Source organism: Eumetopias jubatus, unplaced genomic scaffold (assembly GCF_037043125.1).
Source record: "Eumetopias jubatus isolate StellerSeaLion01/CBP00866 unplaced genomic scaffold, mEumJub1_p1.0 scaffold_5, whole genome shotgun sequence".
Taxonomy (NCBI): Eukaryota; Metazoa; Chordata; class Mammalia; order Carnivora; family Otariidae; genus Eumetopias; species Eumetopias jubatus.
In genome coordinates, this window is record NW_028274811.1 from 120,047,029 (window position 1) to 120,114,247 (window position 67,219).

Sequence of the window (67,219 nt, forward strand, 5' to 3'; positions counted from 1 at the left end):
CTGCCTTCGGCTCAGGTCATGGTCCCAGGGTCCTGGGATCGAGCCCCGCATCGGGCTCCCTGCTCCGCGGGGAGTCTGCTTCTCCCTCTCCCACTCTCCCTGGTTGTCTCCCACTCCCCCGGCTTGTCTCCCACCCCCCCCAGCTGTGTTCCCTCTCTCGCTGTTGTCTCTCTCTGTCAAATAAACAAATAAAATCTTAAAAAAAAAAAAAGAACAGAAATGGAACTTTAATCTACTGCAGGTGGGAGTGTAAATGGGTATAATCACTTTGAGAGCAATGTGCCAGTATCACAGGATAAGGTGCATATTTCCTCTCTGTAGCCTTCCGGTTTTAGCCTATGTGCTGCCAAAGCGAGTATATCCTACAACCTAGTGATCCCATGCAGTCTGTTCTCTAGAGCAGTGGTTTTCCAAGAGTGTTCCAGAACTGGCAGAATCAGCATCACTTGGGGAGTTGTTAGATGTGCACATTTTCAGGCCTCATCCCAGATTTACTGAATCAGAAACCTAAAGTGGGGGAGGGATTGACAGCAATTGGGTTTAAAAAGCCCTCCAAATGATTCTGATGCACGTTTAATTTTGAGAACCACTGCCTTAGAGAACTTCTCATACAGCCCTGGGGGAGACATAGAAGACCAAGCAAAGCTTAGCTTAAGGTGCCAGACCTTCTGGTATCTGGATTCCAATCCCAGCCCCACCATTTCTTGGACCCCCCTTTAAGCTGGAGAAAGTTATATAACTTTTCTTTTTATTAGTGACCCATCTCTGAGATGGGGATAAATATAGTACCTTCGGCATGGAGTTGCTGTGAATGAAGTAATTCACATATGGCAGTGGATGGCCCAGAGTAAGCACTCAACAAATGTAACCTCTTATTATCATTAGGGTATTTATTGCAGCCCTACTTGTTAACACTAAAGTATTGAAAACATATTTCCTAAAAGTAAGACTGAAAGCAAGCATGGAAAAGGATTAAAATTGGTAAAATTTGGGTAGTGGGTATATAGGTGTTGTACCATCCTTTGTACTTTTCTAGGTGTTATTTCGCAAGCAAAGAAGAAGAGCAGAAGTGTTTAGTGTCCCTCCGCACTTAGATTTCTACATAAGATTGTTTCAGTAAATTATGATGTCTTCATTAGACATGTTTCCATACTCTCTCAAATAAATAAATGAAATCTTTAAAAAAAAAAAAAAGAACTGTTTCCATAGAGGTTAATGAACTTGTGTTTTTGGCAGAAGATATAAGGTGATGTGGTCCCAACACTCTTTTCATATCTTCCTGTCACAACTTGCACTCATAATATCCTATAATCCCCATGAAATGTGCATAAATTCTGTCTTTCCCCACTTTTGTGCCTTTATACCCATTCTTATCCACATTTACAGCCCTATTCAAACTCTCCATCTTTCAAGTTCCCAGCTCAAATATCATCTCCTTGATAAAGATGTACGTGGATCTGTTATCTTTTCTGCCTCTGAATGTTCCAGATGTTTCTCATATAGCCCTTGTCATGTTCTGCCTTATGTCAGAAGTGTTTCCCCCTACTTTGTTTCTCACTTCTTATACAGTAGCAAATCATCTTTTATAATGGGGCAAAAATCAGTACAGTCTACAAAATATTTGAAAGATGATGCAGGGGTGCCTGGGTGGCTCAGTCAGTTAAGCATCCGATTCTTCATTTTGGCTCGGGTCATGATCTCAGGATCGTGAGATCGAGCCCTGCATCTTGCTGCACGCTGAGCATGGAACCTGCTTAAGACTCTCTCTCTCCCTCTGCTCCCACCCACCCGGCTCATGCTCTCTCTCTCTCTCTCTCTAAAAAAAAAAAAAAAAGAGGATGATTCAAACATCGACTTCAATTCACTGAATATACACATCAGATGCTACCCACGGAAACTGTATGGTCCAAGCTTCACTGACTGGTGAATTGGTGAATAGAAATTATGATGTTCTGAGTCCTGGCCTTCTTCCCTAGTCAGTCATTACAGGGTTTTTTCCAGGATCTGCAATACAAAATTCTTGATAATTCTCAAATTGCGGGTCATAGAAAAGGGTCTTTCCCTCTAGGAGTCTGGGAAAGGTGGTCTGATAGTGATGAAGGATAGCTGGAAGGCAGGCAGCCAGGCAGGTAGGGACAAGGGGCCCACGCCCTAAGAGGAAACAACCCTGTAAAGGATTTTACATCACACACATGTGTAAATTTTACATTTACACACATCTGGAAGGAGCCTTCCACCCTTTCCCATGTGATAGATGACAAAAACCTGATTGGATGGCAGGTGCCTTGAGGGTTAATCAGATGAAAACAGCCCGCCAACAAGCCCATAAGAACCCCTAGACTTAGAAACTCCGGTGGCAACCCTCTCGGGTCTCTTCCCTCTTGAGGAGCTTTGTACTCTCGTTCGAGAAACTTTACTATCGCTCAATAAACTGCTTTGCTGCCCACAGCTCTTTGTCTGGTCTACCTCTTCATTCTTTGAAGCGGCGTGACCAAGAACCGTGGGCAATGAAGGAGAAGGAAATCCTGTAACAATAGGTTCGAGAGGCTGACCTCTCACATAATCAGTGCCCCCACCTGCAGGTTTTTGTGCCTCTGCTGGGCAGCTGCTGTTGACCCACTGCCTACCCACCGGTGGGTCCCTTTTCCCCAGAGGAATGACCTTAGGACAGCAGGGAAGTGCATCTACTGTTCTCATAAATCACCTCTCCAAAGAGATTCCCAGATGGAGCTGTTAGGCCGACACACTCTGGAGTGTCCTTTCCAAAGCAAAGACGCGTGTCTGGGGCAATTAGGAAAGGGGGTGGGTGTGGAGCAGAAAAAGCCTCACAATAAACCCAAGATCATTGCTTGTTCACACCTCTGGGCCCTGCAGTTTTATTAAGCCCACTCTGCAAGACTTCTTTTTTATTTGCAATAATTTTCTTCCCAGATTTCCCTCAGAGAACCCCTACTCCATCAGACAGTCTGTGTCTGTGTGAACTGCAGCTTGGGAACAAAAGCAGGTTCTTTCCCGTGGGATTTCTTGCTTTATGCAGTGGTAGACCAGGGTGGTGTTATTGGGAAGGCTTAGCTTTCTAATCTCATATTAGCTTGCTTTCCCAACCAAGTAATTGTATCAGTTGAATTAAAACTATGTAAATGCGGAAGAAACGTCACCTGATCCCTTTTTTCAACCTTATTGTCATCTCTAAATCTTTCCTATCTGGAAATTCTGGATCATCATTGAAATAGAGGGAGTTGCTGACCACTCTGAAATGGAAATATTCTGACAGGAGGCTGAATGAAAAAAACCTGTAGGAGGCGCTGTTCCCCAGAAGAATGTTAACATTGCCCCAGTCTGAACTGCCCTGATTAACAGTTTTGGTAGCCTCACTTTTTGAGCACCCTTCAAAGGATTCCATCTCTCTTGGTTTTTTATATTTCCAACTGCCTCAGGAGGGCACCAGTCACTTCTGCCAACATGTAATAAATCTGGCCTGCCTCTTGCCTTTCGATAGTTAATCCAGTTTAGGTTAAAGGATCTCCAGGTGTGTCCGTCCTACCTTAACATAGGAGAAATGTAATCCAGTTTACTAAGTGCATATAGGTCCTGGGTGCTTTTCTGGCTTAAAACTATTCCTGAATTGATGTCACCACTCAGATAACTCAAATTCCTAATCACACAGGTTTGCCTATGATTCTTAATTCCTACAATGCTTCTGAAAGTCCATTTCATATTTTATAGCTACTTGGGTCAAAACTAATAGCAGGGTTCTGAGTATTAGCTCTCTGAAGCTGGTAACTCGTCATCTTTCTACTCCCAGGGGCTAGCATAGTGATTCACTATATAAGAACGTATAAGTATATATATATATATATACTTATATATATATAGAGAGAGAGAGATCACTCTATAAGAATTCACCTGTAATTCTTACATAGTAAGATGATGAATGAATGGATGGCTACATGAATAAACCCAAAACTTTGGGATATCAAACTTGACTTGGAGAATAGGAAGCACAGCGTAGCTAAATAAGCAATTAGTTTTAAGAAATAAATTCATTAATAAGTGTAAGGACAACCAATGTTCTGTTCTCCTACAGCACTTCAAAAATGGAAATATAATTCACATACCATAAAATTCACCATTTTAAAGTGTACGATTCCGGGGTTTTTAGTATATTCACAGATTTGTACAACCATCACTGCTATCCAGTTCCAACATGTTTCATTAACCCCAGAAGAGACCATGCACCTGCTAGCAGTCACTCCCCATTCCCGCTGCCCCCAACCCCTGGCTACAACTAATCTGCTCTCTTGTCTCTGTGGATTTGCCTATCCTGGAAATTTCCTGTAAATGGAATTGTATACTATGCGGCCTTTTGAATCTGGCTTCTTTCGCTTGTAACCTTGTTGTGACTTTGACCATCAGTCTGTTAACATTTGTTTTGCTGTGTTGTGACTATTTGTTGACCTCCCTGCCTCCCACTGGACTATTAAATATCACAAGGACAGAAACTATGCCTTGTTTATTTCAACATTTCTAATGCAGAGTTCAGGACCTGGCACAGAGTGGACACTTAGTAAAGGTTTGCTTTTCCTATTCTGGTGAATCTGGTTGTTCGGGGCTTGGGTATTCCTCTCTGCACATATGCATAACATTGCATAACAATGCATATATTATATGTATAACAAAATGAAAAGCCCCTTACTTGGTCTAGATTGAGAGGAAGGAGGTAGATCCTCGTGGCATGACATAGCTTGCCCTGGGAAAGGTAAACATTTTCCTCATTTGGGCTGCTGCAGACTTGCTTGACAGCTAAATTAAAACAAGTGAGGCTGAGCAGGACCATTAATACTCTAACACTTATGTGGATATATTTCAACTATATTAATTCAAATTAGTGGCTTAAAAGTGGGGGCATGTGGGATGCCAACCTTGTCTTCCCTACTTACAGTTAATTTTTCTAATTTTCTGTTTCTATAGTAGGACTTGGTTCAGATTTCCATAGCAGTGGAGGCTTAAAAAAATAGAAATATTGCATGCTTGTTGAAAACTGGCCCCCTCTCTAGAAGTAGTTTTTGCTTATAAATTTGGGCATATATATTTCCATAATTTTTCCTTTGTGTATGTGTCACATTCTTTTTATAAAAATGGGATCATTTACAGTTCTTGGACTGAAACTTGCTTTTCTCACTTAACAATAAATTATGGGCATTCGTTTATCTTAGTGTATATATCCCTCATCCTTTACTCCATTTGGATATACTATTTAGTTATTTAACTCTTGGTAGACATTTAGATGGGCTCTAATGTTTTGCTATAGTGAACAGCTGTGCACCTGTCTTTAAGTCTTGTGGGAGCCTTTTGGAAGGACAGAATTCCAGAAGTACAATTGTAGTAGGCCAAAAGGATTGAATCCTAAGCATTTAGTTCCAAATGTGCCTCCTCTACTATAGCCTCTTGAGGACAGGGACATACTATTTTATTTATTCTTGTACCTCCTACTTACTGGTATTGTGCCTGGAACATTTTAACTGCTCAATAAATGTTGTTGAATAATTGAATGAATAAGTGAATAAATGAGTAATAATGGAAAGTTTTGATGCTCAAAGAGTGGGACACATAAACATTTTTTGGGGTCACATAAACATTCTTTTTTCTTTTTAAGATTTTATTTATTTGACAGAGAGAGACACAGCGAGAGAGGGAACACAAGCAGGGGGAGTGGGAGAGGGAGAAGCAGGCTTTCCTCTGAGCAGAGAGCCTGATGCGGGGCTCGATCCCAGGACCCTGGGACCATGACCTGAGCCAAAGGCAGACGCTTAACAATGGAGCCACCCAGGCGCCCCTCACATAAACATTCTTAATTTCATAATCAGCTTCCTTCTCTACTCCATTGTTGTGAGTGACCTGATGTTTCCATGTGGACAAGGCATGGATATAGAGATCTTCCCGTATCCTAATGGCAGATACCTCTGTTGCTTAGAGCGGACACTGTAGAGGGATCTAAACATTTCTTTTAGCACCTAATTCAGTGGCTACCTTCTGTTATGAGGCTGACATCTTCACCCACTATTGGCTGTAATTTCCGAAAAATACTTTTAAAATTTACTACCCACTTGGTGGAATGGGAAGCGTAGAATACTGTGTGCATAAGGCCCGTAGGGATCTGCAGATACACATTTTAGCAGGGGATTGGATTTCCTTCCATGTTTGTGTTGCCCTCCTTACATCAGGAGAACATAAGCTCCTCCTACCTTGACCTCCTTCTGTGGTCAGAAGGTCACTCTCCACCTTAATGCATCTTGCTTATCATTGCAAGATGGATTTTCCTAAAATCCTTCTCCTTTCCCAAATCTCTAATGGTCCCCATTTCATAAAAACTAACCCTCCTTAGACTCATATTCAGGGCCTCAATAGTGTGATCTCAGTCTATCTTTTGAACCAAATCTCCCATCGCTCACCTTCCTAACTACCCAGTTCAGATGAAGTGGTTGATTTCTCTCCAGACCCTCAATACATCTTGGTCTTTTCTGTCTCAGGATTCTTGACCATGCACTTCCTTTAGTATTGACAAGTTGTGTTCCTTTTTCTCCACCCGTCCAAATCTTTAAAGATTCATCCAAGTCCTTCCCTGGTAGGAAACGCAAACCTGCTCCAGGGGCCCATGTGGTCCTTCTCTTCTAAACTCTGTGGGACACTCTGTCCATCTCACTTCTTTCATCTCTTCACTGGTTTTGTGTCTTTGCCTGTACTTAATGTTTCATCTTCCCCAAATACAGTGTAAGTTCTGGAAGGGAGAGACGTGTCCTGTCCCAGGTCTGCATTCACAAAGCCCTTAGTAAGTTTCTGACCCTTGCTTGGGTGGATTGGCATTCTGTTTCTCTGGAATCTAAGAAGAGAGCCAGACATGATGTCATGAGCACTGGGTGTTATATGCAACTGATGAATCACTGAACTCTACCTCTGAAACTAATAATACACTATATGGTATTTAAATGAATTTAAATAAAATAAAATAAAAAGAGAGCCAGGCCATTATTTGTTTGTTGTTTTGTTTTTAAATGCCAGTACAGTTAACAGACAATGTTATATTAGTTTCAGGTGTACAATATAGTGATTCAACACTTCCATGCATCACCCGGTGCTCATCGCAAGTGCCCTCCTTCATCCCCATCACCTATTTTACCCGGCCCCCCACCCACCTCCCCTCTGGTAACCATCAGTTTGTTCTCTATAGTCAAGAGTCAGTTTCTTGGCTTGCCTCTCTCTTTCTTCCTTCCTTCCTTCCTTTTTTTTACCTTTGCTTATTTGTTTTGTTTCTTAAATTCCACATATGAGTAAAATCACGTGGTATTTCTCTTTCTCTGACCGACTTATTTCACTTAACGTTATACTCCCTGGCTCTATCCAATGTTGTTGCAAATGGCAATATTTCATTCTTTTTGATGGCTGAATAATGTTCCAACACACACACACACACTCTTTCTCTGTCTCTCTCCATCTTCTTTATCCATTCATCTATTGATGGATACTTGGGCTGCTTCCATAATTTGGATATTGTAAATAATGCTGCTATAAACACAGTGTTACATATATCCCTTTGAATTAGTGTTTTTGTATTTTTGGGGTAAATACCCAGTAGTGTGATTACTGGATTATAAGGTAGTTCTATTTTTTACTTTTTGAGGAACCTCCATACTGTTTTCCAGGGTGGCTTGCACCAGTTTGCATCCCCACCAACAGTGCACGAGGATTCCTTTTTCTCCACATCCTCAGCGACACTTGTTGTTTCTTGTGGTGTTGATTTTAGCCATTCTGATAGGTGTGAGGTGATATCTCATTGTGGTTTTGATTTGCATTTCCCTGATGATCAGTGCTGTTGAGCATCTCTTCATGTGTCTATTGGCCATCTGTGTGTCTTCTTTGGAGAAATGTCTGTTCATGTCTTCTGCTCATTTTTTAATTGGATTATTGGGGTTTTTTTTTAAGATTTTATTTACTTATTTGAGAGAGAGAGAGAGAGTGAGAGAGAGCCCAAGAGGGGGTAGGGTCAGAGGGAGAAGCAGACTCCCTGCTGAGCAGGGAGCCCGACGTGGGACTCGATTCCGGGACTCCGGGATCATGACCTGAGCCAAAGGCAGTCGCTTAACCGAGCCACCCAGGCATCCTGTAAGACGTAACATTTTCTTTCTTTCTTCTTTCAGCCATACTTCCCATTGCCTCCAGCTGTTGTACTGAGGTTTCTCATCACGTCTCCCGAAGGCTTCTGGAGAGAGTGAATCTGTGCCGCATCCAGAGAGCTGACGGGGACTGTGACTTGGCTGCTGTCATGTGAGCACTCTTCCGCAGGGAGGGTCTAAACCTGTCCGGGGATCCTTTCTCAGCCCGTGCGCAGTAGGTTGGGCAGGCTTTGCCTGCTATGCAGCATACAAAGAATCATTCAAACAAGGGAGGGGAGAGTAAATATTCCACCTTCGTTCCGACCCCAGGCTCCCCGGGGTGAGCACACAGTCTCAGGACGGGCATGTCCAGAGCCCCACGCTGGCCTCTGCTGCCCCCACTGCGGTGTGGGATTCAGGATAAACACCTTCAGCCACTGGACAGTGTGTATGAGTTTTCCAAGCAACACTAGGGACCTTCTGAGTGAGAAAACAAAACAAAAATGAAAACAGAAGGTGTCTCTGTTCTATTTTCTGGCTTTACCTGTAGCTTTTTCTAGGCAAGTTTATGGGTTGCTGTCATTTTTTACTCTGAATGCATCAAGAGTGTATACAAGGTTCAAAGAGAAATAGAGAGATGTCTGTACCTGTCACATACAATCAAGCACAAATGCCCATATTTCCTCTTGATTCTGGGCTGTTGGCTCATGGTGAACCCTTTTCAAGCTTACCTCTGGCTCAGTTATTAAACACTTTAGATTTCTGGAATGGCTGGGTGGCTCAGTCGTTGAGCGTCTGCCTTCAGCTCAGGTCATGATCCCGGGGTCCTGGGATCGAGCCCCGCGTCAGGCTCCCTGCTCAATGGGGAGTCTGCTTCTCCCTCTGCCCCTTCCCCAGCTTATGCTTTCTCTCAGATAAATAAATAAAATCTTAAAAAAATAAAAACTTTAGATTTCTGTGTTCTTCATATCCCCATAGAAACTTTAAAATCTGAAATGCATTGGAATGTAGCAAATCTGGATTCTGACAACAATACTGTGAGAAAAGCATAAATTATCTCCATGTCACACAAGATAAAGCTATGCCTGAGGAGTATATAGTTAACCTGGTGACATACAGCTAGAGAATTGCAGAGATGGGCTATGAACCAGGTCTTGTTGTTCAGAACACCATATACTTCAAAGATCTCTCAAAAGTGATGGTGGGACCCATCATAAAATGCTCTACCCAAACTTCATTTTATCTGGCACCTTCAAATCATAAGGACAGTGTATTAGGCATCTCTCCGGTATGCTGGTTTTAACACCACTTATGGCTACAGGGGATGCTAGTGAACCATTTCATCCCCTTCTTGGGGCTACAAATAAGCTTATTGCTTATGCCTGAGTTCCTGAGTCACTGAGAAGCCTCTTTATTTATTCAATGAATTCAACAAGTAGTTATTGATTAACGTTTCTGTACCAAGCACCATTCTATCCTCAGCTTGTGCTGGGAATGCTGCAGCAACCAAATGGACTCTGCCCTCCTAGAATCTCCCGTGATTCTATTCAGCTGAGTCCTGCAGACCATTCTCTGAGATTTAAGATCGATTTTTCCCCCTTTCAGAGGGATCCATCTATTACCCAACTTTGAGAAACACTGCTCCAAGACAAGATTCTTAGAAGTTCAGAGGAAGAGTTTGTAAGATGTCCACTGATAGATTTCCTTCAGGTCAGGGGGCTGTGAACTCCCTGAAATTAGTGGGTCTGAAGGTATGAGCATTGTTTTCTGGGGAGAAGGTTCACAGATTTTATAAGATCCACAAAAAGATCGTAGATATGATACAGTTTAAAAATCACAATTGGGAGGGGAGCACATGGGTGGCTCAGTTAGTTAAATGTCTAACTCTGGATTTTGGCTCAGGTTATGATTTCAGGGTCATGAGATCAAGCCCCACATCGACATGGAGCTTAGAGATTCTCTCTCTGCTCCCCCAATCCCCACTCACGCTCTCTTTCTTAAAAAAAAAAAAATCACACTTGGGGTTAGATGTGCAGAGAAAGATAATTCTGACTCAAACTTTTAATGAGCATGAGTGTCTATATGGTAGGAGGGTAAGGATTGAGGACTCTCTGCTTCTCCTCAGTTCCTATTACCACACTGGATCCATTGGCTTAGGTGGTTTACACTGGGAACCAGTGGTTCCTATAGCAATCCTGGGAGCACTTACTAATGAGGTACTTTCTGAGGATTGCTTCAAGTTCCCAATTTCTTTGAGAAACTCTCTTAGCACATGGCCGAGATTCTAACAGTCTTTTATTTGATCTTAATAAATTAGTGTTGGTAATAGTTGGAGAGTAAAAATCCGTAGGCAGTTCATGGATAGATAGTACTCTGGAGAATTGGAAACATCTCGATGTTTGTGTCACGTCTACCTACCTATCTTCCTGGCTACTCTCAGAAACACCAAATGCTCAACTGTCACTTCCGGCACACGTCACCTCAGACCATAGAAGCCTTCGAACTTGTAAGGGATCCCATGGGACTCCCAGGAAGGCATGGGGAAAGAAGGAGAGGAAGTTTCTCTCTGTATGTAAGAGTAAGAACAGATCCTGGGAATTAGCGGGGGATGCCATTGGTAACAGGATTTTCAGAAAAAAAGGTATAGGAAAAGAAATAAGTTCTCATTTTGATAAGGGAAAATATAAAAAAAAAACATGACTTTTCATTTTAAAAAGCACTTAATTTTAATTAAAGGGAAACCATGAAGTCAATCACTTAGATCTAAAAATAATTTATTCAAGTACAGATTTTTAGATACAGAAAACTTTGCAAGTGTTGGAAATATAACTCCCCAAAAGCACGTATTATTAATCACAACTAACAGATATAAATGAGCTTATAGTGAACTCACTAGATTTCTTTCCTTTTCCTTTTCTGCCTAGAATAGGTCCTTTGTTTACACCCTATAGATGATCATTGAAATTTTTGTTCTCTGAGAGGGGAGTTTGCTTGTTTAAACCCTTTTACAGCGACTTCATTAAAGAGCTTCTGGTTATTTCTTAACATAAACACAGTGCAGATTTGTTTATCTTGGGCAGAGGGCTGAGGTTTTTGAAGCACACAGATATCTGTTGGGAAGAAAACTTGGAGTTATTAAATAAAGTTATCTGAGCATTTTTTGAAAAGTGATTGTTGAGGGGCTGCTCTGCTTAGGGGAAGGGGTAAAGCAATCAGGTTCAGGGGACAATTACAGGTTTGATCTCTGTGGTAGGGCCACCCCTCTAGGTCCCTGGGACCATCTCTAGCTACTCTCTTTTGGGCAAAAGCATCAGGGGATCAGCCTTATGGTTTTCTCAGAGCCCAAACTCTCCACCAAGAAATACACAACAGGCTGGGTCAGCGCCCAGCAGAATACTGTGGAGTCGGGGGTAGAGGAGGGAGTGTGGGCTAGGCCCCCTCCTCGTCCAACATTACCTCATCTCTTTTTATCCTGATGATGAGTACACCGGAGGTACAAGTGCAGGTTTAAGCAGGCTTTAAACTTTAAGATTTGAAAACATCCTAGCGTCTTGGATTTGGGAGCTGTGTTCTGGTAGCTGCTCTTCCCCCCTTGTGTTACCTTGAGAGCTTGAGGCCCCACGGGGCAGGCCTTTGCAAAGGGTCCTGCACGGTAGCTGTTTCCCATCTTCCCATGGCTCTCCACACCCCTGGCCCTCTGTCCGCACCGCCCCCATCCAGGGCTCACCTTCAGCTCCAGTGCCAGTGCCCCTCATTCCTCACCGACTGAGGGAGTCGAGCGCTAGTTCCCTCCTGTGAACCCTGTGGGCTTAACTGGATGTCAGTGGAGTCTTTCTCCGCTGGATGTCTGCTCAGATTCGTGCTGGCACCACAGGGAAAGGAAAGCGTTTTAGTCCTTTGGGAAGGATAGGAGCTTCAACTCTTTTTTTTTCTTCCCCCACTGAGCACTACCTCCGGGATCTCTCCTCTAGCAGACGAAGGCAAAGCAACTGGCCGCAGGAGAGGGAGATTTCCTTTGGAGGACCTCTCAGTGGAAGACACTTAGTGAATGTATTGTCCTCCTATCAAGAAGCCTCACTTCTTTCAAATTAATATTCCCATATGCTGGCTTTATTTTGCTTAAGCTCATTGAGACCTTTCCCAGCTTTTCCCCTCATTTCAAGAGTCCCCATATTAGCAGATGATTCCTCTTGGGTCATCTGGAGAAGTGACAACCTACCCTCTATCCTTCGGGGTCCCCCCCCCCAGTAACAGGGGCAAGGGCTTATTTTATTCAGACACAGAATATTGTCTATGTAGGGCCAGCAGGATCTGTGACATTTAATAAAAGCTGGATGGCACCTGGGGGCAAATTAAAAGTCACAATATCTTGTGTAACAAGAAATTCTTCCAGTTACTAGAAATTGTGAATGCTGCTTTATGGTTCCTTCACCCCAAGGTGAAAATTTAAAACATGAAAACACTTGAGAAGGGGTATGAATCTATAGTATATTAAAATCTTATCAAACACTGAGAACATTTTAGTTGATTCTTTCATTAAAAACAAAACCAGACTGTTTTTATTTTGAACAATTTTCACTTTGTATCTATAACTACTGAATTCCTACTGTGAACAAGGCCTTTTTTCAAGACAATTCCAGACTATTCCTCCTTCAAAGAGAGGAGAACATCACACCCCAGGACAAGGGTAAGGTTTGAAACAAAAAGTCATACAAAAACAGCATAAGCTAAGTCCTAGAAGAGAGGTAATACTGAGAGACCCAAAGGGAAAGCAGGGCATTTAGCCAAGAGAATCTAGAAAAACTGCACGGAGATGTTTGAGGTGGGCCGTGAGGTGTGAGTTGGTTTTGTTGGGTGAAGCTCTGGGTCAGGAAGACCATTGTTTTCCCTTGGTTTCTCTCGTTCCCCTCATTGCTGCCCTCCTCCTCCTTTTTTTTTTTTTCATTTTATTTATTTATTTGACAGAAAAAGAGAGAGCACAAGTAGGCAGAGCGAGAGGGAGAAGCAAGGAGCCCGATGCGGGACTCGATCCCAGGACCCTGGGACCATGACCTGAGCCGAAGGCAGATGCTAAACCGACTGAGCCACCCAGGCGCCCCTCTTCTTCCTCCTTTTAACGCTGCCACTGAGGAGCCATGGGCCACAGGGTAGTGAGGATTCAGCCTCGGGATCCGCGGCTTTAGGATCCAGTCTCGTGTCTCAAAGTGGGAACGGCCCCTGAGTCACTAAGTTTTTACTTCGACTTTCCATCAGTGACTTTGTTTATCTTCCCTCCTTGGCAGCCTTCACGTCAGGCGCAGAAGAATCTGTGTCAGCCCGCACAGTCATGTTATTAAGCAGTGGATGAAAGAACAAGCAGCCAAGAAAAACGCTAAGGGCAACTCCTGCCACAAGAAGAAACATGCCGGTCAGAGGAAAAGTAAAGGGGCACATCAGGGGAAACCAGAAATCCACAGCCATAAAAGTTCTTATAAAGTGTTTGCAAACGAACCTACACAGACAGTTCCTCAACTGGACTTGGCCATGGTTGCTTATAAATTTATCTCGTGAATGTTCCTTATTGGGAGTCAACAGGGCAAAACAAACTATATGTCTTAAAGGAAAAATTATACAGGATACAAATGTAGCCAATAATATACTCATCTGAAAATGAAATGAAAAGATAGTTCTTCTCTTCATATCCTATTTTAAGAGCAGCATACAGATCTAATTTCTCCCAACTTTTTTTATGAAGGTTTGCAAACCTACAGAGAAGTTGAAAGATTGGCACAATGAACACTCGTATACCTTTCACGTAGATTAATAATTGTTAATATTTTGCCACATTTGTTTTCTCTCTCTTTTCTCTCTTTGCGTGCATGTGTGTATAAAACATTTTACATATAAATACATATTTTTTTTGCTAAACCGTTTGACAATAAGTTGCAAATGTCATGGTACTTCTAACTTTTTTTAGTGTTACAACTTGACATCCCCAAGAATAAAGACCTTTTGTATATAATCACACTATCAGCTTTATACCTAAATATATTTACCTAATATATTAGGTATATATATTAGGAATATATATATATATTTAATTTTTAAATTAAATTTAATTTTAATTTAACTTTCCCCCAACTATTTCCAGAGTATAATTTTTGTATAGTTTTTTAATCAATCAAGGTTCACATATTGCAATTAATTCTTATATTTCTTTAAAAACTTTTACTCTAAGAAAGTCCCCCCCTGCTTTTTTTCTTTTTGCTTTCTTTCCATGGCTCAAACTTTTTAAAAGAGAGTCTAGGGCAGAATCTGTTCCACATCTGGGTTTGCCTGTTTCCTCATGACCACGTTCAGGTTTAACAGTTTCAATAAGAATGCTTTCTATGTGAATTTGTGTATTTCTTATTGCATTATCTAGAGTTTGTAAACATTGGAGTTCATTTTCTACATAGAAAAGTTTTAGCTGTATATCATTTTAATATCACATCTAGGTTTGAGTAACTACTGTTGTTGGATTGATAAACTCTGATGCTAAAAAAAAAAAAGTCTGCTTTGCTCAGAGAGCCATCTGGCTCCCACAGTGAGTTCTTAGTGCACTAGGGAAGGATCCAGAGTTGGGTGCCATGTGGGATTATCTTACACTCTCCTAACAAGGAGCCTACATCTCTTAACTCCTGGTCCATCTTTCCCACACCTTGTTGGTGGATCCTGTTGCATGGCTTGTCTTTGGGCCTCCTTGTGTGTCCACAGAAGCTTCCAGATGCAGAGTAAGATGTAGTTTTCACAAACGGCTGTCAGATGGCAGGAACACGGCGTCTATCTTGCCAGGTGTCAGGTGTCCTGTGCCTCCCTGATGACCAGTTCCAAGCAGCGGTGTTGCCAGGCTGACTTGGAGGTGGTCATGGGTCGCATGGAAGTGCTGAGCCCCATGTAGGTTAAAATGTCATCAAATGGCCTTTGTCCAATTCCCCTCATCGACACTAATTAGCATGTGATTTGTTTATTCACACCAACAATCCTGCGAGCTCTGTACTGATATTTCTACTTTATGGATGAGGAAATCTGAAGCTCATAGAGGTAAAATGACTTGCCCATGCTCCCACCGGAAGTGGCAGAGACAAGCTTTGTATCCAGATCCCCAGACCCTCCCCAGTCCAGCAGCCCCAGCAGTGGGCCCTAAAAGGTGTGCAGGTGGAGGTAGGGCAGAGGGAGAGGAATTCAGATCAAAATCTGTGCAGCTGGTGCTTCACAAAGGGCTAGGGGGAGCAGGCGGATGGTTCTACCGGGAAGTCTAGTACTGAAACCTGCAGCTACTGGCATCGAGGGTGCTGAGAGTGACAACAAGCACCTTTGCAGAGTAAAACAGGCCCCAACCTGACTTTGCGCAATTTCACACTCCTAGGCAGTGTAACCTTTGTTTTGCAAAATCTCCCTCACCACGTTTTCTTTTTGATGGAAAGACAGATTTTGTCAAAAAATAGGTCATTCTTCCACTTAAACCCATCATGCTTTTTAATACGATAATTCAGGCGAACCTAAGGAAAATGGTTCCTAAATGTCTTACCCTGTTCAGGCTGCTAGAAGAACATGCCAGAGGCTGGGGAGCTAGTAAACAACAAGCATTTTTTTCTCATGTTTCTGAGGCATCGGCAGATTGGGTGTCTGGTGGAAAGGCCTCTTGTGGGGTTGCAGACTGCTGACTTCTCCCTGGGTCCTTACAAGGTGGAAAGGACTCAGGGGGGCTCTCTGGAACTTGAATTATTTTAAATTTTGTCTCCTTTTCCAGGGCAGATCCATAATTCTACACAATTTGGGGGCAGCCATAATGACAGTAGGTTTCTATGCTATATTTTTAAAATGAGATTTTACTGCAATGTAAGTGAAACTTTGTATGAGGACCTTGTGCCTGGGCAAGCAGCTTCTTAAAGAAATTCTATTTTTATAGGCTATCACACTTACTAAAACATTATTGTGTCATCAATACTGTTACTTTTCCTCTACAAATAGATCATCTGGGTTAACCCCCTCTGTTTTTTTAAGGTTATATTTTTATAAAGTAACAAGTGAGTAGTAAAAAAAAAATCAGAAGTACAGCAGAATTTATCATTTAAAAACCTTCCCTCACTGTATCCTCCCTATTCCCAGACCGACTTCTTGGATACAAGCTTTTTAAATCTCTTTAAAAGTTTTAGTTCTGGTGTTACAAGGGAAGAAAAGTTTTCCTTGATCCTCTTAGAGTCCCTAAATGGGTCTGAAAATTAAGCTGACAAAGGCATTAACAGAAGAAAAACATATACATTTATTTAATAAATTTCATCTTGTATCTGAGGGTTTTATGACCTGTTTCAAGGAGAAAGATGGGGAGAAGGTCAGAGTGACCTTCTTGCTTGTCCCGTTTTCTTGAAGTCCTTCCGCTTAAAATATTCAATATGTCAACATGCCATATTTGGGGGTAACCCATCAGTGGTTACTTCCATCATTTTAAATGAAATGCTGAAAGTATTTTTTATTTGTTTCTCAATTTTAGGCAATGTCTACTGTTTCCTTACTACTCCCAACTTCCCTTACCTTCTCCCCCCCCATCTTGAGTTTTATTACTATTCTTTTTCTTTATCTTTGTAACTTTGAATAATATACCCACCGTATACCATCCATTAACCTATGGATTCTAGAATTTAAGTTTCCTCTGTATGTAAGATGTAGATAATACTCCAGATCGTTTTCCTTCTGTCTTTTTTTATCTTCCATCTGTGTCACATCTGCAGTACTTTTACATTTACGTGGCTGAGGGTGATGACGATAATTCTGTAAAGGAGTAGGGGAGGGGGAGTGGGAGAGGGAGGAGGAGAATGTTCCTTCACACTTTCTTTAAGGTGGGGCTTTTCAACCCTGACGCTACTGACATCTTGGGCTGGATATTTATTTTGGGGACTCTCTTATCCATTATAGGTGGATTAGCCGTTCTCCAGATGTTACCAAATGTCCCCTATGAGAGGAGAGCAAAATCACTACCTACCCCAGTTGAAAATTGCTGGTCTAGAATCTAAGGTAGATTCAAAAATTGAAAACCAACGTAGTTGGAAAAATTCTAAAGTTGACCCCCTCCACACATGCACCACACCAATGTCCTGCCCTGGTATACACATGCCTTCTCCCAAACACTAATCTAGGTGTTGCAGTGAAGGTAATTTTCAGATGTAATTAAGGTCACAAATCTGTTGACCTTAAGATAGGGAGATTATCGGCATGGTGTGACTTAATCACAGGAGTTCTCTAAGTCTGGGTCTAGAAGTCAGAGACAGGGTAGTCAAGAGAAATTCAAAACATGAGGATTCAACATGCCACTGCTAACTTTGAAGATGGAGGGGGCAAGTGAAGGGGTTCAGGACAGCTCCTCCCAGCCCCACCCCCAAAGTGCCACTTTGACATGTGGATTATTTTGACCTGAAGGCACTTGAGACCCTACGTGCCCAAGAGAAATTTTTGCCCCTCCCTTAACTATATAGAAGAATCTAAATTGGGGGTCTCTCCCAGAATAAATGTTATTAACAGAGATAAATTTTATCTGTGTGATCCATCTGTATGGTAGGGCAAATATCTTAATTCCCAAACCTCGCTCTTCTTATTACCCTGTGAAATGTATACCTTTCTTCTGAAATCCCAGACACTTAACCCCTTCTCCTTAGTTCAGAATGACATATATACCTCATTTTGCCTGACTGTCTTTGGAATTTCCATGTCTATGTGGATTCCCCTTATGTACACTTATTGAATTTGATCTTCTCCTGCTAATCTGTCTCATGTTGATGTGATTCTTAGCCCAAATAGAAGGACCTTTGAGGGGACAGGAATTCTTGCTCCCCAATACAAGTCAGGTGAGAGCAGCCTCCAACTGATAGTTACCAAGAAAGCAAGGACTTCAGTCCTACAGCCACAAGGAACTGAATTTAGCCAGGAACAAAAATGAGCTTGAAGCAGATTGTTTCATGGAGACTCCAGAGGGCATGCAGCCCAGCTAATATCTTGATTTCAGCATTGTGAGACCCTAAGCAGAGAACCTAGTTATGCCATGTCTGGACTTCTGACTTATAGACTGTAAGCTAATAAGTAGGTGTTATTTTAGGTAGGTAGTATGTGGTACTTTGTTATGCAGCATTAGAAAATTAACACAATCAATAAACAGCATTTGAACCACGCTATGTAAGTTTTGTTCTGTGCTGGACCAAGTAGGGTGTTAGAGTGTAATACCCTTCTCTAATAATGAACTGTGTATATAATTCATATTCAGGCAACCGGAGTCTGATGAACTATAACTACTTTCTATATTATTCATCTGGTATGGATATTTTACTTCTTTCCCAGGTATGGCCAGGCTTCCAGATTATTTATATCTGCTCATCTTGTTTTTGTCAGTCATTCACTGGAGATATCAGGGTTCCTCCTCCTAATTGCAGAGAATTCTGCATTTGTGTATTAGAAGCTGTTCAAAATTCTAAGTTTTTAAAATAATAGGACTCTTATCATTTCTTTTGCTGGAGAGAGCTATGCCCTTCAATAATGTAAAATGTCTGCACTGCATCTGTCTCTAAATACCCCAAATTTGGCAATGGCCTTTCTATCAGCATAGCCCCCCGCTTTCTCTTTCTGAGATAAAAGCCTGCCTCTGTGTTCTGGTCACCCTGAGGCAGTGGGTAAGTTTTTTATTTACCCCTTTTGATGGGAAGACTACTGTAGCTTTCAATCCAATTTAAGTTGAAAAGGATCTTCCATTTTGTAGAAACATGGACTCTATGTAGCACCATCAAACATCCACTAAATATTCCAGTCCAAATTGGGTTGGCTAGAAGACAATTTAGAATGCTTCCACTCATCATATCAGGAAGCTTGACTAGCACATGTGGGAAGGTGGGTAAAGATGACCTAAGACTGGTATTAGTACACCTCCTTGTGAGATCTGGATTTTTATATATCACACAACAAATAGTACTATGGCATATGTTTCACACTTTATATAATCAACTTGATGCTCTCTTGACAACCATAGCACTTTTTTTTTAAAGATTTTATTTTAAGTAATCTCTACACCCAACATGGGGCTCAAACTTACAATCCTGAGATCAAGAGTTGTGTGCTCTACAGACTAAGACAACCAGGTGCCCCGATTATAGCATTTTTAAAATCACATTTTCCCTCTGGTAAACTTAAGAGAACTCCAAGTTCACCACAACCTAACCTAAATGCTGTGATTATACTCTTTCTCACAAATCATTGGCAGATAATTCAATTAATTGGTATATTGTAGCTTTTCCATCTTGTTGCCACTCTACCTCTGCATAAACCACTGAGCGAGTAAATATCTCCTTCCTTTATCCAGGATTTAGCACTTAGTAGGCACTCAGTAAATATTTACTGATAAAATTTATATAGGCAGGTGACCTCTCATTCAGCCAATTACAATGAAAACAAGACACCACAGAACAGTCATGCCCTCCTATAACCAGCCTCCACTGAAGAGTGAGAAGAGTACTAAGGATTAAATTCCACCAAGACCTGGCCTGAGAGAGTACATTAAATAAACCCAGTGGGACTGGGCTCCAGTGTTCTCAAGGTTTTTTTTCTTTCTTTCTTTCTTTTTTTCTGTCTTTCTTTCTTTTCTTTTTCTTTCTTTCTTTCTTTCTTTCTTTCTTTCTTTCTTTCTTTCTTTCTTTCTTTCTTTTCTTCCTTCCTTCTTTCTTTCCTTCTTTCTTTCTTTCTTTCTTTCTTTCTTTCTTTCTTTCTTTCTTTCTTTCTTTCTTTCTTTCTTTCTTTGTCTGTCTTTCTTGGATTTATTTATTTGAGAGAGAGCACATGTGAGCAAGCAGGAGAGGGAAAGGGAGAGAATCTCAAGCAGACTCCCAGCTGAGTGCAGACCCCGATGCAGGGCTCAATCCCATGATCCTGAGATCACTACTTCAGCCAAAACCAGGAGTTGGATGCTTAACTGACTGAGCCACCCAGGTGCCCCTCAAGCTTTTCTTAATCTCAGAATTTTTATGTTCTTTAACTCTTCCCTATAGCTCTGACATCAGCCTATCCATAAAATGGACTTTATCTCCATTTTTTTTCATCTTTCTCCCAGGGCATAACGATCTATATCAGTGAGTTAAAGAACATTCTTTGTAGAGGAGGAAGGGCAGAAGAAATAGTTTCTGATGGACTGATTTGGCTAAACCCAGATCATAGTGCAGACAAATTGTATAATCTGCAAGAAAATATAGGTTTGGGAAGAAAATGGGATCATGGAAGCCTTGGGAATTATAAAGGGTGAAGGAAACAGATGAGTCCCTGTTTGATTCTCTACTTTCAGAGTTACCCTGGACCTACCAGAATAAGTGTTGTTTTGTTTTGTTTTGTTTTTGTTTTTATTTTTTTCAAGTGCTAACATTTTATTGGGAATTCAATCTCAGGAGAGCAGGAGTAAGGGGAGAAGGGAGTGAGAGAAGCAAGGAGGGAAACAAATACTAAGGGAGGGCATCATGAGTTGGCTGCTGCTGTCTTGGGAGACACCCTCAGAGAGCTGTAAGAGGTGACTGGCCTCCAACCAGTCCAGAGGAGGCAGGGAGAAGAATTTGTCTTCTGGCTTCCATCTCTCACTGGTCAAAGTTCACCTGTGCAGAGTGCCAATTTTCCTGTATTTCTAGGCTGTGCCACCTGGCCCTAGTTGAGGAAACTTAGAAGCCTCAGATCAGGGCGCTGCCATAGTTGGGATTCTGGTGAGAGCTCTCTTTTCCTGGCTTGCAGATGGCCACCTTCTCAGTGTGTCTTCCTGCAGCAGAGAGAGAGAGAGCCAGAAGGGGTTTAATTAAAAAGATGAAAATACCAAGTATTGACAAGGATGTGGAGCAACTAGAAATCTTCTGTGTGCTGAAGGGGGTATAAATTAATAAAATCACTTTGGAAAACTGTCTAGAAGTATCTACTAAAGTTATATACCTATGCTATGTCCCCAAATCCTACACTTAAGTAATATCTAGTTTAGTGAATATATTCACCAAAATACATGTAAAAGAATGTTCGCAGGGCGTCCGGGTGGCTCAGTTGGTTAAGCGTCTGCCTTCAGCTCAGGTCATGATTCTGGAGTCCCGGGATGGAGTCCCGCATCGGGGTCCCTGCTCGGCGGGGAGTCGGCTTCTCCCTTTGTCCCCCCTCCCCCACTCGTGCATGCTCTCTGTCTCTTTTGCAAAAATAAATAAATAAAATCTTTAAAAAAAAAAAAAGGAAAGAAAAAAATGTTCACAGCAGCCAGAAAATGGGAAAATACCTATGTGCCCATCAACAGTAGGATGGATAGATTTAGAATGTTACATTCATAAAATGAAATACTATTCACAATGAGAAAGAACAATCTGTAATTCATGCAACAATATGGATGTATCTCCCAAGTATATTGATGAAGGAACAGGATTCAATGCAAAGGAATCAGTATCACAAACAGTGGCAAGCAGCAAGCTGGCTGGCTTAGCTTTTTGCTTAATTTTAATTCACTTCATTGTCAGTTTTGGTTAGTGATTTGACGATCTGTATGGGAGACATCAGAAATGCCCATTTCTAGACTTCATGGGTTAGCAGACAGGCAATCAACATTTCATAAATAAAACATGTGATGGCATAAATATACAAAATATTTTGTATTTATATATAACACCTTACATCACACACATACACACACACAGACATTTTGCTTTTGTGGAAAATTGCTGTCCTTTCTTTCTCCCCTCCTACCCCACCCAAGGCATCACTGTCCTTTCTTTCTCTCCCCGCCACCCATGGCTCTAATTAACAAAAGATCACATATGATCTTACTTGTATGTGGAATCTAAAAATCCCTGGACTTGTAGATTCAGAGAACAGACCGATGGTTGCCAGAGGCAGGGGGTGAGAGATGAGTGAAATAGGTGAAGGGAGCCAAAAGGTATGAAATTCCAGTTATAAAATAAATAAGTCATGGTGATATAATGTATAGCATGGTGACTATAGTTAATACTGTATTGTATACTTGAAAGTTGCAAAGAATGTAGATTTTTTAAAAAAGATTTTATTTATTTATTTGACAGAGAGAGAGACAGCCAGAGAGGGAACACAAGCAGGGGGAGCGGGAGAGGGAGAAGCAGGCTCCCCGCGGAGCAGGGAGCCCGATGTGGGGCTCGATCCCAGGACCCTGGGATCATGACCTGAGCCGAAGGCAGATGCTTAACGATTGAGCCACCCAGGTGCCCCAAGAATGTAGATCTTAAAGGTTCTCGTCACAGGAAAATAATTGTAACACTTGTGGTGGATATTAACTAAATGTATTGTGATCATTTTGCAGTATATACATCTATCAAATTATTATGTTGTACACCTGAAACTGATGCAGTGTTATATGTCGATTATATCTCAGTAAAAAAAAACAAAACAAAACTCAACATTTATTAGCAAATACAGTCTATAAATAAGAATTCTCTGGAGAATGCAGTGCTGGTATGGTTTCAATGATCTCAGCCCCTTTTTTTCTAGGCAGAAACAGGAAGTCACCTTACAAAGGTGACTCGCTGGTCTTACTTGTTCTGTGAAGGGTTTCCTAAGTGGCTTCCATTTGCTGCATGGATATAAGATCAGTGAGTGAAGGCAAAGGTCACACAGTAAGATCTCCCTCCCTCCCTTTATGGCTTAGCAGCAGTTTCTTCCACTGATCAATGCAACATTCTGGGGAAGAAGCATATAATGGGCCCAAGGAGGTCAGAGCATCTGGGAAAAGGGATCAACACTCTCACCTAAACTGCCGAAATGGGGGTTAGGAAAAACTGTCAGAGTAACCTGCCAAAACCCACTGGCAGGCAAGGCACCAACTACTACTAAAAAAAAAAAAACCAACTCAGCTGAAAGGCAGCATTCTTCTCCACTGATGACTCAGGCTTGATAACGGAGGCTTGGTGCCTGGGCACGGAGGCGGATTCTTTCTACCTCAGGGTGTGGGTGAGAGTCAAAGCTCTCAAGACCCTGCCACTCAAGTTTTAGTGTCTGAGCCTGGTTGTGACCTGGGAGAGCCATACCTGTGGAACCAAAGCATAGAGCATTTCCATAAGCTGCTCTGTGCGTCTGGGCCAGTATTCCTCCGGACTCCATGGTACTGGGACAGATTCATGAGGACAAAAGCCATGTTTAGGGTGTCCTCAGCTACACTCCTGGTGCTTAGCCCAGTGTCTGGCACATAGATGGTGCTCTGTGGATATTTGACCCATAAAGTTGCTAATAAAGGATACTGGAAATGGAATACAGTAACAACACCTTATGGTAGCAAGCACGTCAACTGTGCTGGGAAACTCCAATCTCTCTCTCTATCTGGCATTTGGAAAACAGGAGTGCTCTGTTTTGCACTGAATTCTCAGACTATTCAGGTGGAAGACAGAGAAAGTTCTCGAGAAGGAAATACTCTGGCGGTGGTGAATAAAGGTAAATTAATTTGCAATCAGCTGAAAATAAAAGAAATCTAACTGTATTTACATTGCAAGACAGTGGAGCAAGTAGTAATGGTTACATTACATATTTCAGGTATTTGACTCCTGGGGATCACAGGCAACCTTCTGATTCCCTGACAGGACATGTCTGAATAAGGCTTATTTCAACTGGGTTTGCCCTTAACACAACCACACTAATGTTTTATGTTAGAAATAGCTCCTCACTCCAAAATGGGCTCAAGGTACGTTTTAGGGATAAAAGGAGAAACTCAGCATTTCTTGTTCCCCACACCAAATCCCCAAATCAGGCCAGTCTTCCCATATTTCAGGCTGAGAAACCAGAGGCCGTGAAGACACAGCAAATATACTTTCTGGAACTAATATACTCACAATAACCATTATGTAAGTAATTCCAATAAAATGTGTTGTAATAGTCTTGCATGAGTTTTTATGGAGTTAAAAATTGCTATTTAAAACATATACATGCAACTTAGAAGCTGTATGTGACACTGTCTCCTATAAACTAAACATTCCTGAAATACTATGAAATACTTAAAAACGATGTCAGTATTCAATTTATTACCGTAAGTTGAATTACATTTTAAAGTGAGTATTATTTTTCTAGGAGCTAATGTTGATCTTTGATCTTGTTTTGTTTGGGCCACATTATGTGGTGGAGAAAGCGTTGGATTGTTTTGATCAGACCTTGCTTGCAGTCCTTATACAGAATGTTGGATTGTTTATCTGTAAACGGAGATAGGAAAATCTAGCTCAAAAGATGGTGCAGCCAGAGAAGGAGATGCAACCCCTTGAAGAATAAATAGTCTGTCTCTAAGAAGAATGGTGCTGTGCTGTGACGGAATCCGACCCTCTCACACTGGCTGAGGGGCTTGGGGTGGGGGGGAACGGCTGAAGCCCACACACATGGCAGCCTCTGGGAGCTGGAAAAGGCAAGGAAATGGATCCCCTCCCAGAGTCTCCAGAAGAAACGCAGCCCCGGACATACCTTGATTTTAGCCCAGTGACACTCATTTCAGACCTCTGACCTCCAGAACTTTAAGGTAATCAATTTGTGTTGTCTTAAGTCATTAAAAAAAAAAAAAAAAAGATTGTTGTGAGGATTTACTATAAAACACAGTGCTTGATATGTAAGAGGTGTCCAGTAACTATGGGTTGTGTTGTGAGGAAAACTGTATTCTGGTTTGTTTAAAGTAAGAAAGACCTCTGAGGTGAAGGTATTCTCCCCAGCTCAACTCTCGCCTTCCGATTGCTAACCCCTGAGCCCCTGCGAGACAGTTACAACCTGGCCTCAGTTCTGCTGTGGAGGGTTGGCAGGGGCCTGCCTTGTGCTTCAGAAAGAACAGCCAAGGGGAGAGCGGTGTCCTCACAAGACCCGAGTGGTGACACGGGGGGCTGTTACCAATAGAACAGAGGAGGTCTGTGCCCTTCAGAGCAGCAACTTCATGTGGGTCATCGGTAGCTGAGGCTGCAAAGGGCAGCAGGAATACAGCAAAAAGTACACAAATTGCCTGTCCCTCATCACAGTTGGGATAATACCCTTGGGCCCTGGTGGGGGCGGTGGTCACATGGAAGAAAAGTAAAACCTGACCATAAGGTTGGTGGAATTACACAATCTCTCCATTGAGCATCGAAATAACTCATCCCTATCTTTTAGGACAAGCTTTATTTGTTCCATTGGGCTGGAAAGAAGTTTGAGGAAATGTCACTGTCTACCCTCCCCTTGTCTTTTCTTTATCAAGAACATCCAAGAAGACCTGGATGGGAAGAGTTAGAGAGACAGTGAGCACAATAGCAAAGGATAAAGTTACAAAGGATAAAGCAACAGCTCTTTGAGATAAGGGAGGCTGTGATATTTTTGCTTGTATTTGTTTTCCCTCTGCTTCCACTTTTCACCGAGCCTGCTTCCCGAAAGCCACAGCTAAAGATCAATGCCAATAAGTGTTACCTGCTCTCCTGTGTTATTTGGAGTGGTGTCAGGTCACTGAACTTGACATCTACTATGATCATCCGTGCTATACTGAATTATTGGCCCCAATTCTTTGTCCTTCCCTGTACCCACATGTGACTTTGCAGTTCCTGCCACAAAAGCAGAGTGTATTACCCTTCCCCTTGATTTTGGACTTGACCCCATGACTTACTTTGGCAAGGTAGCAGATGTGACACAATTAGGAGCTTAAAAAACGCTTGCGTGGTGAGGCTGGCCTCTTGCACTCTGTTATTGGAGAAGAATCTTCCACTCTGGGTAGCTTCTCCCTACAGTCTGGGTCCCAGAATGAAAACACACAGCGAAAAGGTCTGAGTTGGCCAGACCCACAGCTTGAATGGAGCTTCTCTGTTGACCCCTGCCTAAACCGCTGGGGATGGAGCATACAGTATAGTGACTATAGTTTACCCTGCTGTGTGGTTTGAAAGTTGCGGAGAGATTAGATCCTGAAGGTTCTCCTCAGAAGGGAAAAAAAAATTCTTTTTCTTTTCTTTTCTTTTTTTTCTTTTCCTTTCCCTTTTCTTTCTTTCTTTCTTTCTTTCTTTCTTTCTTTCTTTCTTTCTTTCTTTCTTTCTTTCTTTTTCTTTCTTTCTTTTTTCTTTCTTTCTTTCTTTCTTTTTTTCTTTCTTTCTTTCTTTCTTTCTTTCTTTCTTTCTTTCTTTCTTTCTTTCTTTCTTTCTTCTTTCTTTCTATACAAGATGATGGTATTAACTGAACTTATTGTGGTCATCATTTCATAGTATATGTCAGTCAAGTCATTATGATGTACACTTTAAACTTATACAGTGCTCTATGTCAGTTATATCTCAATTAAACTGAAAGATAAAATATTTAAAAGCAAAAACAAAACAGGAAAAGTCTGAGAAAACGTCAGAGCCTAAGGCAACATAATAATGTAATGTGGTATCATGGATGGGATGCTGAAGAGAAAAAGAAAAGCTGAGGAAATCTAAATTAGTTCATGATAATGTATCAATATTGATTTATTAGTTGTAACAAATGTACCATATGTAGGACATTAACAATAGGGGAATCTGGGTGCAGGGTACAGGAGAACTCTGTACAATATTTGCATTTTGCTGTAAACTTAAAACTCATCTAAATTAAAAGTATATTTTTAACAATTAGAAAAGTAAGATTTTCTTAACCAAATTCTCACTTTTCCCTCCAAAGACTTCTCAAATTTTTTTTTGCTTTGATTTCACTCATTGATATCGCTTCCTTCTCTTTCCTTAAGGCTTGGAAATTCCAGTTCACTCACCTCTCTTTGAGATAGTGTGTTCAATTTCTCTCCTTGCCCTTCATTTGCTCCCATGTCACCTGTTGTCATCCTAGCACATCTGACCAGTTTTCCTGTTCCCTGATTTGTGGGCGTCGATAGCATGCCACCCTGGCCAGGGCAAGACAGGGCAGGTCAGGGCAACCAACCCACCATCACCTCAGCCACTCAAACTTTGTCACCTTAAAGAGCGTATCTTGTTTCCTTTGAGCAAAGATTATTTCTTTGAGGAACTCTGAAAACAACCCAGCATTCTCCTTCTAGGCACCAAAAAAATCTTAGAAGTTAAGAACATCATAGCAGGAGCTCTGAAAATCATCAGGCCCACACCTCTCATTTTAAAGATGAGGGCCAGAAAAAATAAAGTTAACAGGGTTAAGCTCAAAATCAGGTTTCCTAATTCAGACATTGTATGTGCAGTTCCTTACACGAACTTGTTAGAGAAATAACAACCCAGATCAACTACATTCATATCAGAAATAGTGATTAAGTAGCTACTTTGGGCAAAGCATTGTGCTAGATGTTGGAGGCAATAGAAACATGAGCCAGAACTGTGTCTGCTCCCAGGGAGCTTCCACTCTAGGGATGGGTAGAAAATAACACCCATATGTGGAATAAATACAATAGAAGCAAGAATAATGTATGTGCCATAAGTAGTATAAGGTTGTGAGGAGGGAGGCATGACATCCAACTGAGGCTATCAAGAAAAGATTCATGGAGGGGCTTTCACCTGTGGTGGACTTGGAAGGATGGCTGATCTTGGTAGGGGGAGTTGAGGGCAGAGGTGGGGAGTGGGCGAGACATAGGGAACAGAAGAGCACAAGCCACGTCAGAAATGTGGAAAAGGATAGTCTGCATTTGAGGAAAAACAAACCATTGGGTTTGGTAAGAAGATTCTTCAATAGACTAGAATAGTTTGATGGAGGGCTTTCAGTGACTGTGGCTTTGGTATTTAATTCTGTAAGGAATATGGGCTGCCCAGGGGCGCCTGGGTGGCTCAGTCGTTAAGCGTCTGCCTTCGGCTCCGATCGTGGTCCCAGGGTCCTGGGATCGAGCCCCGCGTCGGGCTCCCTGCTCAGCGGGAAGCCTGCTTCTCCCTCTCCCTCTCCCCCTGCTTGTGTTCCCTCTCTCGCTGTGTCTCTCTCAGTCAGGTAAATAAATAAAATCTTAAAAAAAAAAAAGGAATAAGGATGCCCAATTTGTGCCACGGGGAATGAAGATGTGGGACTTTCCCTGGCGTGGTGTCTGTCACTACAGAGGAGTAAGGTTAGAGCCACACTTTACTTCCAGCGTGGGAACCCAGAGGGCATGGGGCTTAAGTGGACCAATACAAGCCTAGCCAGTTATATGATGAGAAGTGAGTTATGCAGCAAGATGAGGGCGAGGCTGGGAGGGTCAGGAAACTACAAATAAGAGGCTCATTGGTCTGGAATATTCTCTCATGCTGAGCATCAAGAGGGTACTTAAGGAAATTAAATTGGTATAATAGACACAAAATTCCAAAATGAGCGCTAGAATAAGTTGGAGATTTTCAAAGGAAAGGCTCAAACACTAGTTTCACAATTCTAAAAATACTCACCCCATAATAAGGCTGTCATGGTCAATTTTATGTGTCAGTAGGGCCAGACTACAGTCCCCAGTCACTCAATCAAACAGAAATCTAGGTGTTGCTGAGAAGGTCTTTTGTAGGTGTAATTAAAATCCAAAGTCGGGCACCTGGGTGGCACGGTCGGTCGGTTAAGCATCTGACTCTTGGTTTTGGCTCAGGCTGTGATCTCCGGGTCGTGAGATCGAGTTCCATGTGGGGCTCAGAGTCTGCTTGAGATTCTTTCTCCCTCTCCCTCTGCCCTTCCTGCTCATGCTCTCTCTCTCTGAAATAAAAAAAATAAGTCTTTGAAAAAAAAAAAAAAACCAATCCCAAAATCAGTTGACTTTAAGTGAGATTATCTAGGTAATCTGTGTGGGCCTGATTCAGTCAACTAAAGTTGAAAAGCTTTAAGAGCAGAGCTGAGGTTTCTCCGAAGAAAAAGAAGTTTCGCTTGTGGGGTGCAGCTTTGGCTGCGGCCAGAGATTTCCAGCCTGCCCTTCTGGACGGCCTGCCCTGTGAATTTGCCTCCACAGTCATGTAAGTCAACGCTTGCAATAAATTTCTTAATATGTATCCCCTATTGGTTGTTTCTCTGGTTGAACCCTGACTGAGAGAACAAGTTGAAAGAGGAGTACTCAAAAGACCATTTAGTGAGGAGAATTCCTTTGGACAGAGGTGTGCTTTGACCATCTTACCTCAACTGAGGTGCGGCTGTGGTGGGACCCCCAAGATTTTGAGATGTGTTGGCAGCTTGGACCCATAGCAACGGTCGAGGCTGAGAGCTGGTGAGCTTTCTCCTTTAGCAGAGCGGCCCCCAAAACCAGGACGGAGACTTCCAAGTACAGATATGAATGAAGCAACATTGACGTTTGCTTCCTAGTGAAAACTGACTAATATGATCACATGTGGGCTTTCTCAAAAGCCATACATCCATAAAAATAGAAAGCTTCGAAAAAGAGACAAAAGGAAAAAAATTTCGTGGGCAAGCAAATAAAGGAGTGGTAAAAATCCTAGCAGAACCTGTGGCGGGCCAGGGCAGGCCTTTTTCAGAAGGGCCAGGCTGACAGTGCACCGTTCCTACCTGGTGAAGAACCGCCGGGAGCACCCTCTTTCTGCAGGTACGCGGATCTTAACAGGAAGGGGGCAGTATATCCCTAGTGTCTTCTTTCAAAGCCTCTAGTTAGGTAAGTCACTCCTTCCTGTCAGGGGAGGGGACAGTAAGTGGGTACGGAGAGGCCAGGAGAATTATATAGTCATACCCTCCACATGCCATCCCCCCAACCTCAACAAGGGCTACACCATCTTTGTGTAATCTTTCTGAGTTTCACAAGGACCAATTTTAAAAAGACACAGACACAGTTGGATTAAAACACCTATCAGTTAAAATCCCACACTCATAAATCTCCCGATAACAACACAGAGAATGAAATAACTTCAGAGGTTTTTTTAAAACCTAAATTCAGCAAAGTACAACCATAGAAAGTCAGCCGTTGTATCCGACACCAGTTCTGGCTGGGTTTAAACAGAAAAGGGATTTACTGCAACGATAGGGTGCGTCTTGGAGACCTTCAGGGGAGGCTAAAAAAGCAGGATTGGAAAATGGACAGAAACGAAAGGAGCCTCGCCCGTCAGGAGGGGCCTGATGTGCCCGCTGCATGGGTGCAAGGGTCGTGGCTTGCATCACTGCTCTTGAGCACACTTCTGGCCTTTGGCCCCCAGAAAATGGGTGGTGCAGCCACTGTCAGAAAGAATTCTCTCCTTGCATTGCTTCTTTGCAACACTAACTTCAGATTCAAAGACCCAGGTGGATGCATCTGAGAGGCTAAATCCAGGTCACATGCTTTCTCCTCATTAGGTGATCTGGGAAAGCAAATATCTGCTGTTTTCATCTGATTGTGGGAGGAAAAGAATTCATGGGGATTTCCTTAAATATGGGAAAGAGGTCCACATGAGAAGAAAGTAAGAGAAAAAGCGACAAATGTGTACTACAACAATCTTTGGCAGTAGGGCAAATAACCAAATAGTTTTATGTATTAAAATAGGTCATACTTAACAGTTTCATATTCTATAGTGCTTTTATTATCACTGGAGAGATCAAACACAAAATTCAACTTATCAAGAATTAAAGCCCAGGGGCACCTGGGTGGCTCAGCTGATTAAGCACCTGATTCTTGATTTCTGCTCAGGTCATGATCTCAGGGTCATGCACACACTCTCTCTAAAATAAATAAATCTTTATATATATATAAAAATTAAAGTCCACAAAACCAAAAGTTAATACCACAATAAATCTTGGTCCCAAGTAGGAGAATCAAGTAAGAAAATAGTTAAAACAAGAAATATTGAAGTTCTCATGCTCATTATATCATATTTTTTCTACTTTTTAAACTAGAAGCATTCAGTATGTGGGTACAGTAATTTAACATCCCTTTCTGTGTTCAGAAACTGAGCCTCAAGCCAATATTTAAAGATTTTGTTTATTTGACAGAGAGACACAGCGAGAGAGCAAACACAAACAGGGGGAGTGGGAGAGGAAGCAGGCTTCCCACTGAGCAGGGAGCCCGATGCAGGGCTCGATGTGGGGCTTGATGCAGGACTCAATGCGTGGCTCAATCCCAGGACCCTGGGATCATGACCTGAGCCGAAGGCAGACACTTAACCATCTGAGCCACCCAGGCTCCCCTCAAGCCAATATTTAAAAATGGCAACCGCCTGGGTGGCTCAGATGGTTAAGCGTCTGCCTTCGGCTCAGGTCATGATCCCAGGGTCCTGGGATCGGGTCCCGCATCGGGCTCCCTGCTCCTTGGGAGCCTGCTTCTCCCTCTGCCTCTCTCTCTCTCTCTCTCTCTCTCTCTCTCTCTTTCATGAATAAATAAATAAAATCTTTAAAAAAAAATGGCAACCAAACTTTTTTATTTCTTCCTGCCTTTTTCTTAAATATTCAGCTTTCAGTAACAATGTTGATAACCATTCTGGGCATATTGACCCTTAATTATTCTTTATTTTAACATTTGCTACAATTTAGGACTCTCATTTTGAGAGTAAGGGTATTCTGGAACATAAACAGTTACTATTTTATTTTATTTTTTTAAGAGTTATTTATTGGAGAGAGAGGGGGCGCATGTGCCCGCACAAGCAAGTCGGGGAAAGGGCAGAGGGAGAGAGAGAATCTTTCATGCAGACTCCCCAGTGAGCAAGGAGCACAGCCTGACTCAGGGCTTGATCTCAGATCGTGACCTGAGCGGAAACCAAGAATTGGACGCTTAACTGACTGAGCCACCCAGGCGCCCCATACAGTTATTATTTTAAAACAACTTTTGCATAGTAGCATTTCCTTTGCTCAGTTGGAAGCCCTGAAAGTTAGAGCTCTCTCTACTTTCCCCACATAAACACATCAATCCTGGACAGGACATGCCTGCATGCATCAAAGATATTTTCAAAAATATATTTTTAAACATGTTTGTGAATTGGCATTCCATATTCTTTTTTTTTTTTAAAGATTTTATTTATTTATTTGACAGAGACAGCGAGAGCAGGAACACAAGCAGGAGCAGTGGGAGAGGGAGAAGCAGGCTTCCCACCGAGCAGGGAGCCTGATGTGGGACTCGATCCCAGGACTCTGGGATCATGACCTGAGCCGAAGGCAGCCGCTTAACGACTGAGCCACCCAGGCGCCCGGCATTCCATATTCTTGATTGCATATTTTATTTGCCTGCACTTTTCCAGGCAACCATTGTTGAAACTGGCATTCTGAGTATGTCATAATAAGCATCGAAAACTTGGTTGACATTGAGTGTACTGCTTAAAGTTGTAGTTCCCCTGCTTGCTACTATTCTCTTTGCCTAAAATAAATTACGATTATCCCCCCTCTCCATCTCCAAGTCTGGCTAACACCTCTTAGTTCTTTAAACTCAGCTCAGTCACCCGTGTCTTTTGTTTGTTCTTCAAACACAAGAAGTTTATGTTTGTCTCAGAACCTTCGTACTTGCTGTTCTTGCAACACCCAGCGCTTCATATGGCTGGCTCCTTCTGATCATTTCCCAGCTCCACCGTCACAAAAAAAATGACTGTTTTCCTCATCACCTCATGTATCACCATCTTCCTCCCAGCCAATAATATTCTCCTGCTTTATTTGCTTAATAGTATTCTATCTGGAAACATTTCAGCTTATTAATTAATTTATATATTTGCTTACATATTTCTCTGGCTCCTTCCCAACTTTAATATTGTGATTTATAATTAGAAATGTATTTTTGGTCTGTGTCCCATTTCTGGCACAGAGCTAAAACCCTTGGAATATCCTAAGTGATAAGAGTGATAAAGTTGTTATTCATAACAAAACCTTTCACCCACACCTGAGTTTATGTTGATGAGGTAAATTTTGGAAAGCACCTAAGGATGCTGGCTGGCTGTCAGGGGAACCAACATTGTGTTTAGAGGACTGGAACTTTCATTCCTCCCCACCGCCCTGGTCCCCCCCCCTCCCCGGCCCCCAGGGAGGGGAGAGGGGCTGGAGATTGAATTCAATCAACCATGCCTAAGAAATGAAGCCTCCATAAAACCCCAAAAGGACAGAATTTGGAGAGCTTCTCGGTTAGTGAACAAGAACCCACCCAATGCTGGGAGGATGACACACTCCAAACTCCGTGGCGACAGAAGCTCTTGTACTTGAGACACTTCTGGATCTTGCCCTGTGTATCTCTTCATTTGGCTATTGGTTTGTATCCTTAAAATCCTTTGTAACAAGCCAATGATCTAGTAAGTAAACTGGTTTCCTGAGTTCTGTGAGTTGCTCTAACAAATTAATGGAACCTAAGGAAGGTGCTGTGGGAATCTCTGATGTATAGGTGGTGGGTCAGAAGCACAGGTAATAACCAGGACTTGTGATTGGGATCTGAAGTGGTTTGAGAGGGGGGGTAGTCTCGTGAGACGGAGCCTTGAAACTGCAAGATCAGATACTATTTCCAGGTAGACAGTGTCAGAATTGAGTTAAATTGCAGGACAGCTAGCTGGTGTCAAAGAATTACTTAATGTGTGGGAAACCCACATGTCTGGTGTCAGAAGTGAAGTAGTGTTCAAGGACTGAGAGTAGAAGAAACACATAGGAGTATGTTTTGCTTTAGACCACCCCACTAGAAAGAAAGCTCTATGGGAACTAGGACTTTGCTTGTCTTGTTTCCACCTGTTAACCTTGTGGGATGGGAATCTTGAGCAAGAAAGGGTGCCTTTCTGAGAAAAATGCCAACACCAAGGAAAACACTCTTCAAAGCTGGAGAGCACTGTAATAGTAAAAGACATCAACTGACCTCTTGGATCCAATAATCCTTGAAATAAAACCAACCTCCTGATTTTTCATTATGCAAACAAATTGATTAAGCTAGTTTATGTTGGTTTCTGTTCTTTGCAACCAAAAGAGTATTGACTAATACACCAGTAAATGGCATCTCCAAATTAAATCAACCAGCAACCAATTAGGGCTTAAAGGGAGTGTCTTGCCATAAAATCCCACATCTGGTAGGAAGAGTTCTGTGATTACGCAGCCTCCATGCAGCTCCCAGACACCCATATCCACACATAGGAAGGTGACTGTGGTACAGCTTCCAGCTGGGGGCTCCTCCACATGGCAGACACAGTTCCTGCCTCTCTTTCAGTCCTTTGATCCACATTCCTTATAAATAGAATCCAGAAATTCTTTTTTATTTTATTTTTAAAATTGTTTTACAGAGAGAGAGAACTTGAGCAGTGGGGGGAGGGGCAGAGAAAGAGGGAGAGAGAGATTATCCCAAGCAGGCTCCACGCCTGATGCGGGGCTCAATCTCGTGACCCTGAGATCATGACCTGAGCTGAAATCAAGAGTTGGACACGCAACCGACTGAGCCATCCAGGTGCCCCAGAATCCAGAAATTCTTTTTCGGAAGGCTGAAGCTAATAATGATAATGGCATTCTCCCATCATGATTGATTTAGGAACAGGCATGTGATGCAGTTCTGCCCAATGAAATATGAGAGGAAGTCTAAGGTGGCTTCTGGAAAAGTTGTCTTTGCTCTTCCAAAGGGATTTAGGGAAGGATGCCCTTTTTCCTTCTTCCAGCCTTTGAATATTGTTAGGCAGGGACATGCTTAGACCTGTTGCAACCATCTTGTGATGGGACTAAATAAGCCTGAGATAAAAGCCAACCAAAGCCACGGGGTTAGTGGAGCGAAACCATGGCAAGATGGGTACACAGCAGCCACAGAGCTCTTGCTTCTTGTGTATTATGAACACCTTTACATGGAGCTGTGGGAACCTCTGAGGCTCTCTTTCAGACTCCCTTATTGTTGTAGTGTCAGGATAGGGGTGGTCCTGTCTTCTTCCCAGGCACTTCCTCATGCGACCTCATGCAACGGGTCCAACATGTTTTCTTTCAAAAATCTACGGACCAATAGCAGACCCTAATCTTTATATTTAATGTGCTCCTCCCCTCCCCCGGGATATATGTAAAATTCTTCCAAGACTTGTTCCTCCTTCCCCCAAAGTGTTCCTAAGGCAGCAGTGGAACAGGACTTTAGGCTCTACAGCTCAGCAATCAGGCAGTGGGAGAGGGGAATGCCAGTCTCCTCTTCCTGTGAACCCAAAATTTTGATTTAACCTGGTAGTAATGGAGAGAGAACTACCCTTCCTCCAGAGGGCAAGAAGATATTGTCCACTTCCTAGAATCCCAAACTCCTCCCGGGACTGATGTCTCTTGACCTCCCTCTCTTCCTACCCTCACCACCCCATGGTGGTGAAGGCAGGTGGTGGTTAATGGTAGAAAGGTTTTTCTTTCACCAATTCAAAAGCCCTTTGTGGGAATGAAACTGGCTTCAGTATGGCTCTTTACAGTGTGAAGTATTTAGTGTCTCTTCACTTCTCAGCTTTGGGCCTCCGTGTTCATGCCTGCTGTGTGCTCCAAATCTAGGATTACTCACTTGTAACCACATTGCATTACTCAGGCTATTTGTGGGCTGGGCACTGTCTTTTTTTTTTTTTTTTAAGATTTTATTTATTTATTTGACAGAGAGAGAGAGAGAGAGCACGAGAGCAGGGACACAAGTAGGGGGAGTGGGAGAGGGAGAAGCAGGCCTCCCGCTGAGCAGGGAGCCTGATGTGGGACTCGATCCCAGGACCCTGGGATCACGACCTGAGCTGAAGGCAGACGCTTAACGACTGAGCCACCCAGGTGCCCTGGGCACTGTCTTAATACATTCCTTCCATACACTGCTGTGAGGGAGAGTGAAGGCAGAGCGTTCTTTCAGGATGTGGAGTCTTCTGTGAGGTGTCCTCTAAGGCCCTGGAAGCAGGGTCATCTGCTAAAGAATAAGCTTTAAAAAGTTGACGCACACTGAAGCAGAGATAAAAAATAAAAGTCACTTTAAAGAAACCGAATGTTCGGTGCCTGGGTGGCTCGGTTGGTTAAGCGACTGCCTTCAGCTCAGGTCATGATCGTGGAGTCCCACATCGGGCTCCCTGCTCGGCAGGGAGTCTGCTTCTCCCTCTGACCTTCCCCCCCTCATGTGCTCTCTCTCTCTCATTTTCTCTCTCTCAAATAAATAAATAAAATCTTTAAAAAAAATAAACCAAATGTTGCTCAGGCAGTTAGGACTAGACTTTAATCTGATTGACTGTACTGACTTGTTTAGAGAACAGACAGGGGAAGTAGAGATGGTCAGCCATGGACTCATAAAAAAGGAGATAGATACAAATGCAAACGGTGTCCAATTAAGGATGGGTCACAGAAAAAAGAGATTAGGAGTGGATTTTAAGTATTTTTGAGTCAATGGCAAAGCCAGTCTTAAGGTGGCATGGGTGAAGTTCATTGGTAGTTTCATGGCCTTGGCATATCTCCTGTTGGGAAGACCATCCTATCAAAAAATAGATACATAATGTTATCTTAACCTGATGAGAAGAAGAGCTTGAAAGAACTGTGTTTCTAATTTTCTTCCCAATTCCATGTTTACCAATCAATGTTCTGAGGATGACATGACTTCCCATGTGGTTAACCTAGAGGGTGAGTCATGTAGACTTCAAAGGCTGTGGTCCCTTTTGTAGTATAAATAGTAAAGGGGCATTCTGATTTTATGCATCATAAACTTGGTGAGTGTAGTGCAACCCTCAGAGATGGACTTGTTCTTAGCAAGCTGATGAAAGAAGTCTGCGGAGCCCATGAGCCAGGCACCAAACTGTTGTATGGTAAGAGTCCCCAGGCTAGTAAGTGCTGTCCTCTGAGGCCTCTCGGGAGAAGTTACTTACCTTCCTTTACTCAACATCTACCACCCACCCCAGTCTACCTTTTTTGAACACAACCGTGTTTTTGTATATAGAATAGTAGAAGGAACATGGGTTTTGACATCACAAGACCTGGATATGAATTCATCTTTTCTACTTCGTAACTGAATAACTTGAAACAAGTCAACTAACCTCTCTGCACCTCAGTTTCCCCAGTGGTAAACTGGAGGGATAGTGTATACAAGACACATACTACCATCCCTGAAAAACAGCTGATACTCGGGAAACTCTTATTACAAATGTTGACAAGTGAGAAGGAGATTAACCTCAGGATCACACTCCATTGAACTCACTCCTTTCCCTCCAAGCGGTAAGGAAAAAATATCAGATGCTGTTCTATTAACATTCCTTTTACCTCCTACTCCACTCTTTCCTACTCTTTACCTAGTGAGAAAAAGGCTGGAAACCCAGCCTTTTGCTGTATTTACTTTTCTCTTTTCCATTCTTTAGACTATGAACTCTTTGAGGAAAGAGTCTTTCATTGTGTCTTCTCATTGTCTAGCACAAATGGGAGCCACGAATGGGAGTCCATATAAAATTTTACATTTCTTAGCAGCTACACTAAAACAGATGAAATTAGTTTTAGTATTATATTTTATTTAACCCCATATAATCAAAATATTATCATTATAACATATATCAATATAAAAATAATGAAGGTGATATTTCCTGTTTTTGTACTAAGTCTTTATTTTTTTTCAAAGATTTTATTTATTTATTAGAAAGAGACACAGCAAGAGAGGGAACAAAAGCAGGGGGAGTGGGAGAGGGAGAAGCAGGCTTCCCGCGGAGCAGGGAGCCCGATGCAGGGCTCAATCCCAGGACCCTGGGATCATGACTTGAGCCGAAGGCAGACGCTTAACGACTGAGCCACCCAGGCGCCCCTGTACTAAGTCTTTAAAATGTGGTATGTGTTTTACACTTATATCTCATCTCACTTTGCACTAGCCACCTTTCAAGTACTCAAGAGCCACATGTAACTAATGCTTGTCATTGGACAGCAGGGGTCTAGCACAATCCCTGCCACAGAGTTAAGTAAAACATAAATGTTCAATGGATGAACTTATAATACAAAATGTTATCATTACGTCTTCCTGCCTCTTAAGAAACTTGTTCCTTTCAAAGTAGGGCAGAACAATAAACTATATTTTGCCTTTGATGTATAGCATCTATAGTGCATGACCAACATGACTTAGCATTAAATTTAGAAACTATAATAAAACAAAGATCTTAATATGCACATTCTAGTATGACATTGACTCCACTGTGCTTGTGTAAAATTGTGGCTCAAAAAACTTGCAGCCCCTTCAAAAATAAATATATGTATATTTTGTCCTCATTTGCATGGGCCATAGCTAATATTTCCGTAGCCTGGTATTATCTGCTATTATATTCCACAGAATCTCAGAGGCTTGTTCTTAAAAATTCAATTGAGATGCTCTACATCTAATTATTAACCCATTTCATTGTTCATTGCTTAGCTTCCCAGTACCATGTTCACTTTGCTTAACTGAAGATTAATTTGATCAAAAAGACAATCTGTGCCTTGTGGGACTTTATTTTTGTTCAAGATGATCATCCCCACAGCTATCTGGCTATCATTTCCTACTATGAACTCCTGGAGTTGGTACCATTTGCTATCCCTTTCTAAGGACAAAGCTGTATCTACTTTCTTGTGTTTGTCCTCAATGCCTTTCAGTACATTCTAATATGCCAAGAATGTTTAATTCCCCCCTCACAATTGCTGATGATCACAACCAGGCAATTTTCCTCTCTCTTTATCACCAGTTACTTTATGAGAGTCTGAAATGGGCAATAATACTACGGAGTGATAACCATTGAGTGGTCTGTTCCCATGAGTAGCTAATGCCACCACCTCACAGCGGTTCCACTGCCAGTATATTTTGCCACTTTGCTGCTGAGAATGTCCTTACTAGGTTAGTATCTATGGTGGATAATAAATTTCCTATTACGGTAGTTGTGTGATGCACAGAATCATCAATGGCCTCTTATCAACAGCATTCCTGGGTCTCAATAAAACAGAGGGAGAGAGATATAAACAACTCTGAATCTCTCACGGTTCCCCCATCAAAGCTAAATTTTACAGTTTCTCGATCTGAGGAGGAGATGAGGTAGAGTCTAATTTAAAGCCATAATTGTCCTCCTTTGGATTCTCACGGTGTTCCAGTGATTTCCTCCAACTTGCTCCTCTCTATTTTCTGGGGGAGCTAGGCAGTTTATATCCTATGGATTTGCTGTACCAACAATTATGGGGCCCCTTCCTTCTTTCAACAATTTGGCACCTACCACATAATCTAGCTCAGAAGATACACTGGGGCCAGATGGAGCCCCTTCCTTCAGAGTGCATGAGCTAGTAAAACTCCTAGAATCAGGATCAATTTCCCTGCTCAGGCAAGGCCCCTTACTGTCCTCACTGGTGTGTCTAACCCCAAACTATCTTGTTTCCAGCTTACTTAGGAAGAATTGTCCCAATAGCAGTCTCTTAAAAAGTCAAGGTAGTTTTGAATAGAGGTATTAGGCATTTACAAATCGGGTGTTTAGAATACTTACACATTTACAAATTCTGAGTGACATCCTGCTCAAACTTGTCATGCAGGCGCGTTTGGCTGCTCTGGAAATTAGAAGACGTTAAGATTGAATTCAAATAAAGTATTGCAGAAATCTCACAGGTGAAGCCCAGCTCTGTTGCTAGGCAACCTGACAGACTCGTAAAGTGGGGACCAACTTGCCTCCCACACTTGACCATCTCTCCCCAGTGGTGGGACGCGGAGACCTCATTGGCTCCCGTCTCCTCTCACTAAACTCCAATTGGTCGGAGAACCTCTCACTCCGTTCCCGTTGGCTCTCGCTGTCTCTCGCCGCTCTGTAATTGGCAGGCCGGCTCTCGGGCCACCCCACGTCACTCTCTCACCCCACTTCCTCGGCCCTCCAACTTTGTCCCCGCCCCTTCCCCCGCCCTTCCAGCCACGAGGGAAAACCCTAGCAAGAGTCCGCCTCTAGTTTTCTTCGGATTGGTAGAAGCCGGACCAGGGGGCGGGCGCTGCCGGACTACTCTGCGGGCCGCGATTGGCTGCTGGAACCCCTGTGCAGCCTCCCACCGACTCCCGGCCGTGCCGGAGTCGGGTGGGTCGGCAGCTATAAAGCTGGTGGCGGAGGGGAGGCGCCGCGTATTGGCCTTTCGTGGCTCACTCTTTTCCACGGCCACCGCCCGGTCACATTTGGGTGAGTGCCCCGCGAGGAGGAGAGCTGGGCTGCTGCGGCGCCGGGCGGGGTGAAGCCTGGGCGGAGGCGGTGTCCTTGACTAGGCCCGAAGGAGCTGCAGCTCCGTCCGGGTGGGGCGGACGCGTGGACCCGGCCCGGGAAGAGGGGGGCGCCGCGAACAGGGCCGTGCGGGGCCTCCCCTGCCAGGGGCCTGCGGCCGACTGCGGCGGATTTGACGAGGGGCTGCGGAGTGGCGGGGGGGAGAAGGCGAAAGGGCGTTGAGGGCTAGGGTTCTAGTGACATAGTCAGCCAGGGGCTGGAGGTGCCAGGGACGTGGCTGTGATCTCCTTGAGGGGTTTGGGGCTGGGGAGGCGCATCAGGAGGGGACGAGGAAGGAGCTGCGCTGCCTGGGCGTTCCCAGAGCTTTGGGTTAGGGGTGGACGCCGAGGGATGGGGAAGATCACGCCTAATTAGATGGAGGCTTGTAGGTTGGCAGGGGGTGTGTCCTCTTGCAGCCACATCTAGAGAGTTGCTGGGAGAAAGGGAGGGGGCAAGCATAACTTTTCTTCCCCAGCTCAGGTTCAAGAAAGCATCAAAACCGTGATTTAACCTGACTGAATACTTGGGCTGTTGACTGCTTCATATCTCACAGATTCCTGCCTCCCACCTTCCCGCCTCCATATTTTTTATGCCCATATTAAGGAAGAAATGGGTTTCCTTGGTGTTCTGAAATCCCGTACCCCTCCCTCCTGCTAAGAGCTTCAGGGTCAGCCTGACCTGATATGATGTAATGGGCAGGCACCCAGAGGGCCTTCACACACAGTGGGGTTTTGGGTTAAGCCAAGTATAAGGTGTCTTTGAAAAACGTGTGTCTTTCTTTGACCAGTGGTAGAGAAAAGGATTACTCTGACCTACCCTGGAGGAGGGATTTGGACAACAGGTAATGAGGTTGTCTCTGCTTGTCATGTTTGCCCTGTGGCCTTGGCCTTAGACCATCCCAGGCTTCTTTGACTGCCCACCTCTGCCGCAGCTCCTTTCAGCGGCTGATGTTCTTGTCAGCCTGCTGCAGTAGGATGATGTGCTCTGGCTGCTGCTGAGTACCATTTGCTCCATCACACTGATGAATTGTGAAAAACAATGCCAAGATAAAGGACGAAATTAAGACAAATGGAAGTGTTCGTATAGTTAACAGGTTTTTCCTTCTGAGATGGAGTTTGGACTTCCATTGTGCAGATTCTGTTAGAGTCAGATTGAAAGTCCTTAGCATGGATCTGTCCAAATGGTTCTTTGTATCTTGAGACCTCTAAGCAATTTGTTTTCTTTCTTTGAGCAAAACTTTGTTTTTTAAGATTTCATTTATTTTTGTAAGGGTAAGGAGGGCAGGGATAGCGTGTTTTATGAGAGAGAAGAAACACTTTATTTTCTGGTGTTTAACCTTTGTAGGTCTCTTTCTCCTAAATTAGTAGGTTTGCCCTTTATTCAGTTCTAGTGTAATCAGTAACCCCAGTTCGTAGGAAGATGTTTCCAATGGGGAGAAATTATGGGATATTTTGTTTGGGACCATAGAAGGCCATGTCATCTGCTGGCTATTTCTGAGCCTTGCTTTTGATTTTGTTTTCTTCTTACATATTCCTCCAGAGTGCTTTTACATCTTTCTCTTAACTGCAGGATGGACTTTAAGATATTTTTTTTAAGATTTTATTTATTTCAGAGAGAGAGAGAGAGCACGAGTGTGGCAGAGGGAGAAACAGGCTCTCTGTTGAGCAGGGAGCCCGACGCGGGGCTCGATCCAGGGCCTCTGGGGTCATGACCTGAGCCAGAGGCAGACGCTCGACCGACTGAGCCACCCAGGTGCCCCAGACTTTAAGATTTGTTGATTGAGATTATAGATAGCTATTTCCTCAGTGCCCTAGAATTATTTAAAACCATAAAGCAGTGGAACTGCATGAGGGGAGATATAGTTGAGGTTCTGGTTTGAGGAATTTGATGGGCTATGTATCGAAATCTATAGTTCCATGTGCAAAAGAGCAGAGGCTTATAATTTTATGTTGGGTTACTAACAAACCAAATATCATAGAAGGGTGTAATTTTTATTTTTAAGATTTATTTATTTATTTTAGGGGGGTTGCAGAAGGAGAGGGAGCGAGAATCTCAAGCAGACTCTCCTGCCGAGCATGGAGCCCTCAGTGGGGCTTGATCTCACAACCCTGAGATCATGACCTGAGCAGAAACCAAGAGTCAGACACTTAACCAACTGAGCCTGTGTGATATTTTATGTCTCTCAAGATGGTGGTACAGATTGAGAAGGTTGAAAAACATGTTACCCAATCGAATGAGAGTATAGTAGGACTCAACTCAAATCTATTCTTTCTGAGACATCTTGATATGTGCTGATGCTCACTTGCTGTCTGTCAACTGAGTGTAGTTAGAGCAGTAGAGGAGAAGCTAATTTTTCAAAGCCTTCATCTTTGCAAGTCTTGTGATTGGGGATGTGTGCCTATGGAAATGATGGTAAGAACAGCAAATGTTGTCTTATTCCATTTGGATCTCTTACATTTTTCAGTAGAAAGCCAATTTGCTTAAACACTTTCTGAGCACTGTTTGGTGCAGCAGCTCATTTAAAAAGTGATAGCAAAAAGAACTTACTAATGAGGGCTGCTACAAGTACTCGAATCTAAAAGATTTGTCTTCTATGATAACTCCAAATTTGGCCCCTCAAAAAAATGGCAGTTGAATGCCCGGTACTCCCAAGATCTCAAAGGGATTTCAAAAAAATCAAAATACAGCCCCTCTCCCATCAGGAGTCTAGGAATCAAGTGTGGCTAGGAAGACTGCCCATAACTAGTTTTCTTTGAGAGTAAACGATGAGGACTTTGTGTGAATGACTTATACCTGCTGTAGAAGTGCGGGGCCCTGATTAGAAACTTGAGGAAACCTTCTTGGAAGAGGTAGCTTAGAACAGGACCTTGAAGTAGGAGTAGAATTTATAAGCAGCCCGGGAACTCTGGGGAGAGCCAGGAATGTCTGTTTTTTACTGAGAGAACTAGACCGGAGTGTACGGGCATGCGCAAAGCCTTACCAGTAGTTGTACTTGCTTGTTCCTAAGGAGGAAAGGTTGCCAGCTTTTTCTCATTAAAAAGGATGTCCTGGATTTCTCTCCTGTTAATAGTGAAAAATATCAGCAGGTAACTGCTTCTGGGTCGCCATGTACCTAAAGGTGTGCTTGATGCACTTCTCTGACTACTTGTTTGAATCAAGGCTGAGGAGAGATCCAGAAGAAGGAATTCAGAACTCTGAGTCAACCCCAGGAGAAAGCATCATTGCATGAACCGGGCTGGTGGGGCCTAGCAGTCTCCGCATTCTTCAGTGTTTATCTTTGCCAAAGCAGGAATCCCTATCCTGTGGCTCCAGAGGCTCCAAACATGCTTTGTGGTCACCTGCCCAGTCGCTTGCGATTCATTACCTGCTTCCTGCCCTGGCCCCCTGCCCTCCATCCAGTGCTCTGAAAAGACCTTCTGTTAGAAAGAAACTGATGCCCTGGGGGAGACGGTGGCAGCGCTGTTTCAGTCAGGATAGAGAACCCTCCTAGCAGTTGCAGAAGAGGAGGGAAAGCCTCCCCGCTTTCTAATGGCCTATTTCCAAGAGTGGCATTTACCGCCTCCATTTCCATCCCTGGTCTCCAGGCCTCTCTTTCTCCCGAGAGCTTAACTATGCAGCAGTCTTCTGTGAATCTTCTTTTCTTCACTTTCTTTCTTCTTTGCTCTAAGGTCCTCCCCTCTCTCTCTCCTCCTCTTGCCCCCCCTTCCCTCTCTCTTGCCCCTCCTCCCCTTCTCCCCCTCCCCTCCTCTTCTCTTGGCCCGGCTCTCCCCAGTTGAAATAATCAAAATTGAAAGAGGGAATACTGGCAGTTCTGGAGAAATTTCCTTGATGAAAATAGCGTCAAATGCATATACCTACATGGTTTCAAGAAGAAATATTACTAAGTTATTTAGTCTCACCATGGAGGGGGAATCATGTTTTCCCCTCACCAGTGAGAGCCAGTCCCGGTGGTCTGCTTAATTTGCAAGTTACAAAAGCGTAATTCGAGATAATAAAGAACAAAATAAAGGTTATTTTCTCAAAGTATATGTATAATTCTGTAATCAAAGAGGTTTCTTGGAATGTAGAAGTTTTTATCTTTTCCTACAAAACTCAGGGTTTATTTATTTGGGGGGCAGGGTCAACTTAATGAAGTAAGGAACTGAATCTGTAAAGAGCTCTTAAATGATCTAATCATGTAAAAGAAAGCTTACTAAATTATTTACTAAAAGTAATTCAGAGTACTGAATATAGTCTCTGGTTAATCAGGCAAGGGCAGAAGCTAAATTTGCCAGCAGTTAAGTAGAGAGCAAAGGTAATTGTGTTTTCATAAAGCATAGAAACTGTTGTCTCAAGTAACAATCCTTCAGAACAGATGGACTGAAGAAAATGCTCCAGTGTCACTTTCCTTTTTTATTTCCACATAATTTAAGTGATGCGAAAGCTTAATGCTCTTTTTTTTTTTTAAGATTTTATTTATTTGACAGAGAGACAGCGAGAGAGGGAACACAAGCAGGGGGAGTGGGAGAGGGAGAAGCAGGCTTCCCGCGGGGCAGGGAGCCCAGCACGGGGCTTGATCCCAGGACCCTGGGATCATGACCTGAGCTGAAGGCAGAGCTTAACGACTGAGCCACCCAAGCACCCCGCTTAATGCTCTTTTATCTTGCTATCACATGCTTATCTTTTTAATACAAGCACTGTAGGGAAAACCACTTTTAAAAGGATGGGGAGGGTGGAGGTAGACATGTTGAAAAGTAGGAGCATAAGATTTAAATAAATGAGGGTAATTGGGTCTTGCTACAGAGATGCGTGTTTTGTTGAAAAATACTAAGAACTAGGATAATGATGTATTGGTACTTTATATTACAAAGTGTAATTCACATATTTTATCTTCTCAACCATTTGGGAGGGCAGTTTAACTCCATTTTATAGATGAGAAAACTGGAGCTCAGAGAGGCACACATTGCTAAAGCCACAAACTCCTAAGGGTAGAGCAAGCTCTTGTTTCGTTTTGTTTTGTTTTTTTTTTTTGTTAAAGATTTTATTTATTTGAGAGAAAGAGAGCATGAGTGGGGCAGAGGGAGAAGCAGACTCCCCACCGAGGACCCCGGGGATCATTGACTGAGCCACCCAGGTGCCCCTAGAGCAAACCCTTGAATGTGGGAGTCTCATTACTCCAGAGCTTGCTAGTCCAGTACAACTTATTTATATTCCTTTCCTTCAGTTCTTAATAATTCAAATTTAGTAAAGACAACTAATAACTCCCCTAGCATCACAGTTGGTTTCAAGCCTGAATCAGTGATATGAACCTTGTATGTCAGTTCATTCATTACCAGGACTGAACCTCCCACTCTAAGCACTCATGAAATTAGGGGGAAAAAGTTTTAAAGCTTTAAGTACCATTTTTCTAAGCAAAATCAAATTCTGTTCTATGCATTGTAATGGGAAAAAGAAATGTTTATTTTAACTTATTTTGAATTGGAGTCATTATTTGAATTTGTGCGGTGATTTATGACTTTAAAAGAAGTTCTTATTTGAAATTCCTAGTGCCTGAAGGAGGAAACAGAGTGACAGACCTGGAGACTGCAGTTCTTTATTCCTCACACAGGTATGGCATCCTGTCATGCTGCTAAAGAAAGCCTTCCTCTCTAATGGAAGGGGGAAATTTAATTTTTATCCCTGGGCAAATACCCACTTGTGTGCCCCACACATTCTTAAAACCCATTACAGAGTTATGTTTCTTTAAATATTAGTTAATGCCATCGTGCTTTGGGAGACTGTCCAATTTTTGTGATGATTAGACTAATGTTTGAAATCTAGAAACTAATTTTTTAAACTTTTTAAAGAAAATTTTAAAAGAAAGTTTACACATTTTATTATAAATACAGAGTCCCCATTATCCTTAGATTTTTTTTTTTTTTATTGTGGATACAATGCTCTGAAAAATAGTGAAGTACCTTTTTATCAGCAAAAAGTTATGCAGGTAGTTTTTTAAACTGTCAGATTTTTAAACTATATTCTATTTAGAATTTTTTTTGTGATATTTAGTGAATTGACTGGAATACCCCATTGTGTATGGAGTTAACGCCATAATGTGAACATCTCAGATCTTCAGCTGGCCTTTTTCTTATTGTATCTGGCCTACTTCAGAGAGCATTTGAGAGGACAGCATAAGAGCCTACACTTAATAGGATGGTTAAAAGTAGAGATTACAGATCACGAACTATATCAAACTTTTTGTTGTTTGAAATGCCATGGAAACAATTACTTCCCGGTATTAATTTTCCATTCTTTTCCTACTTAATCTTACTCCTCCTTAATTTCAACCAAAAACTATTTCAAATTGGACAGCTTTTTATCAGGAATATAATGAGAACATCTTGGGCGTCAAAACCCCTCAGAGAATGAGCAATATCGACTGAATTAGATAATGTAAACATTTTTTCCACACTAAGATCAGAGTCATGATTCACTTTCAGCTCGATGTGTGTGGGTTAGTTAGCTACGTTTTTTTCCCCCAAATGAAATAAGGCACTTATTTAACCTCTCAGAGGTTTAAGCATAACAGAGTTATGCCTTATTTCTTAAGTACAATAATATAAGAACTGATCAGAGCTAGTCAGATTATGGTAAATATGGATTAATTCTGGAATCAAAGCCTTGCATTGTGGCTTTTAATAAACTGGTTTATATGTTCAGGAAGATTGTATATACTTGTCCATTTTATTTCCAAAAGCATTGCAAGCTGCTGGGCAAGGCAGAGAAAATCACACTGTCCTCAGTGTGTTTGGAGCAGTTTGAAGAGTGGAAGGAGTCCGAAGGGATAACCCTGTGGGAAAAGCTGGGAAGGTGGCTAATCCCCCTGCTTCTGGTTTGGCGACTTAGAGGGTAGCATATAGGAGGGGTTCCTCTTACAAGGATATGGACTGGTCTTTGGTTTTGGACACTAGTTGTAGAGCTCTTTTCTATGGATTATGCAGAGGACTTAATCTTGTTTTACTATAAAATTAGAATCTGCCTCCTGACATTTTAGTTCCTTTATGTCTTTATTTCAAGGTCGGTATAGCACAGTTTAGATTACCATAAACAGATAGGTTTTCGTGGAAGATGGGAAAGGGTAGAACAGAGTAAAGAGGTGATTCTCTATTCACTTAGCTGATTGGACAGTGAGCCTGCGAAGTCATAAACCAGCTGAGGCTAGAAATCTGGGAGCCATCCTAAACACTTCCTCCTTTTGCTGGCTTCTAGTCAATCACAATTTCTGCCAGTTTTTTGCTTCCATAGCTTTTGAAGCTGTCCCTTCTTCCCCCTCACGTCATAATTGCTCTAGTACATGACCTGTCTTATCTGGACTGCTCTATCTGCCCCCTCACCCAAACCCGTTCTCCACACGGTACCAGTGATTGTGCAAAATGGTGACTCTCAAGCTTTTTTGACTATGACCCTCAGTAAGAAATGTGAACATCTCGGATCTTCAGCTGGCCTTTTTCTTACTGTATCTGGCCTACTTCAGAGAGCATTTGAGAGGACAGCATAAGAGCCTACACTTAATAGGATGGTTAAAAGTAGAGACTTTTAACTTTATATCGCAACCTAGGATAGGTGTGAATGATCTAAACATTTTTCATGGAAAAATTCTTAAAGTTACTGTGTCCCGTGCAATTTGATGTTTTCTGTTCTTTTCTACTATGTTTTAAAAGATGTTCGCCATCCACTAAATTGATTCCAGAGTTGGAAAAACATTGACCCGCACACGAATATGACCATGTTACTCCTGTCTGAAACCCTTGATGGCTTCTTACTGTCTTCATGAAGCCATCGAAGCCCCTTGACAGCAGCGCACTAGAGCCGTTGTGACCTGACTCGGGTCTAGTTCTCTTGACCTGCTTGCCTGCTCTACTCACTGGGTCTCACATTTCACTTCAGGAAATCAGTAAAACTTTTCATAGCTCTTTGTACTCTGCCTTTTTGTATGTTGTCCACCTGTTGAAAATCTCCTACCACTGTTTGCTTCTGCAGAGCTTTACTGATTACTCCTTACTCATTCTGAAGACTCAAGGCAGCACCAAGAAGCCTTTCTTCCCACCCCTTCCCTTTCCTCCAGGCTGGGTTAGGTAGTTCTCATAACAATGTGACTGTCTCTGTTGTTTTACTTGTTTATTATTAGGTGTTTGTATCCTACACACGGAGATGGTGACTATTTGAAAGGGGAAGGGTTATCGCCTATGAAACTTATCCCAAATGTTTGGCATGTAACATGTTGTCATTGTTTGAATAAATGAAAAAACATAAATAAGATTCTTATATTTAGTAGGAAGATTCAGTGGTATCCCTTGGGAGCTTTAACTTAGATTTTGTGATTATATTTCTAGGTGCTTATTTTTTAGGTTTTAATATACTTATAACTTTTTAAAAAATATTTTATTTATTTGTCAGAGAGAGAGGGAAAGAGCACAAGCAGGGGGAGCAGCAGGCAGAGGGAGAAGCAGGCTCCCCGCTGAGCCAGGAGCCCGATATGGGACTCGATCCCAGGACCCTGGGATCATGACCGGAGCTGAAGGTAGACGCCTAACCGACTGAGCCACCCCGGCATCCCAGGACACTTATGACTTGATGACCTATGAGCTAAGGGTAGATTACATGATTTAAGGATAACCTCTCTGCTTTAGATGTTCTCTCAAGATTTCAATAGTTAACAACTCACCAAGGCAGTAGTCTGTAATTTCATTATACCTAATACTATACCAGAGTTTGCACAAATGATATAAATATAGGATTTGACTTTTCATTTTTAGGAGTCAAAGTCGTAGTTGGTAAATGCTAAAGAACATTGGTGAACCAATAGGACCCAGGTAACTCTCCTAAGCCAAGACCTTTAGGTGAATGAAGACCTGAAATTCTGTCATGGAAGGTGCACCTTCCAGTTAATGCAATGCCTAAAACGGAAATTGAGTTGTAGAAGTTTAAATGGGGAAACAAATTCTTTCTCTAAAACTAATGGGCTGTGCCATTCTTCGAAGCCTGACACCTTGGTACTTCGGACTCCTGTGCTACCTAGGGCCGGGTAGACTGCCCATGGAACTGCTCACAGGAGAGAGAAGATGGGAGACGAGGCTGGCTTGTTTTTGTCAGTGGCGGTAGCGGGAAGGGCAGGGGAGGCGGGTTGAGGCTCCAGCTCCACAGCAGAGGTCCTGGTCCTAGAAGCTCCGGAAGCTTCTGTGGGAGTGTGAGCTCTCGGGGTCTAAAGAGCCCCCTTCCCCCCTTGACTCCTCTGGCCCTGCCAACAAGTTTGTAACCAGTTCCCTGTATTAAATTCTCCCCTGTTTGAAGTATCTAGAATGACTTCTCTTTTCCCGATGAATACAGTCTCTAAAGAAATTGAGGAGGCTCTGATAGGTTATGTGACTTGCCCATACGCACACAGCAATGCTCTTGAGTGGCTCGCACATTTATTTTACTGTTAGCAAATAAATCTAGACACTCCTGAAAGTATTTACAGTGTGGCAACAGTCTTTTTTAGTGCCCTTTTTAAAAAAGAGGGGGGTGGTTTTAAGAGGTGTTACCTAGATGCCACACAAATAATATGTGGATTACCAGTTTTCAAATGTGAATCAGAGTTTTTTTTTTTTCCCCCTGATTTAGAAGCTAAGTGATACCTTGTGGTTCTATGATCATTTATTGCCTATAGACTAGCTGTAGAAAGTATAGGATATTTGTATATGACCCTGTGTTGTGTCCTAGAACTTACTTTTGCTTAAAATTTTCATCATTTGAGTTGTGGGGGGCTTCTTTATAACAGGGGTTTGTAGAGATTTACTTGGTAGACTTCTGTAGTGTGGCTTTTCTACTTGCTGAAATTGTTTAGATCATTGAAGAATGCAATATATTTATGATGAATGACTGACTGACCGATTTAAACTTTCTTGGGTGGCCAGGAATAGATCAGGTACTTGGATTCTGATTTGTGGACCATATTACTAAATTGTCATTGTATTTTATCTTGCAGTGTTTTACAATAGAAGAGTCTTATTTGAGTTTTCTTTACCTTTAATAATCCTGTCTTAAATCTAAAGAGACCTAGGTGGGGTTTTTGTTTGTTTGTTTGTTTTAAAAGATTTTATTTTTAAGTACTCTCTCCACCCAATGTGGGCTTGAACTCAAAACCCTGAGATCAAGGGTCACATGTTCCACTGACTGAGCCAGCCAGGCGCCCCTGAAGAGGTCTAGTTTTTAAAAAGTGCAAATCTTTCTAAAAGATGGTAATTTTAAATAGTAATATTCCATTCATACTGTAATTGCTACTTTCACATATTAAAATTGCCCCTAATATAGTCAGTGGTATTGTAATAGCATTATATGATGACAGATGGTAGCTACACTTACCGTGAGCATAGCATAATGCATGGAGTCGTCAAATAAAATATGTTGTACACCTGAAAGAAATGTAACATTGTGTGTCAACTATACTTCGATTAAGAAAAATAATAATAAAATAACATCATCCTAAACAAAATATACTAAACTTAGAAACTAAATTAACGTTTCAGGCTGCAGTTGAACTTTAAATGTTGATTTCTCAAGTTTGACGATCTGGAATTTATAACCTAAAACAGTGTTTTCTTCTGTTTTTCTTTCTAAAGCTCTTTCACCATGCCTGGGTCACTTCCTTTGAATGCAGAAGCCTGCTGGCCAAAAGATGTGGGAATTGTTGCCCTTGAGATCTATTTTCCTTCTCAATATGTTGATCAAGCAGAGTTGGAAAAATACGATGGTGTAGATGCTGGAAAGTATACTATTGGCTTGGGCCAGGCCAAGATGGGCTTCTGCACAGATAGAGAAGATATCAACTCTCTTTGCCTGACTGTGGTTCAGAATCTTATGGAGAGACATAGCCTTTCGTACAATTGCATTGGGCGTTTAGAAGTTGGAACAGAGACAATCATCGACAAATCAAAGTCCGTGAAGACTAATTTGATGCAGCTCTTTGAGGAGTCTGGGAACACAGATATAGAAGGAATAGATACAACTAATGCATGCTATGGAGGCACAGCTGCTGTCTTCAATGCTGTTAATTGGGTTGAATCCAGCTCTTGGGATGGTATGTTACATGTTACTCCAAAGAAACTCTCCCTGAGGATACATAGGCCCCAATGACCTCTCAGTGAATGCCCCATGCAGACTTACCAGTTATGCTTGTTTGAGTATGGTCAGAAATGTAGCTCTTTCAACTTATCTGAATTATAAACGGGCTATCTTTATCACATAGGACAAAATTATAAAAATTTAGAATTTTTTTTGCTTTGCCAAAAATGAGAAAGCATATTCTAGGAAAATAGAAGACTTCAGTGTATATATGTATGATACTTACAGTGGTGATTGCCTTCTTGTGTATTAACAAAAATCCTTTTCAGGACGGTATGCCCTGGTAGTTGCGGGAGATATTGCTGTATATGCCACAGGAAATGCTAGACCTACAGGTGGAGTGGGAGCTGTTGCTCTGCTGATTGGGCCAAATGCTCCTTTAATTTTTGACCGAGGTGAGTGTTCGGGAGAGCATTTCTTTTTTTTATTAGCAATGTATGCTGAGGAAGTTGAAAATACACATAGAAGCTAGTACTTACTGAGTGTTCATTAAATGCAGGTACTACCTGCTCAGTGCTTTATATGTGCTAGCATATTTGGTCTTTATAGCAACTTTATGAGCTAAGTAATGTCATTCTCATCTTACAGAGCAGTAAAATGGGTTTGAGTAATAAAGAGTAACTTGCCCACAGTCACTCATTAGTGACAAGTTTAATTTGTTTTCAGTTCAGTAGAGCAATTGTGATCTCCCAGTTAGAGATAGGAAACTTGTATAAAATGTTGTATATCAAAGGAGTCTTAGGCCTGTCCATGGATATTGTTATGTTTCATTTCAATTACATGTCGGTTTCACCTTGTGATTTCCGTGCTGCAAGTGGCAAGAGTTGACTAGATAGTTTAGGAATGTCCCCAGATAATGCAATCTGCTGACTAACATACAGTCATCAAGGAGCAGAAATAATGTCATCTTCCTTTTTTGTTCTAATAGGACTTCGTGGGACACATATGCAACACGCCTATGACTTTTACAAGCCTGATATGCTTTCGGAATATCCTATAGTAGATGGGAAACTCTCCATACAGTGCTACCTCAGTGCACTAGACCGCTGCTATTCCGTCTACCGCAAAAAGATCCGTGCCCAGTGGCAGAAGGGTGGGTTTCATCCATGTGCCTTGGTTTGGGTATCTGTTGAGGGGGCAGTGTGGTGTGCTGAGTGTCTTTAGTGAGATAATACTTTGTGGGCATCCTTCATTAGTGTCCTCAAACTATTTCTTCCTCACCCACCAGATTGCCTTTCCCCACAGATTCGGGGAATGTGTAATTTAGGGATACAGGGAAGCTTTGGAAATGAGGTATATCTATGCAAAAACGCTTATTTAAACTTACCCCCAGTAAAAAAAAAAAAAAAAAACTAGGGTGAAAGAAAGTAACTTGAATTATTTTCATCTTTCGAGGGAGGTACCTGTACAAGGCTTTAGTTTGCAGCTGTGATCCAGAGCAAACTCTAGTGAAAATAAATTACTGAAATGACCCCTTTCCTCCCACAGATTGTTTGCATTTGACCTGTGAATTAATACTTGCTTTTCCAGTGTCCTCATTAATCTCTGTCTTTAACCCTGAAAAAGTTCTTGAGATACTCAAAAGGACAGCATTTGAATTAGTGCCATTAAAACACACAGTATCATATAAATTAGGCTTTTTCCATAGACCAACTTTGCTTTATAGAGGTTGTAAGAGAGGGTTAAAAAAAGTAGTGAATAATGTAATAAGATTCATAGTGGCCCTGGAGAAGAAGCATTCTTGCAGCATGTAAAATGTCACACTGTTTGCCAGTATTGAACAGGACAGTGATTTTCTGACGTTATCAGGCCCCACAGTGAGAAGTACACTCTACCTTGTCTGTACGTGCTCAACTCACCCAAAAATACCATGAAAACATTTACCATGCCACAAGTTACGCAGTTTGCTGTTTTCTACCCTATTCTATTTCATTTAAAAAAATACCCGAAGATTTAAAAAAAAAACTGGCCCCAACCCACTAACTGAATTACAGACTCTTAAGACTCTAAAGTTTGAAAACAGTGATGTTCTGTCCCTGGATGTCTTTTTGATATGCATTTTAAGCCCTAGAGGTATTTCATTATACAGTATATTTTTGTTGCTGTTTAAAGACAGAAGAACATCCTAGCCTTGTTCTAAAATCAGACTTCAAAAGTTAGTGTTTTAAATGAATTTCATAATTTCTTTGGGTTTCTCTTTCAGAGGGAAATGATAAAGATTTTACCTTGAATGATTTTGGTTTCATGATCTTCCATTCGCCCTACTGTAAGCTGGTTCAGAAATCTCTAGCTCGGATGTTGCTGAATGACTTCCTTAATGACCAGAACAGAGATAAAAATAGTGTCTATAGTGGCCTGGAAGCCTTTGGGTAAGAGAAGTTTATTAGGATTTTTTGTCTTCTGTGTGTGAATATTTTACCCATCTGTTAAACTATTCTTTTTATAGACATGAACACTTTAAAAGAATCTTAAAAGTCTTCAAGTCTAAGCCATTTATGTCATCAGTGAAGAAACTGAGTCCCAGAGAGGTAGAAGCATATCTCCATGAATTCTTTAGTCATTTCTACTCATATTTTCCGTATTTTGTCCTTTTCGATCTGTTCCCGTTGTCACCATGATAGTAGAGCCCCATGAGTGCCTGTATTTACTACGACAGCCTCTGAAAGCTCTCCTGCCTCTCTAGCCCCTGTGCCCCATCCCGTCCTGCAGCCGCCAAACTGAAGTCGGCTTTCCTGCTTCTTCCACATTTCCCCACTTGTAAGGCTCCCTAACATGCCATGCTTGTTAAACTCATTCTGTCCCTTCTGCATCTAGTAAAACTCTACTCAGCATTTTGAGACTCGGCTCCTGCAATATCCTGACTTTTGTAACTAAATAGACATAACGATGGACTTGAAATAGTAGTGTATTCTGTTTGCTGACGACAGAGCTTTTGTGAGTTTATTGACCCGTGAGAATGCAGTTGTCTTAACTTGATAAAAAGCTTTGACAAAAAGGACGATATGTGTGCAACTGTTACATCTTCCCTGACAATCAGCACGTTGCTACTTGGCTTTTAATAAATAGGCAAACCGAATCGTACACGCAGATTAGAATATTAGTTACGTCAGCTAGTATAATAAAAATGTAGTCTTTGAACATTGTAAGATGGCCTTTTCTAAATCTTTCAGGGATGTTAAATTGGAAGATACCTACTTTGATAGAGATGTGGAAAAAGCATTTATGAAGGCTAGTTCTGAACTCTTTAATCAGAAGACAAAGGCATCTTTGCTTGTGTCAAACCAGAATGGAAATATGTACACATCGTCTGTGTACGGCTCCCTTGCTTCTGTTCTAGCACAGTAAGTACATAGTTCCTCTGCCTCCTCTCATCGGGGGCTGTTAGATTTTGAACACCAAAGCTGGTGGCAGGCATGTTGGTGGCAGGTCACCGGGTGACATTTTATTTCCAGGTTCTCTAGCCTGCTGTCCGTTGACTTAAAGGATGAGTGGGACAACGCTCCAGTTACTCCCGAGTACTTCGGCTCATGCTGGCCTTCCTGGCTGCTCTTTGCATGGTTGTCTTATTCTTGACCTGCAGTTGAGCTGTAAATCCCTAGTTGACAAAGTAACTTATTTTATGGCATGGTAACTTTCATAAGCCCCATCATTCCCAAAGAGACAGAAACTCTTGTTTTCAATCTGCTTATTGTAAAGCTTCAGGTCAGCTTCCTAAGGCTACAGGATGAATTTTTACTCCCAGCTTCTGTCTTCCCACACATTATAGTTTTGGATCAGTGAGACTTTTTATTGTTCTTTATTTTTATTTACTTATTTGTAAAGATTTTATTTATTTATCTGAGAGAGAGAGCGTGTGCGCGTGCACACAAGCTGGGGGAGGGGCGGCTCCCCGCTGAGCAGGGAGCCCCATGCGGGGCCTGATCCCGGGACCTGATCCCGGGACCCCGGGTCCATGACCTGAGCCGAAGGCAGATGCTTAACACTGAGCCCCCAGGCGCCCGTTGGGGAAGCTGTTTCGTAGCTCTTCTTCCCCTACACAGGCACTCGCCTCCGCAGCTGGCAGGAAAGAGGATTGGCGTGTTCTCTTACGGTTCTGGTTTGGCTGCCACCCTGTACTCCCTTAAAGTCACGCAAGACGCCACACCAGGTAATGCCGACTCTTCCAGCTGGAATGTGTTGGGAACGCTCCATGCTGAGTGCTAAGGCTGACTCAGTGGCCTTCTCAAGGGAGCACTGGACTCCATCCCATAGAGCATTACATTTGTGTCTTCATCACTTCTTTCAGCACAGCCAGATTTTTACTCTGTACTCTAAGAATCTGCCTTAACCGGGTAAATGGCAGGATTTTGTCCGAGTCAGGATCTCTTTCCTTTTTTCCCAGTCAGAAAAAAATATATAATGAGCTTAAAAAATCTCTTAATGGCATTATGTTTGACTTTTCCTTCTTCAGCAAGTAACTTTAATTTTTACCTTTTATCTCGTTCGTAAAGCATTTATAACCAGGGAGATGATGCAGGCAGGGAAAGGGAATGTGTCTGTCTAATGCAGGCAGCTATTGAGTCTGATCATATGACTGAGTAATACCAAATCTTTCCTTGTTGGTTTGGTCTTATACAAGATATCTAATTTTTATAGATTTATGGTTCTGGCTTATATTCCTGAGCAGGAAGGAGCAAAAACATGGAGAAAAACTGATGGAACACTTGGCATTACTTGAAAACTGTGTCATGGATTGACCAGAGACAAGTTATTTATAGTTTCCAATCCCATCTATTTCCTAATTTGTCTGCTGGCTGACACTGAACAAATGTCTAGTCAGAGATCATAGGAAGCTGCGCCAAACAGATACCTTTTTTTCTTTCGACTAAATAGTATCTGGTGGTTCTATAAGAAATGATAAGTTGTCTTTCCATTTGGCAGCATCCTGTTCAGGTTTTGGGGTATGCCAGTTTTGTCTTTTTCTCTTTTTTTCATTTAGAGAGAGTGTGAGGGGGTGTGGGGAGGGGGACAGAGAGAGAGGGGGAGAGAGAATCCTAAGCAGGATCCACACCCAGCGCAGAGCCCGATGCGGGGCTCAGTCTCACGACCCTGAGATCATGACCTGAGCCTGAGTCAAGAGTCAGACACTTAACTGACTGAGCCACCCGGTGCCCCTACTTTTGTCTTTTAATATTGGGATTTACTGTTTTAGGGTCTGCTCTTGATAAAATAACAGCAAGTTTGTGTGATCTTAAATCAAGACTTGACTCAAGAACTTGTGTGGCACCAGATGTCTTTGCTGAAAACATGAAGCTCAGAGAGGACACTCATCACTTGGGTAAAAATATTAAATTTTGTTTAAATATATAGGTATACACCCAAAGCCTATCAGAGAGTGCTAATAACCTGAAACATGTTACATATAAGATAAGGGTATCTAGGCTTTATTCAGTACTAATCTGATGTCAGTGAAAATTGTGGGGAAATAGGTAACTTCTTACCTCTAGTTTTACGGGTGACTTGTATATCATAACTAATTTTTCATGTTCTCTGCCTTTCCTTTAGTCAACTATATTCCCCAAAGTTCAGTAGATTCACTCTTCGAAGGAACATGGTACCTAGTCAGAGTGGATGAGAAGCACAGGAGGACCTATGCCCGGCGCCCCTCTCCCAGTGACGACACTCTGGGGGAAGGAGTGGGACTTGTCCATTCAAGTACAGCCACTGAGGTAGGTAAAGCGCGTCGTGTTTGCTCTCGGCCTCTGACAGGGTAAGAAATTTCCATCCCCAGATCTCAGGGCTTAGGGGACCTGAGGTTGAGCCACGTAAAGGAATGTCGATAAAGCAGAGTCCTTCAGAGCAAGGGATTTGGCACTGGATTCCCGCTGTGCCATTTTCTAATTTCTTAAATTACTAGCAGTTTTAAAACCTTTTATTTATTTAATTGCCAGAGAGAGACACAGCGAGAGAGGGAACACAGGCAGGGGGAGCGGGAGAGGGAGAAGCAGGCTTCCCGCCGAGCAGGGAGCCCGATGCGGGGCTCGATCCCAGGACCCCGGGATCATGACCTGAGCCGAAGGCAGACGCTTAACGGCTGAGCCACCCAGGTGCCCCAGATTACTAGCATTTTTAAAACGTGCAGTAAATACTAGGTTCTGTTAATAATACCAACATTTAAAGGAAGACTGGTGTAGAGAGAAGGCCCGTCATGCCTGCCTGAGGGCAGAATTTGGAGGCCTTCTCATCTCTTCTCAGGCCATTGTCAAATCTGTCTACAGATTGTGAAGAAGTAACACTAATAGTAATAATTTGAATTCCTGTTATATGCTAGGAACTTTATTTACATTTTCTAATTTAATCCTTACAAAATCCATCTTGAGGTAAATGATACTATCCCCATTTTAGAGACAAAGCTGCAAGAAAGTAAATTGCTTGCCAAGGATCATGGCCACAATTCAAACTGAAAACTTTATAACCCCGAAGTTGTTTATTTTATCTGCTCAGCACAGATTTGATGAATGCATAGTCTTGCTTCTTGCTATTACACCAATTAGGTAGCTAGGCAGGCCACCAGAGTCAGAGCTGGGGATGCGAAAGTAACAAGGAGAATACTGTGTACGGTGGCTCTCTGTGGCCTTCTCTCCCTTGCTCTGTATTTTTATAATAGCTCCATTAGAAAGTAAAGAATAGCTATTTAGTTCCTTCCATGAAAAGCTCTAGAGAATATACATTTAGCATAAACCTCTCCAAAATTGTCCTTTCTCAGTTTTTTGACTAGAACTTGGCACCATGACTCTTTAAAAAAAAAACAACACACACACACACACACAAAAAAAACAACAAAAAACAAACAAAAAAAACTTCAAGAGTCAACAACTTTGTTTTCTTTGATTTTAGCATATTCCAAGTCCTGCCAAGAAAGTGCCAAGACTCCCTGCCACAGCAGCAGAACCCGAAGCGGCTGTCATTAGTAATGGGGAGCATTGAGATACTTCCGTGAGGTGGAAGACTTCAGTGTGGGTTGGGTTGGGGGGTGTACGGGAACAGTTCTGGGAACGTGGGATGTCTGGGGACAATTGTAAAGGATTACATGTTGTATGACTTTTTATGTGACTGACATGGAGCCTGGAAAACTATCGTGTTCTTGGGAAAGTCTCTTTGCTCAATTTGCTAACGTGCTTCCTCTTGTGGTCTAGCCAATGCTTAATGTACGGGAATGTTTAAGGGCTCTGTAAACTTCATACCTCTCTGGCCATTTGTATGCATGAAGCTTAGTTTTTAAATGTGCTTTGATGAAGTGTGCTTCAGGTGAAGAAAGCAGAGGTACTAGTCTCCAATTTTAATTTTTTTAAACACGAAAGAATTTTGTACTTTGAACAAACAAGCTTACTGAAAGTACCTGTGGTTTTTGAAAAAAAGTTTCTAGTTTAGGGAACGTAGTCTTAAAATGTGATACGCACAAACCCTGTTTAAAAATGGCAAGACAAACATGCTCTTTTTCTATAATTTATAAATCCTGAAGAGGGAGAAGAGATGGGATGGTAGCACTGGTTCTGGAAGCTGGAATGTTGTTTCAACTCCCGGCCGGCAGTGGCGAGTTATTGCCATGAGCTCTGTGAACAGAGAGATGCTAGCATTGAGCGGGCATCTGGTACAGACAACGGGGCACGTCGGGAAGCTACGGACGTAGCTGTGGTCCACTCCGGTATCATTGGTTCAAGGTGGAGAGGTCAGCGGAGCGGTGTATGAGGAAGTTGGTGCAAGCCTTCTTTGCACCTTAGTTTGAAGAATAAATAAAACACTTTCCTGGCTGCCTTTTAAAATTTTAAAACAAAATGGAAGGATGGGGTGCAGGGCATTGTTAGGTTACCTCTGATGCTTCAGTGTTATAAATTCAACTTAAAGACTGACAGCCTAAATTCATGGTGTAAGTATTCTTTTTCCTTTCTTTTCCCTTTTTTTGGGGGTATCTTTTCAATGAACATTAAAAAGTACAACCCAAGTTTTATATAGTATGACCAGCGAAAAAAAGTATTCCATTTCAAGGTCTGGAAGTAGGATTTATAAAGCATTTTCTTTTCAGACTGTCACATTAAAAAAACAACAAAAACTAGCACATGGGATGAATAAGCTGATGGGTTAGACAGTTTTGTAGATTTTCTTGGTGCTGATCTATGACATGAGCCTTATAGATTGTAAAATAGAGATAGTTGGAACTAATGTACAGAACTAAATTTTTTAAACTTGATTTGCTGTTAAATTCTGTGAAGTTTCAGTTATCTAAAACTTACACAAATATGAACTGTAATGTTTCAGACTGCAAGGTAATATGTAATGTAGTGTTTGTAAAATACTCTTGTCTAATATTAACTAGTGGTATTTTGATTTGTACAGTCATAATTTGTTAAAATGACTTCATTTTAACATCCACTGATGTAGATTAATAATGTAAGTTCACATTTAAAGATTAATGGGGAAGTGGTGCATGTCATACTTTCACAAGTATTGGGAGTTTGGTATGTTTTGAAAAGAGTAATTTAACTTTTGGGTGTCAGGAAATGGGTTTTTGTCAAATCCCATTGCCGGCAATGGGCAAGCCCAGTAATACTGGCACAGCATTAACTGTACACCTCATTAGCAGTGAGGTGAGTAACTTTGAATAAAGTTTTAGAGAAACATTTCAGATATTTGCGTATTCTTTTTCCCTCTTGAACTAACAGTTTAGTCAAGAAATCAGCTAATATGCTATTTTTAAATATGGGTGTTTCATTTCTATTCATTCACTCACTAATTTATTCAGTCACCTTTTTTGTAAGATTTTTGTATTTATTTGACAGAGAGAGAGCACACAAGCAGGGGGAGCGGCAGAGGGAGAGGGAGAAGCAGGGGCCTGACGTGGGACGCGATCCCACGATCCTGAGATCATGACCTGAGCTGAAGGCAGATGCTTAACCGACTGAGCCACCCAGGCACCTCTGTTCATTTATCATTTAACAGACATTTGAAAACCTGATATAAGCAAGATACTCTGAATTAGAAGATATATGGTCTTGGCTTCAAGGAGCTATTCATCTAGTATAGAAGAATTTGTACTGATAACTTATTATTCTTAAACTTCAAACAAAGACATTAACTCCCAAATTGGGTAGGAAACGTGTGTAAACTTTGCCGTATGTATTTATGAAGAGAATTACTATGTTTTCCTAAAAACAACCTAAGATTAAGGGTTGCCAAGTAAAGATTAAAAGCAAATTAAACAGCCCATATAGAATGGCCTACTATCAGTAAGAGCCTCCGACCTAAGAGCCACATGTTTTGTTTTAAGATTTATTTATTTTAGAGAGAGAGCATGAGCAGGGGAGAGGGAGAGGGAGACTCTCAAGCAGAATCCCCACTGAGCGTGGAGCCTGACCTGGGGGCTTAATTCCATGACCCTGAGATCATGACCTGAGCCGAAATCAAGAGTTGGACACTCACCCAACTGAACAAGGCAGGCGCCCCTAAGAGCCACATGTTGATGGTGCTCGCAGGGGTTTTATAGAGTTTTTGCAGTGGCAGTAACACTGGATTAGGTCACCTCTAAGGCCTATCCACTCTCAGGATTGTATGAATTAGGAATTAACCCAGATTATTTTCTAGCCCCGTTCAGCTCACATCATCATGTCAAGTGTAGATTCAATACTTAGTGATAATTTCTTTTATTTTCTGGGCCAGTCTATCCCTCTGGGTCATTTAGAAAATGGGCTAGTGTTCTTTCTCTAAGGTCACTTTTGCAAATTCTTCTATCCTAATTAATGTGCTCTAGGAGTTCTATCCTTCCCTCTCTGCTTGTTGGAATTTGTGCTTTCTCTATTTGGGCACTTAACTTTTTTTTTAACCTTCTGGGTTTTTGTTTTTATGAGCACTAATGAGTAAGTTTAAGATTAATAGATAAAACTCAAACAGATGCAAACAGCTACTTTTGATCCTCCTGTGACTCAGTTGAAACACTTCCTTTTTTTTTTTTTTTAGATTTTTAAAAAATTTATTTGACAGAGAGAGAGCGATAGCAGGAACACAAGCAGGGGGAGTGGGAGAGGGAGAAGCAGGCTTCCCAGCGAACCGCGAGCCCGATGCGGGACTCGATCCCAGGGGATCCTGGGACCATGACCTGAGCCCAAGGCAGACGCTTAATGACTGAGCCACCCAGGCTTCCCGGTTGAAACACTTCATGTCTGCTATTTGAAATGTCCTGAAAAAAACACTAAAGAGGTCAGAAGAGCAGGGACCGTTAACAGGATCTTTAAATAATTTAGAGCTAGGTAATGACATAAAAATGAACACTTTAAAATTTCTAGCAACTACCTTTTTCTATTATGTTCAATTAGCCAACATATAGTACATCATCAACTGAATGGGAAGAAATCTAGCAACTACTTTTAATTGAACCCTGGTAGAATCAGCTACCAGTTAAACACTAGCCTCATTTTTTCACTAATTGGTGGTCAAAGTAAATAGTTGACCTGTGATTCCTCCCCACCGCCACAAAAAATTATTATAAAGGTAGTAATTTGGTGCTGAAGATCATGAATACCAATCCTCAGAAAGTTTATAGATCATCAGGGCTCCAGCTTATAATAATAAAAAATACATTTTCATTTTAAATGTTTAGAAGTAAAAAGGAATTCATCTTTGTCCAATTTAATCATTGTGCAGGCAGCTATAGTTAAAAAGAGAATAGAAGTTTTGTTAGACGAATTTTGCAAAAGTGTCCCCGTGCCCCCATGTCTTTCAGATACTGTTAAACTAGCACCTCCAACCCATCTTAGCAAAACTTTGTCGATCTTTGGGGCCTCATCTCAAGAGTTGCTTCCTCCTTGAAGGCTGACTGGACGGCCTTACTCTGCAGTAAGCACATTTCACCCTATGTATCAAATTTCTTACTCAGGCTTGCAAACTCCGAGGGGATCTGTTCTCTGCCTACTTCAAGTCAGTACCACACTTACCGAGGCTCACAATGTTTTCATCTACCCTGTCTCCTCCATTCCTCAAATGTGCCAAGTTTATTCTTCCAGCCTTAGAGCCTTTGGTCTATATATCCAAACCCTCGGGCCCCGGATCAGATGTTCTCTGCCCTGCCTTCAATTCCAGCCACAGGTGTGGTAACTGTTCCCACTCAGTCTTCGACCAGAATCTCAGAGAAGACCTAGCACCTTCCTTTGGATTCCTGCTTCGTACCTTTCACGTTAGCTTCACTGTGATGTGGGATTCTCACAGAATTCACTTGGTACAGTTTCATAGCCTGGAAGTACAGAGGAATTAAGTTCCCGTGGAGCCACCCTTGACCAATAGTGGACATTTGGCTGGTGGATAAATGTTTCCTCCTTTCATCCCTTGGGTAGACAGTTCTGAGCAGCATTCCAGAAGTTTCCTCTGAAGATTCTGTAGCATCAGCTACCAGTTGCCCGTGGCCAATTTGGCAGTGTATCCTTACATTGGCTTTCCTCTTTTCTGTTTTCACTCCTGTGCATCTTCTGCTTCCTGGGATCATCTCCCAAATAAGAGAGGTGCATGTAAGCTTTTGTCTTAGGCTTTTTTTTTTTTTTTTTTTTTTTTTTTTTTGCGAATCCAGGCTAAGACAATCAGTACCCAGAACAGCTCTATAATGCAGACCCTCGGGATAGGAGGTTGGAGCTGATTTACTCACCTGTCATGGCAGTCACCCCCACTGCCATTTGTAGTAGGCAGAATGTAGTAGCCATAGGACTCCCCCCACCCCTATCCCTAAAGATAACTATCTCTGGAACTTGTGAATATGTTACCTTGCTTGGCTAAAGCAAATATGATTAAGGTTAAGGATCTTGAGATGGGGAAATTATGCTAGATTGTCTGGATAGGCCCACCCTAATCATGTAGGTCCTTAAACGCTGAGACTTTTCTGGGTTGTGATCAGAGGGAGATGTGAGTATAGACGGCCAGAGAGATGCAACATTGCCGGCTTTGCAGATGGAGGGGGGACCACGAGCCAAGGCATGGGGGCAGCCTCTAGAAGCAGGACAAAGCAAGGAAATGGATTCTTCTCTAGAGCCTCCAGAAAGGAACTCAGCCCTGATGCCACCTTGATGGTAGCCTGGCGAGACCTGTGACTTCTTTCTACCTCAGAACTGTCAGATAGTAATTTGTGTTTAAGCAGCAACATTTGTAGTAATCTGTTAACACCAGAACACTAAGGGGCGGTTGGTAAGCAGATACTGACCGGCCCTGACGTGTGGGAGCAGCACGATTACCCCCCAGACTCCTCTCTTGGTGCGGGTGGATGAGAACTGACTGGATCTTCAAGTACCTATGGCGCCTGAACAGTAGGAGGCCCATGAGAAAGATTGTGCATTTGGCTAGTTTTTATTAACAGCTTGGGAAGCCTGGGGAAAAAAAAATGTAGGCATAAATCAGCCAACTCTCACCCCGAGGCCCACTGTGGAAGCTCGGGGGCCTCTGTGGCAGGGATTAAGGAGAGTCTGATCTCCTGCAGCAGAGGGAAAAGTACCTAAAAGAGGCCTGGGGTCTAATGGTAAGGTTGGCTGAGCTGCAGATGGGATAAAATACTGTCTTGACAATTCTTTATCAAAGTCAGAGCCTTGATAGGAAGAGATTGGGACACTGGGGCCTAAGTAACTTAGGTTAATAACACAGTGTAGATGTACCCGAACATGTTGAAAACAAGGTTCCCCTAAAGTGGGGCTGGCAGGAGTGGCTTGTCCTTCCTCACCTGAGGACCTGCCGAGAACTCTGGTGAGGCCGATGCCTGCAAGATGGTGAATGACCTCCTTGAAATCCTCCTGCAATGGTAAACCCAGAATCAAGTCAGGTCTCAACATGGTTTCAACACAGCCTGCGCAGAGAAATACACCTCTGTGTGGGAGGAAATAGCTTGATTGCTGAAGGAATTGTAGAATCGGGCTAATATGTACTCTCAGGAATCAGGGCAAAATGTGTTCAAGTGGATCTGGAGGGTGTTGGGCCAGGGGTGGAGGTCGAAGGAAAACTATTAGGCTGGCTAGGGAGAGTTCATCATCACAGGAGCATTTAGCCATGGCTTGGACTGAAGGACACCCGAAGCTGGTCCCCATGTGCAGCTGGGTTGGCTACAGAGCTTTGGACGGGAGGAAGGCACACAGTGAGTGAGTCGGAGATGGCAGTGTTAAGGAAAACGTCGACTGAAGAACCACCTACCTACATTGTCCAGGCGGACACTGCCTTCACTGAGGCAATAAAGAATATTCTGGGGAGGGGTGTCCCAGCACCTGTGAAAAGGTCAGTGGTGGCTGCCCATTGCCAGCAGGCCTTGACAGTAGGAAATGGAACCGGGCATGCTACTCTCAGCAGGGGTGATGGGATTCTAGAACGGCAGAGGCTGTGTATTACTACTTCAGTGTCAGGGGCAAGATGGACATAATAGAATGGACAGTCAGGCTGGAGTGGAAATCAAGGTACCTTGATCTGCCGGGCTTTGTGACAAGGACTAATAGGTCAGAGTTCTGAGTGGACAGCTAGCTAGAGTGTTACTTGACTTGTATAACCAAAAAAAAAAAAAAAAAAAGAGGCAAGCTGGTGAGCGGAGACTGACAAAGCCTGTCACGACGGGAAAATCATGGGCCCAGATTTCAGTTAATTTACAGACCCAGGGCACAGGGATAGGGAAGGCCAGGTCTTCTTGAGGAAGAGCCCTGGGGCACGAGTATACACAATATACATACCCAGAATTTTTAAGGACTGTTGGATAAAAAGTCTACACTGGAACAGACACAGGGAATCCTAAACACTATTCTGGCCTTATGTGGGGATGCGGGTCTTTGGAAACCAGGTGATGGGTGGAATTCAGGCCAAAGTCTGTCTTACAGTGGGTCCCACCTTGGGGTTCTTTCCCCAATCTCCAAGCATATATTTGGGATGAATATATTTAGACCACTGACCTGTGGAGGAAGAGACATTATGGGGGGAAGAACCACTTGGAAACCTCTGGAACACTACCCTCTCCTGGGTCATGTTAGTAAATCACAAGCAATCACATGAGGAAATGCAGCTGTCAGTATTACCATTCAAACTCAGTATGATCATCAAAAATGTTTAAGGACACAGAGGTGATGGGTCTATCATAACCTCCTTTAACTTCTCCGTCAGGCTTCTAAAGAGAGCGATGGAGAACAGAGGACGACAGCGGGCAGTCAGTTGTAGCTGCCATGCTGGCTGTGGTATCCTTCCTGGAAGCCTCTGGTATCGATCTGCAGCTGTTACTTTGGAAAATGCATTCTTCTCAATTTCCCTCACAGATGAGGGTCCAAGCACTTCATATCCCCCAGGGATGGGCAGCTACTGTCCTCACGCTAGGCAGTTGTAAATCTCCTGCTCTGTGTCACAGGAGAGTCCGAAGGACCTTAATTATCTTGCCCGTCTGCCGAAAGTCTGCTAGTCCACTGGGTTGTGACAACGTGCTGGGTGGATTTAGCATCAGAAAGTGGCAAGAACTCAGACCCCTAGTAGGACTTGTGTGTGCCAGAGTGGGGTGATAAACTCCAGGAAGAATCAGGAACCTCCCACACTGAGGAAGGATTCAGAGGACCAGTGACCTGGGGGCACGGCTACACATTCCTTCCACGGTAAAGGACCATTTGTTGCATCTTCTACCCCTTAGTACTGAGACAGAGGCACAGGGTTTGGTAGGCCTGTCTGGGTTTGGGAAGTACATGCATTGTACTTAGTATAGTCTTCCAACCCCCAGGTCATGGCTGCCAGTTTCAAGTGGATCCCGCACACCCACACATGCAGATCCAGGTTCAGGCTTTGCTGCAAACTGCAGTGCCCCCCGGGCTGTATACAGGGCAGTGAAGAACACCGTGGGGTCTCCGGCCATCCCCGTAGGAGGTTACAGCATAGCGCTCTGGGGGCCTGGAGTGAGCCGCGCTTTCCACGGCAGAGACCTGCTCCTGCTCCTGGGGGGCTCCTGGGCCCTAGTAGAGCCGGAGCCCCTGGTGATGTGACACTAGGAGACCATGTTGCTGTCTCCTCAGGAGCTGGCCGTTATCAGACCCACAGAGTCAGCAATTCAGATGGGCGCCGCCGCGACTCACCTCACTGGAACCGACGTCTACTGAGAAAGGGGTTTGCCTGTCCTGACTGCAGTGTCTCCTCTAATACAATCAGGCTCCAACCCAGAGAATATCTAATCCGTTTCCATGGTCTCTCGTAACATTGCCTCAAAGACTCTTTTGGTAAAGGCCACGGACCCTTGACCATGGGACCTACTCACCCTCCTGTATGCCTCAGCACAAGTAGCAGCCGGCATTCACAGGACAGGGATGGGCCCGCTACGGCTCCGGCGCCGTGGGGCAGTGGCCCGCATCCCAAGAGTCTCCAGTGCCTGATGGATAGTGTGCCCTGTTGTTAAAATACACAGGCCTGGGGGGCACTTGGCTGGCTCGGTCGGTGGAGCATGCAACTCTTGATCTCAGGGTTGTAAGTTTGAGTCCCACGCTGGGTGTAGAGATTACTTAAAAATAAAATCTTAAACAAAACTACCCAGGCCTGGGCACCAATGGGTAGAAGTGGGATAGCCTTCTCTCGCCATCACAGTCAAATTGGTACTTCTCTTTCCTACATTCCAGGGTCAGTTAGATCGGAGGTTATGGTTTCCTGGGGCTGGGGGATGCTTTCCCCAGGGGACCAAGTAAGGGTCCAGTGAACTGGAATCCGTGGCTATCGCATGGTCACGTTGAGGTCTCTGTGTGAGTTGACAATCAGGCAAAGAAAGGAGCTATTATACTGGTGGAGATTATTGACCCTGATGATCATAAGGAGATAAAGAGGAGTATGTCCGGACCCAAGAGATTCCCTGGAGCGTAACTTTGGGGCCTCAGGATACCAATGAACAGAGATTGTAGCAAACACGGCCTGACAAGGGCAAGGCAACTAAAGGCTCAAATCTTTTGTTTTTTAAGGATTTTTTTAAAAAGTCATCTTTACACCAAACGTGGGGCT

The 67,219-nt window shown here is 42.7% G+C and overlaps 2 protein-coding genes and 1 long non-coding RNA gene across 4 annotated transcripts; 2 read left to right on the plus strand and 1 right to left on the minus strand.

The window, feature by feature from the left end:
• The first annotated feature begins 2,095 nt into the window (after positions 1–2,095).
• On the plus strand, positions 2,096–13,700 carry CCL28 (C-C motif chemokine ligand 28). The gene is made up of 4 exons (XM_088023189.1): positions 2,096–2,129; positions 7,866–7,907; positions 8,196–8,322; positions 13,433–13,700. The coding sequence occupies exons 1-4, from the start codon at positions 2,096–2,098 to the stop codon at positions 13,698–13,700; spliced, it is 471 nt and encodes a 156-aa protein (XP_087879315.1).
• A 14,698-nt stretch (positions 13,701–28,398) lies between these two features.
• LOC114204892 (uncharacterized) lies at positions 28,399–39,516 on the minus strand. Its single transcript, XR_003608259.2, has 3 exons — positions 39,359–39,516; positions 29,565–29,682; positions 28,399–28,766 (listed from the first exon to the last, which is right to left on the minus strand). It is a non-coding gene; the product is annotated as an uncharacterized LOC114204892 (long non-coding RNA).
• Positions 39,517–39,901: 385 nt separating this feature from the next.
• Positions 39,902–59,891, plus strand: HMGCS1 (3-hydroxy-3-methylglutaryl-CoA synthase 1). Of its 2 annotated transcripts, XM_028097993.2 has the most exons (11): positions 39,902–40,030; positions 45,635–45,695; positions 50,728–51,185; positions 51,499–51,624; positions 52,158–52,322; positions 53,433–53,598; positions 54,400–54,570; positions 55,270–55,376; positions 56,421–56,546; positions 56,774–56,937; positions 58,106–59,891. In XM_028097993.2, exons 3-11 carry the CDS (start codon positions 50,738–50,740, stop codon positions 58,193–58,195), a joined length of 1,563 nt encoding a protein of 520 aa, XP_027953794.1. In that variant the 5' UTR covers positions 39,902–40,030; positions 45,635–45,695; positions 50,728–50,737; the 3' UTR covers positions 58,196–59,891. The 2 variants fall into 2 exon arrangements, with proteins under 2 accessions (XP_027953794.1, XP_027953793.1); XM_028097992.2 differs by lacking the exon at positions 45,635–45,695 and having other exon boundaries at positions 39,947–40,030.
• Positions 59,892–67,219: the final 7,328 nt, after the last annotated feature.

Excerpts from the sequence above, each read along its gene's own strand:
- CCL28 (XM_088023189.1), top strand. The coding sequence starts at position 2,096 with ATGAAGGATAGCTGGAAGGCAGGCAGCCAGGCAG. Across the intron at positions 7,908-8,195 it reads TGTCTATTGGCCATCTGTGT|CCATACTTCCCATTGCCTCC; the intron begins GTCTTCTTTGGA and ends TTCTTCTTTCAG. Across the intron at positions 8,323-13,432 it reads TGTGACTTGGCTGCTGTCAT|CCTTCACGTCAGGCGCAGAA; the intron begins GTGAGCACTCTT and ends CCTCCTTGGCAG.
- HMGCS1 (XM_028097993.2), top strand. The coding sequence starts at position 50,738 with ATGCCTGGGTCACTTCCTTTGAATGCAGAAGCCTGCTGGCCAAAAGAT. Across the intron at positions 52,323-53,432 it reads CCGTGCCCAGTGGCAGAAGG|AGGGAAATGATAAAGATTTT; the intron begins GTGGGTTTCATC and ends TTTCTCTTTCAG. Across the intron at positions 56,547-56,773 it reads AGAGGACACTCATCACTTGG|TCAACTATATTCCCCAAAGT; the intron begins GTAAAAATATTA and ends CCTTTCCTTTAG.